At 44.0% G+C, this 72,089-nt stretch overlaps 2 protein-coding genes across 2 annotated transcripts; one reads left to right on the forward strand and one right to left on the reverse strand.

Annotated features, from left to right (window-relative positions):
• Window positions 1–18,730: 18,730 nt before the first annotated feature.
• EXOSC6 (exosome component 6) lies at window positions 18,731–30,132 on the reverse strand. Its single transcript, XM_073630096.1, has 2 exons — window positions 29,446–30,132; window positions 18,731–21,278 (listed from the first exon to the last, which is right to left on the reverse strand). Exons 1-2 carry the CDS (start codon window positions 30,034–30,036, stop codon window positions 21,117–21,119), a joined length of 753 nt encoding a protein of 250 aa, XP_073486197.1. The 5' UTR covers window positions 30,037–30,132; the 3' UTR covers window positions 18,731–21,116.
• Window positions 29,545–54,608, forward strand: MALSU1 (mitochondrial assembly of ribosomal large subunit 1). The gene is given in 5 exon segments (XM_073630097.1): window positions 29,545–30,227; window positions 30,229–30,434; window positions 38,260–38,438; window positions 52,967–53,048; window positions 53,754–54,608. Coding segments are annotated over 5 exon segments (717 nt in total). The 5' UTR covers window positions 29,545–30,132; the 3' UTR covers window positions 53,909–54,608.
• The last annotated feature ends 17,481 nt before the right edge of the window (window positions 54,609–72,089 follow it).

Raw genomic sequence — 72,089 nt, forward strand, 5'->3', positions numbered from 1 at the left:
GCCGCGGGTAGTTTTAAATGAGTTTTTTCCTTCAAAATGTCATTTTGCTGTCAGATTGTTCTAAACACAGGAAACATGCGCCCCTTTACAGGCATACTATAGACACCCCCCAGGTACGAAATTTAAAGGGATATTACACTTTTATTGTTTGACTTTAAGCATTATTAAAATCACTGCTCCTGAAAAAACGGCCGTTTTTAAAACTTTTTTTTGCATTGATCCATGTCCCCTGGGGCAGGACCCGGGTCCCCAAACACTTTTTATGACAATAACTTGCATATTAGCCTTTAAAATTAGCACTTTTGATTATTCATGTTCGTGTCCCATAGACTTTAACGGTGTTCGCGTGTTCAAACAAACTTTTTTCCTGTTCGCATGTTCTGGTGCGAACCGAACAGGGGGGTGTTCGGCTCATCCCTACTCTTCATCAATCTGGCTCCAGCCTTCTCTGATTGCTGTTGCCAAATCATCTTTTCAGGTTGGAGCCTTGTCATGGACCATTATCCTTAACTTCCACTACAGATTTTCAATTGGATTGAGATCCGGACTGTTTGCAGACCATGACATTGACCTTATGTGTCTTTCTTCAAGGATTTTTTTCACAGTTTTTGCTCTATGGCAAGATGCATTATCATCTTGATAAAAGATTTCATCATCCCCAAACATCCTTTCAATAGATGGGATAAGAAAAGTGTCCAAAATTTCAATGTAAACCTGTGCATTTATTGAAGATTTAATGACAGCCATCTCCCCAGTGCCTTTACATGACATGCAGCCCCATATCATAATTGACTGGAAATTTGCATGTTTTCTTCAGACAGTCGTCTGCATAAATCTCATTGGAACGGCACCAAACAAAAGTTCCAGCATCATCACCTTGCCCAATGCAGATTCGAGATTCATCACTGAATATGACTTTCATCCAATCATCCACAGTCCACGATTGCCTTTCCTTAGCCCATTGTAACCTTGTTTTTTTGTTTTTAGGTATTAGAGATGGCTTTCTTTTAGCTTTTCTGTATGTAAATCCAATTTCCTTTAGGCGGTTTCTTACAGTTCAGTCACAGATGTTGACTCCAGTTTCCTCCCATTTGTTCCTCATTTGTTTTGTTGTACATTTTCTGTTTTCAAGGCATATTGCTTTAAGTTTTCTGTCTTGACGCTTTGATGTCTTCCTTGGTCTACTAGTATGCTTGCCTTTAACCACTTCCCCATGTATTTGGTCCATGTTTTAGACACAGCCGACTGTGAACAACCAACATCTTGTGCAACACTGCGTGATGATTTACCCTTTTTACCTACATACTAACAAGCAGATTTAATCTGATGCAGGTGTTAGTGTTTGTAATGAAAATTTACAGGGTGATTCCATATTTTTTTCCTCAGAATTGAGTGATTCCATAATTTATTCCCTGTGCTTGTTCTATAAATCTAACTGTTACTGGCCACCACAATTATTTTTCTTAATTTCTTTTAGTGTTTCTTAAAGCCAGAAAGTTGCCATTTGAAATGCCTTTAGTTTTTGGCCATGTCTGTGATCTGCTTTTTTTCTACAACAATAAACAACTGAAGGAACATCCTCAAGGACTGGGGATTCCATAATTTTTGCCAGGGTTTGTAAATAGTCCTTAGAGCAGGAACACTGGCAATTATGAGAAGTTGTAGATTTGATTTTTTTTTTTTTTTTGCTAAGTTACTTTAGTCTGTGAGGTGCAAGGTTAGTTTGGTTTGTGTGTTTTCTTATTTTATGGATTAACCTGACTTATTATTTGTTTGTATGTACTCTAATAAAAAATATATATATATATATTTGAATGAATCTGTAAAAGCAAAATTAAAACAGCTGTGGTCTCAAGTATTGTGAAGGTGCATGCATGCAAGTAGGTTTGTAGCACATTGCTGTAGGTGTGTGTGAAAGATGCAGTGTTATCTGGGTCCTATTTGTTGTCTGAAGGGGGCAAGGATACAGCTCCATGGCCATGCAAAGTACTACATTGCATTACTCACACTGAAAACCAATTTAGATATTTTAAGAATGAAAATCCTACTTGTGACTTTTTAAGCAATAAACTTAAAGCCTTTTCTGTCCTCTAGTATCTGGAACAAAGACTACCTCTGTAGTCCTGACTATATTTGGATTGGTGGTCCTCGTTGCAACATTGGCTGGTGTTCTTTTGTACAGGTGAGTGCTCAAGCTGTGTCTGTAGTGCAAAACAGACTTGCCGGCATAGTTTGCCGCCTTCTGAGACGACACAATGGAAGTGGTTTCTGTGACAACTTCATAATGGAAGCTGGACTGGCCTTGGCTTTCACTCCTTAGTCTTGTTCTAGATCTACTCACCCCGACTCTTAAAACAGCTTGCCATAGTTCCCTTTTTTCCCCCTCCTTTTTTTAGGAAATACAAGGAGTACAAGCCCATCAGGAATGCAACAGATGAAAGTGGCATTCAGATCAGCGTGTACTTCAGACAAGTCAAAGATGCCTTGCTTCATGGAAACCACAATGAGCATCATCCACCGCTGCAAATCAAAGCTAGAATAATATAGTGACTTGCTGCAAAGCCATTGCACTGTACAAACTTGCATTTGATCTTTGGTACTGATTTTAATGGTTTATTAGAAGGGCTAAAACTAAATAAAAATACTCCCTCTTTTAACATGTTGTATCAGTCCTTTTCCGTAGTGCTTTTCACTAACTCTTACTGGAAAATGCTTCCTTCCCTCCAAGGGTGAGACGATGCTATTCTGAAATTCAGCGAACCAAGCTTACATTTCTAGAATCTTCCTGCCAATTGACGAATTCCTTTGCAAGCTATCTTAATTACAATTTTAATACAGTAGATGTGTACAAAAGGGAGAATTCTTCAGGTTGGTCCAACTCATCAATGTGATGATGAAGGCTGGCCATAGACGGTGCAAATTGTTTTCCTGCAGCCAAAAAATTGCAGGAAATTCTCACGATTCCCCCATCAACACAGACAGCGCTGACAGTGGACCATCCCTGCCAGAAGACAATTATCAGTAGTGGCTTTAGCAGTCTTTTGCAATAATCAGAAGTGAATCCAGCAGTGTGGTTGTACCCGATTAATTTGGTACATTCAGCCTGCCCATTGATGGTTTGAATCTCAGCTGCTTCCTACTGAACCGCCGAGATTCAAACAGTGTATGGCTGGCCTAAGGGGATGACTGCATATGATTAAGGAGGGAATTTGGGATGAACATTCCAGTGAACGAGTGCAAATCCATAAAAGCAGCTACTTAACCACTTCAATACAGGGCCCTTTTATCCCCTTCCTACCCAGTCCAATTTTCAGCTTTCAGTGCTGTCACACTTTGAATGACAATTGCGCGGTCATGCAACACTGTACCCAAACAAAATTTTTAGAATTTTTTTTCCCCACAAACAGAACTTTCTTTTGTTGGTATTTGATCACCACTGGAATTTTTTTTGCACTACAAATTAAAAAAAGATTGAAAAAAAATGTATTTACTTCTGTTATAAAACTTTGTAAATAAGTAAGTTTTCTCCTTCACTGATGAGGCTGCACTGACGGGCACTGATGGCCACTCATAGGCAGCACTGGTGGGTACTGATGGGTGGCACTGATTAGGAGGCACTGACAGGCATCACTGATGGGCACTGATTGGCATCCCTGGTGGTCTCCAGTGGGCATCCTCGAAGGGGTCTGCACTGATTATCAGCGCAGAAACCCCCCCCCCCGTCAGGAGAGCCATCGATGGGCTCTCTTCTACCCGCGCCTTGTCATCGTGAGTAGAAGAAAAGTTGATAAACGGCACTTCCTGGCTACCATCTGATGAGCTGTGATCGGACACAGCTGATCACATGGTAAAGAGCCTACGTCATAGGCTCTTTACCACGACTGGAGATGCGGTGTGTAAGAGCACCACAACACGATCGCCGTGCGCCCCCTGCGGCTTATCCAGCTGGACATCATATGACACCCAGTCAGAATAATACAACCACTTTCCGGCCGTCATTCTGCTATATGGCGGGCGGGAAGTGGTTAAGGAAGGCTGGGACCTCTTGATGATTCATGCCAATTTCTAATCATACCACTATGGGGTGTGCAATGTGCATATGACCACAACTAAGGTGCACTGACGTTGTCAGTGATGAAGAATTTGGGTAATTCATGAAATACCAGGAGGCAGAAACAAAGTTAAACAATTTCATGGTATGCAAACTTGGTGGGGGTGGTGAGAGATGGATAGATATAGAGGTGTGTGCATATAATATATATATATATATATATATATATATATATATATATATATATATATATATATATATATATATATATAATTTTTTTTTTCTATCCTGTTATGAGAAATGTGACTGATAATAACAGTCACATTTCCAATTATTGTACAAAAGTAACAATAACAACCTAAGTACAATACAGTCTAACTATGCCGTGTCCCAACAGAGAACATTGATAGCACAGGCAATATTGGTGTACATAAGGCCTCATTACACATAGCAGTAAAAAATTTGAAGAAACAGCATAACCTTATAATATCAGAAGTGGCAAAGAACAAATAAAGGAACTTATTCTAAGTGTGCGAGTTCAGCGTTGTCAGGATAAGTGGGCTGGACACCCACTTGTGCCATAACTTGTCAAAGAGGCGGAGCTTTTACTGCAGTTCAAACATGAGCTTGTATAAGAGTAGACTGTTTATCAACTGTAGCCGAGTGGTCAAGGTAGGGCAAGTTATTCCTTTCCATGATAGGAGTAAAGTCTTCTTAGCAAAGAAGTATAATATGAGTAGTAGACATTTCACCTGCGTAGGAACAGCCAGTTCACCAAAAATGCCTAGCAAGTTTTTGGGATGCAAAATATTAGGTAGGCCTAAAGCAGTAGACAAAAAAGTTACCTATTTCGGACCAAAATGCATGGACTATAGGACAGGACCAAAAACAATGTACAAAGTCAGCCTCCCTTCCAGCCTCGAAAGCACTCGGATGCGGGACATAAGCCCATCTTACACATCCGAACAGGAGTGAGGTCACTCTGGTGAAACACCTTTATTTGAATAATTCTGTCCCTGGAGGATATCACAGAGCTCTTAGAGGCCTATCATACTGAGGCAGTTTTCAGGCGTTTTAGCGCTAGAAAAAGCGCCTGAAAACTGCCTCCCATGCCACCCGAATGTGAAAGCCTGAATTCTTTCCCACTGGGGCGGTGCACTTGTGGGACATTAGAAAAAGTTCTGCAAGCAGCATCTTTGGGGCGGTTTGGGAGCGCTATATAGAGCGCTCTCAAAACACCCCTGCCCATTGAAATGAATGGGCACCGCATCACGTGCATTTTTTTACCCCTTCGGCCGCTAAAACGAGTGGAGCTTTACCGCTAATGCACGGGCGGCCCCAGTATGAATGGGGTCTTACATGTGTCAACAAATTCAGTCCAGTCCTTGTCAGTAAGCTATATTCAGGTTAGATCAACGGGTCTGGACAGCAGCGAACCTAGGGTTGGAGTCAGCCATTAGAGTGGAATAATATACAGAAATTAATTCAGATGTGTTGCTGTCTCAATAATATCTCCAGTGGGTGGTAAAGATAATGGGGAGGAAATTTAACCAAATTGAGCCTTAAGAACATGATGAATTTGGAGATAAAAAAATAAAAAGGAAGGGGGTAAGTTAAAGTCAACTCTCAGCTGTGCAAATGACTTAAGGCCCTTTTCAGTGTATATATGATTAAGGTATTTTACATCTTTAGATATCTAACACTGTGGATTGGGCATCCTAAGGAGTTCATTCAGCATAGGATTATACCAAAGTGGATTGTAAGGAGAGGCAGCCCACACGCCCATGGAAAAATGGGTTACTATAGTAATGAAAAGAGGGTAGTTTTCAGCATAGTCGTACCAGGGTAATTAGGCACTCTTCGGCTATACATAATATTGTGTAAGGATTCAAAGGATGATACTATAGCAGCTTCGGTAATGGTACAGGCATTAGCCGGAGATGAATGCAGCCAGTCATGCATCACCACCAATTGAGAGGCTAGGTAATACAGGTAAAAGTTGGGGCAGGCTAGGCCCGCCAGATTAGAGGGCAATTTCAAGATCTCTAGAGCCATCTTGGGGGCACGGCGATTCCACAGGAAGCCTGTGCAAATAGAGTCAATTTGTTTAAAAAGGGTCTTTGGGATTTTACATGGAGAAATAGCCATGATATACAAAAGTTTTGGCAGGAAGATCAGCTTTAGCAGTTTAACCCTGCCCATAAGATCCAACAGCAACTCCATCCACTGGCTGGTCTGCTGCTGTAGTTGAGTGATAACAGGACATAGGTTTTTACCACATAAGAACTCAGGGGTAGTTGTACCACCACTCCTAAATAGCGAAAAGAGTGAACAACCTGAAGTTGCGAGCTCAGATGGATTACCCGCTCAGCCCCCGGATCCAGTGAGAAAAGGTTCGATTTAGTCCAGTTAACCCGAAAGCCAGAGTATACTCCAAAACTCTCCATCTCTTGTAACAGAACATAAGGAGTCAGAAGGATCTGCCAGGAACACCAAGGTGTCATCCGCATACAATGAAATTCGCTCCTCTATAGTACCAACAATTAAGCCTCGTACAGAGGGCGAAGAACGTATATGAGCAGCTAGATGTTAAATAGCCAAGGTGATTAACAATGGGGATAAAGGGCATCCCTGGCGGGTTCCTCTGGAGCTGGAGAGTTTAGGGTGCTCCTTCTTGTCTGTCTAGAACAACATGGCGCACCTTCTAGGCTTAAAGCTGAACTCCAGGATTTCAGCCAAATGTGCAGGCAACCCTATGATTTTAGTCCGGGAGATGTTATGCACCTTGTTTGACTTATCTGTTTAATTTCCATCTGTTGGATGTGTGGGGTGTTTGTTTGTTTTTTTGTTTCTGATGCTACAATTATTGCCAGAGCTCTGTGTTGGATTGCTCTTGGCTGATGTACCCACCACTGCCTGATCACAGTGCACACTGTATGTGAACTCATTCACAAAATAAAAAGGCTTCTGTAAATAGGCAACAGTGCGGCAGGCAGAGTAGCTGTGCATGAACACACTTGTGTCTCCTCTTACAATCCCAGAGTTTAGAGATGGCAATCCTCCTGGAGCTCCATAAAACTACACCTCATTGAACTTGAAGACCTTCAGAAAATCTGCTTTAAGTCTGTAAGGCTACAAGATAAAGGGTTCCCCTAGGTGGACTTTTCCGGCACTTGCAAGGGCAAACAGGTAGGGTGTATAAAGAGTAAAGGGCGTTTGTATATAATAAAAACAGTATAATTTTATTAGTATAAACAAGTACATATGATAAAAACAAGCAGTAGATATCCAAGATAACATAATGAAACTACACAATAGCCATGATGAACACACCAAAAAGGAAAATAGTGAAAAAAGCTCTTCTCAAGCCCGACGCGTTTCGGGGTACTAAATGTCTGTACGATCCTTCTTCAGGGGCAGAATTGAGAAGGGTTCATCTGTGCTAATTAACAAAAGGATAAGGGGAAGAGAGGGTCAGGAAATAGGTAAACCTTACATAATATTAGAGGGAAGATTGGAATGGTCAATCTGGTCACCTACCTGAGGTGTGTGATTAATTGCTTGTAAGGATTTCTAAAAACACAGAGGGCCACGGAGTGCCGGTGGGGCGGGTGTGCGCGACGCTGCTCCAAACGCCGTGACGTTGTGCGCGTGCTGTTGGGGCGGCGCCGCGCACCCCCGCCTCGGGGGGTCAATATAGTACGTCTTTGCCTACGTTACTTGCAACACAGCTGTGTCTTATCTTGACACCAGCTGATTGCTCTTAAACACTATATTACCCAGCCCTCTCCACTCCCTACTATGGCAGTACATTTGCTGGACGCTGGGCGGTGAGGCTGCATTGATACACTTCTGTCTTCTTCTAAGGTATGTTCTTTCAGTTACACTCTTTTTATTTCTTTATTTTCAAGCATATTTATTGTTTAGCTGTATCAGCTACACACCCCCAATTCTTAGCCGGCTTTTACTCTGAGCTCTGTTGGCTAGTAGCAGCATACTGATATGTACTCTGCATCAATACACCTGCCCTATCTATGCTATATATATCATGGTTCTGTTTTCTAACTATACCATTATTCAACACCCACCATGGATTTTCCTAGCATGCTTACTTTCTGCAATTATTCTATGCTATACAAATACGTACATACTCTATACTACATTGAATTTAAAACTGTCAAATCATATAAATACATAGATGTATTTTGCTACTATAGGGACTAGGTGAATTTGGACCCTTTCAGCTGTTAATTTTTATCTGACATCTTGTAAATATATACACACTATTCTCTATATACTCCCCCTATTATTAATCTTATCCCTATTAAATTACACACCTATGTATCCATCTCTTTGAACCCATATACTATGGACCCTCATCTAAGGTCCCCTCTACATTTTTCCTATTTTCCAGAGACGTCTTCCTGTGACCCCAGTACGCCGCTCTGGCTTGCACGCGCCTGGGTCGGGCGGGACGGGAGCATTGTCACACCTCCCCACGGTGACTGCAGCCCACCATCCTGCATTTTTCACCATCTAAGTGTTTAGACCTATATCAGCCACGATATTAATATTTGTCGCCATACTCCGCCACCACTCCGTGGCCCTCTGTGTTTTTAGAAATCCTTACAAGCAATTAATCACACACCTCAGGTAGGTGACCAGATTGACCATTCCAATCTTCCCTCTAATATTATGTAAGGTTTACCTATTTCCTGACCCTCTCTTCCCCTTATCCTTTTGTTAATTAGCACAGATGAACCCTTCTCAATTCTGCCCCTGAAGAAGGATCGTACAGACATTTAGTACCCCGAAACGCGTCGGGCTTGAGAAGAGCTTTTTTCACTATTTTCCTTTTTGGTGTGTTCATCATGGCTATTGTGTAGTTTCATTATGTTATCTTGGATATCTACTGCTTGTTTTTATCATATGTACTTGTTTATACTAATAAAATTATACTGTTTTTATTATATACAAACGCCCTTTACTCTTTATACACCCTACCTGTTTGCCCTTGCAAGTGCCGGAAAAGTCCACCTAGGGGAACCCTTTATCTTGTAACTATAGATTATTGGACGTGGCACGGCTCTCCTTCCTAAACTAGTTGGTCACCCCTTATTTCTGTTTACTGTTTCTTTGGTAGCAAATACCACTCCCCACTTGACCAACACTTTTTAGGTTATCATACTATCTGTATATTAAAATATCAACACCCCCAGGGGATTGCATCTTTTTCCTTCCCCTCCCCTCCCCCGGGGAAGGAATTATTGTCTTTACCCCCCCTTTTCTTTTCTTCCCAACTTCTTTTAATACTCCTACATACAAATTTTCCCCTTATAATCATGACATCTGAAACCGAGACCCCCCATTTTGAAAATATATTTTTAGGTCAGGATTGGGAAGCCTTGATGCAACAATATTTAGAGAAATTTGGTGACACTGATCGAACTGAAGCGGAGATCTCCTCCCTGTTCTTCAAACTTGCAAAAAAAAAATTTAGAAAAAAAGTCATCTTTCTTTTGGCACGTTAGGTCATTTCAAGAATACATGAGGAGCAACATCAACCCATTGGGTCTCCGCATCCAGATCTTCCCTACTTTGGAGGATTTGGACGCGACCTTTAGATCCACCTGGGAGAACGCTCTACAGACATGCTCACGCACTTTGATGCAGATACTCATAGATGAATATACAAAGAGATCCTCTGTACTGGATATTGAAATTACTAGAATTTGTGAACTTTTGAAAAAATTCCAGGCTCACCCCTCAGTTTCCACTAAAGAGAACAAACTTAAAATTCACCTTGAATCTTTTAATAAAAACATCCTGATTAAGAAAAACTCCAAATTCCATAGAGATAAGAATGCATTCGAGGCCGGTAAGGCCTATAAATGGAACCAAAATAACAGGACAACTAGGAGTCACTACACACCTCCTAACCCCTCTGCCAGCAAATCTTCGTCACATATCCCTCCACTCATTATCTCAAAAGCCAAACCCGTTTTGGGTACCAAACGCCAACTTTCTGGCGATCCTGTTCCAGACCAGAAATCTAAAAAATCTAGTGCAGAAAGGAAATCTAATTTCCCTCCCACCACACACCCCGACAATACCTTGAAGGGACCTATGTCCAATCACTCTACACAGGCACATCCACCCCTCCCCCTGCAAAACACTAGCAGTGCACCCGAACCCAACCACAACGATTCTTCTTTTTTAGACCTAGTACTAGCTGGCCTGAAACCACCTCCACCAAATCTCAACACTTATACACAATTAACACTATAAATTCCTTACCCAACACTTGCACATATTCGGATAATGATCTGAGTATTATCAATTTATCTTCTCATCCCCTCACCAACAATGAAATTTCCATCCTGCAAAAAGGATTGAACTTTTGTCCAGACCATGGACTGGACAAATTTGAATTCTATAAAGATCTCCAACTCTTTATTCGGAAATTAATTCTCAGGAAACTCTATCAGAAACAAGATGATAAAATTACTGCTACCCCTCAGGAAAATCGAGCTTTGGACCAGCTAGTTGCGTTATTGGAGGAGAGTGATACATCTGACTTGATAGATCAGATTGACCTCTCACGTATTCTCCAACAAATAGATAACCCAGATGTTCACTCTCACCCGGGTACCTCCAAACTAAAGAAAAAATCGGACCTGTGCCCACCCCCGAGCACTTGCCCGAATGCAGCAATCTTCCTCAAATTGGTCTATAATGACCTGGAGAAACTAAGATTCAAAAAACAGGAACCCCCTAATCTGAACTCAGAAGAACTAAAAGCTCTTGACTCCTTAAAGGCCAACGATACTATTACCATAAAACCCTCTGATAAGGGTGGTAACGTTGTGGTGCTGGACAATAACCACTACATTAAGATGTGTAGCAAAATTCTCAACAATGCAGACTGGTATCGCCGCATGCCGGCCTCCATTGTTGATAAGTATAATAAAGAATTCTATGCATTGGTCGACTCGGCTTTTCTTAACCACACCATTAGTAAGACTACTTGGACTTTTGTAAGAAATAACTTTCCCAAGACCCCCACTTTTTACGCACTCCCCAAAGTGCATAAGAATCTTAAAGACCCACCGGGTGGGCCGATTATTTCTGGGGTGGGTTCAATAAGTGAAAATGCCAGCAAACTTATTGATGAACATCTCAGACCCCTGGTGATATCTCTAGCTTCCTATGTTAAGGATACCAGCCATTTATTACAAATTTTGGACCATCTCTCCGTCTCGGATCGAGCTCTACTTGTCACCATTGATGTGGAGACTCTTTACAGCTCCATTCCACATGCATTGGGTCTGGCAGCAATTAGACACGTACTTCAGAACAAGTCGCACTCTGCCCCTAGTTACAATGAATTTATAATTGAGCTGCTCGAGTACATCCTCACCCACAATGTCTTTACCTTCCTTGGCTCCCACTACCTCCAGGTGCAGGGAGTGGCGATGGGGACATGTTGTGCCCCGTCGTATGCTAACCTGTACCTGGGGGAGTGGGAGGAAGCCTTGTTTTCAGATGAGAATCTCACTCACTATACCAACTATATTCAAACGTGGTATCGTTATATAGACGACATTTTAGTCGTGTGGGAGGGTCCCCCGGATGTACTCGAGCAGTTCATACTTCGGATGAACAAGAATGACTTCAATCTGACGTTCACGATGTCTTTTGACAACACCCATGTAACTTTCCTGGACATTGAGATTTTCAAGGATGGACAGGGTAAACTTTCCACCAAGTTATTCAGAAAAAGTACTGCCGGCAATACTATACTGCACGCTACTAGCTTCCATCCGAAACCCCTAATTGATTCCATCCCCTATTCCCAATATATCAGGATCAAGCGCAACTGTACAGACAACAGCAGCTTCCTTACTGAGGCGGCTGCTCTCCGAGACAGACTGCTATTACGCGGCTATTCTCATAAATCCCTCAAAAAAGCTTTTCACAAAGCCAACAACATACCTAGACAAACACTTCTTCACCCCATCAAACAACAAAAGGATTCCCACCCATTTAGTATCATCACAACCTATCACCAACAACACCGTCAAACCAAAAGAATAATCGAAAAATACTGGCACTTATTGGCCCTAGACCCCAATCTAAGTCATTTAGTCCCTGCAAAGCCCAACTTCACCTTTAGAAGAGCCACCTCTATCGGTGACCAAATTACCAAAAGTGAATTCAGACCCTCGACAATTCACTGCAAATATAGGGGTACTTTTGCCTGTGGCTCTTGCCACTATTGTGGCTATATGCTTACCCAAAAAAACCCTATTCTCCCTAATGGAAAACCCTTCTTTCCTAGACATTTCGCAAACTGCAGAACCACTGGAGTGGTGTACCTACTCCAGTGTAACTGCGGTTGCTTCTATATAGGGAAAACTAAACTTGAGTTTTGGCGACGAGCCTACAGGCATATTGTGGCCATGAAAACAGCTGATCCCGACCTACCCCTCGGCCGACATGTAACTTTAGTACATGGAGGCAAATTCCCTTCTATCAAATTTCTCATCTTGGATCGCATACACCCCAGTCCTAGAGGGGGTGACTGGAATAAAATCCTACTCCAGAGAGAACTCAAATGGATTCATCTACTCAAGGCCACCACACCCCCGGGCCTCAATGAAGCGGTCTGTTTCAGACCCTTCCTAGAAGGCTTCAACTCCGGAGGTATGGAAAAATAGGGTCAGGGTTACTGTTAAGAACATTATTGTTTCTCTCTACAGATTATTGACTTGTTGGAGTGTATTGTTTTTTCCTGGCCCCAAGTATTTCTGTACACCAAGCTGTATGTCTGTCTTTTACATGCTCCCCTTTTGCTCCCCCCTAATTAACTTCCCCTCCCTTACTCCCTTTTTTTTTTTTTTTTTTTTTTTTTCCCCGTTCCCTTCCCCCCTTCCCCCTCCCCGTACCCTATTTGTTTTTCATTACTACATTATATAATACTGGTCTTTGGACCATATGCATTTCCCTACCGTATTTTCAGTTGATACCCCAGGGGACCATGTATTCTGACACACTACCAGCTTGGTCTTTTCCCTCTGAATAGATAAATAGTACCCCCTCCCCCCTGTTTTGTCCCCTTCCCCCCTCCTCTATTTCCATATTGGTTATGCATATGTATATATATGTGCTGTATCCATGCCTGCCATTTTTTGTAGTCAATATGTGTCTATACGTGTTATATATTCTCCACTGATATGTATATTCATATATTCCCCCTTTTGTACTGAGGTCTTTTTGTTGTTCATGTTTATCGTATTATGCATTATTCTACTATGCTCATTGTTCTAGGCACTATATTACAACTATGTCCTGTTAGTGGTATCTAAGTCTCCTCTTTTCCCCTCATTAACAATGAGCTTGATTTGATATGGGTGGTCCCTGCACGCAGAGATAAACACAGACATCCATGTTCTAGTCAGGTTTTTACTTGGGTTATCTGCTGTGACATTTTTTTTCCCCCCCTCCCCCGCCCCTCTCCGGGGCGCTGGCAGTCAGAGCGACTGCCCGGCACGGCAAGCCGCCACAGGGTTTCCTTGGGCGGCGCTTAGGGAGACACGTGGGCGTTTTTCCACCTCACGCCCACTGCCTCCATGTTGCCACTCCGGCGGGCATGCGCAGTCCGCCGGGTTGGCACTTCCGTGCCGGTGGGGCGGGTGTGCGCGACGCTGCTCCAAACGCCGTGACGTTGTGCGCGTGCTGTTGGGGCGGCGCCGCGCACCCCCGCCTCGGGGGGTCAATATAGTACGTCTTTGCCTACGTTACTTGCAACACAGCTGTGTCTTATCTTGACACCAGCTGATTGCTCTTAAACACTATATTACCCAGCCCTCTCCACTCCCTACTATGGCAGTACATTTGCTGGACGCTGGGCGGTGAGGCTGCATTGATACACTTCTGTCTTCTTCTAAGGTATGTTCTTTCAGTTACACTCTTTTTATTTCTTTATTTTCAAGCATATTTATTGTTTAGCTGTATCAGCTACACACCCCCAATTCTTAGCCGGCTTTTACTCTGAGCTCTGTTGGCTAGTAGCAGCATACTGATATGTACTCTGCATCAATACACCTGCCCTATCTATGCTATATATATCATGGTTCTGTTTTCTAACTATACCATTATTCAACACCCACCATGGATTTTCCTAGCATGCTTACTTTCTGCAATTATTCTATGCTATACAAATACGTACATACTCTATACTACATTGAATTTAAAACTGTCAAATCATATAAATACATAGATGTATTTTGCTACTATAGGGACTAGGTGAATTTGGACCCTTTCAGCTGTTAATTTTTATCTGACATCTTGTAAATATATACACACTATTCTCTATATACTCCCCCTATTATTAATCTTATCCCTATTAAATTACACACCTATGTATCCATCTCTTTGAACCCATATACTATGGACCCTCATCTAAGGTCCCCTCTACATTTTTCCTATTTTCCAGAGACGTCTTCCTGTGACCCCAGTACGCCGCTCTGGCTTGCACGCGCCTGGGTCGGGCGGGACGGGAGCATTGTCACACCTCCCCACGGTGACTGCAGCCCACCATCCTGCATTTTTCACCATCTAAGTGTTTAGACCTATATCAGCCACGATATTAATATTTGTCGCCATACTCCGCCACCACTCCGTGGCCCTCTGTGTTTTTAGAAATCCTTACAAGCAATTAATCACACACCTCAGGTAGGTGACCAGATTGACCATTCCAATCTTCCCTCTAATATTATGTAAGGTTTACCTATTTCCTGACCCTCTCTTCCCCTTATCCTTTTGTTAATTAGCACAGATGAACCCTTCTCAATTCTGCCCCTGAAGAAGGATCGTACAGACATTTAGTACCCCGAAACGCGTCGGGCTTGAGAAGAGCTTTTTTCACTATTTTCCTTTTTGGTGTGTTCATCATGGCTATTGTGTAGTTTCATTATGTTATCTTGGATATCTACTGCTTGTTTTTATCATATGTACTTGTTTATACTAATAAAATTATACTGTTTTTATTATATACAAACGCCCTTTACTCTTTATACACCCTACCTGTTTGCCCTTGCAAGTGCCGGAAAAGTCCACCTAGGGGAACCCTTTATCTTGTAACTATAGATTATTGGACGTGGCACGGCTCTCCTTCCTAAACTAGTTGGTCACCCCTTATTTCTGTTTAAGTCTGTAAGGCTGCACATTTCACAAACTGTTTGATATTGCTAGAGTTAAAGCGGAGTTCCACCCAAAAGTGGAACTTCTGCTCATTTGTCTCCTCTCCCCCTCCGGTGCCACAATTGACACCATTCGGGGGGAGGGGGACAGGTATCCTGTTCCCACTTCCGGGAGTCCGCGCCGCGGCCCATGACGTCACCGCGGGGCTTGAGCATGCGCAGTAGGGTTCCCGACGTGACGCCATAAGGCTACACTGCCAGTTTCCCATACCCGTAATGGCAGCAGCAGCACCCGACAGCTAATGGAAACATCAGCTGCGGTGCCGACATCGCTGGATTCCAGGACAGGTAAATGTCCTATTATTAAAAGCCAGCAGCTGCAGTATGTGTAGCTGCTGGCTTTTAATTTTTTTTTTTTTTTGGGCGGACCTCCACTTTAAGCTTTAAAAGGAACATGTGAGGACACCCATGGGGAACATTCACTTTGCTTTTAAAGGTGGAAATTAAGGCTCATCTGATCCTGGATTCAGTCTCACAAGTCGCTAGCCAACTGCAAGCAGCAGAGGGATGATCATACTATCCTGGATCACTGGCTTCTTATAAGCAACCAAGGGCCCATCACCCTAATGATTCACAAACCTAATACAAGCATGAGGTTTGTTTTTTGTTTTAGGGCATCGCCTGAATTTCAACTCCCCTTCCCAAGGAAACTGGATATGAGGTGTAGGATAGCAGGCTGCACTCTAAATAGTGTTAGTGTACTCTTGCCATACCTGCACTAAGCACCTCCTTTTACCTGTGCTTTTAGACTGAAGAAGGGACATTGGCAGTCTCATGACAGATAAACAACAGAAAATGTGGGAAAGTGTTTCCCGAGATCGATGTGAGGCCAGGTCTAGGCAGCTGAAATAAGAGGGGGTGGGGATGTGACTGCACTTTTCTTTTTCTGCTTGCACGTGATTGGATATTTGCAATGTGAATTTTTACTACATGCACCAAGCTAAGGGAATATTCCCAATTTGTTTTGTTGGTACTCTATGTTAAAAAAAAAATTGGAGCCACAAAAATGTGAACATAAATGCATGCATCAGGAGAACCCATGTGCAAAAAAACAGCTATTAGCTTACACATTACATATCATCATGCACGCCAAGTAAACAATTTAAGTGTCGTCATTGGTGGTTAATTCTAAAATGATGACCTGTAAAAGGACTTTAAAGTGTCACCTATGCATAATATTGTGTACCAAAATGTCACATCTTTAGGGGTGCGCACAATTTTAAGATCTGACATGTTGGGTATCTATTTACTCAAAGGAACCTTCTTTTTTATTTTACCATAATTGAGTAATATATTCCAGGGATCTCATATTTGACATGAAAATTTGACCATTTGCTGTCTGGGGAAATGTAATTTTTCACACAAATGAAATCAGCATTTTTTGCTAGGAAATTACTTAGAAGCCCCAAACATTTTCTGAAAGCAGAGGCCCTGTAGAATAAAATGATGCCTGCTGCAATTTTTTTTTTCATGCTGCACAATATTTGCACAACCATTAATCAAATGCAAAGTTTCAGGGGGAAAAAGACACTGAAATGAATCTTAGAAAACACATTGCAATACCCATTTTTTGGTAAAATATGATGTTGCTTAAAGTAAATAGAAATCAAATTGTCAAGATTTAAAACTGTACACTCCTGTGAAATACGTATCAAAACTACAGTACCTAAAATTATCCATTGGTGACACTTTAAAAACCTAAGGTCACGTTTGCATTTTATCATTATTACAATGTTAGCTTAGTGCACGTACCAGGTACCCTTAATGGAGACAGCAGGGGTTTATTATACTCATGCCGTTTCCCCTGCCCTCCAAACCAACTAATCAAATTTGGATAGGTGTTTCATTGGCAACTATAATTCTACTACTTCACAAAACACTTGTTCAGCCACACTGCAAGAGTATGCCATCTAGTTCTGGTCATCAATTCTTAGGAAGGATGTGCTGGAGAGTGTCCAGAGACAGGCTTCAAAGTTAATAAGGGGGCTAGAAGACCTCAGTTAAGAGGAGCGACCCAATGGCCTCCTTCCCGCAGACATGGTCTGTCTGCGGTGGATCAAGGGTTGGACAACGCATGTACACTGTTCTGTGTCACATAGCAGGACTATTTAGGGGGGGTTGTGGCTAGGCATCGCTGCGGCGGATGTCCCAGTAAACACCTGCCTTTATACTTGGCAGAGATTGCCAAGTATAACATCTGAACTGTGCTTATATACTCTGTAGCTCTGTTGGTGTGCATTGGAAGGGCTGGTTATATTTAACCTGGAGCATTGTTTTTATCTACTTGTAATAAAGAGGTTTCTTTTTAATGAATAGCGTATATTACGTTACCTCTTTGACAACTCCACCTCCATTCAAGTCCTCCATAACCAACAAGGGGTGTCCCCTTTAATTTATTTGTTTCTAGTTTTAATTGGTATACAGATGTGACTAGTTGTCCCTAGGACTGGTATTGGAAATTTATTGAGGCGTGACTACTCTCATTAAAACGTATTCTCCTTGGAGAGGAGATATGATCATTTACAAGTACCTAAATGGTGATTCTAGCATAGGGAGAAAACCATTCAGTCTCAAGTCACTTAAAAAGACACGCAGCCACTCAATGAGGATAGATGAGAAGACATTTAATTGAAATCTGCATAGGGTTTTTTTTCTTTACTGAGTAGTAAGGGAGTTTAGTGGTGACAGCAGTGAGCATCCATAATTTAAAAATAAAAAACTTTTAGATGTGGATCTTGGTCAACACAATATACAAGGGTATGGGTACAGCTGTTACTTAAAGTGATTGTAAAGGCAGAAGGTTTTTTTATCTTAATGCATTAAGATAAAAGCCTTTTGTGTGCAGCAGCCACCCTCATACTTACCTGAGCACCCTCTCAGGGGTTGGTAACCTTGGCACACCAGCTGTGGTAAAACTACAAATCCCATCATGCCTCTTCTTATTTTAGTCATGCCTGTGATTGTCAGAAGCTTGCAATGTCTCATGGGACTTGTAGTTGCAAAACCGAGGTTGTCTACCCCTGCTCTAGATCCAGCGATGTTGTAGGAATGTCTCGGCTGCCCGGGACTCCCCTCCTCATTGGCTAAGACAGCAGCGCCATTGGCTCCCACTACTGTCAAAGTCAGCCAGCCAATGAGAAAAGAAAGGGGCAGGGCTGGCTTGCAGCTCTGTGTCTGAATGGACACAGGGAGCTGTGACTCCGCTCAGGTGTCCCCATAGCAAGCTGCTTGCTGGGGGGGCACTCAACAGGAGGGAGGAGTATCGAAGAGGGAACCGAGAAGAGGAGGATCTGGGCTGCTCTGTGCAAACCCACTACACAGGACAGGCAAGTATAACATGTTTTTTTTTTTGTAAAAATAACAAAAACACGAGACTTTACAATCACTTTAAAACACACAACAACAACAACACGGGTTGAACTGGATGGACCGGGGTCTTTATTCAATTTAACAAACTAACTATCTAACAGGTAATGACAGCCCTGAAACCAGAAGTGACAAATCATTGCTTCTGGGTTAATTCATCACAGAGGAGATCTCCTCTGTGCGAAGCTGTCCCAGCCACTTACTGCAGTCCCAGGCTCCCCAGAGGAACAGAAGAGCCTAGGGACCACCGCAGAGAACACTTCATAGCAATGTAAAGCCGCCTAGATCACGTTTACAAAACAGATAAATCAATAAAAAGATCATGTTAAACCATTGCAAAATGAATAAAAACAGAAGGTATGTTCTGTATGTCTCACTTCCAGAAAGGCTGGTTTACTTAATCTGCATACAGTGTTTTCAGTCTTATTAGACATTTTCAGAGCAGTGTATAAAATACACACAGGGGACCAACAAATTATAACCAGACAATCCACCTAAAACAAAAAAATATGTTCTAAACTCCTTGTTTTAATTTTGAAGTAAGACTTTCACCTTCTGTATATACAGGCTCTCTCCTCACTCAACGACCAGGTCCTGTTCCAGGAAACAGGTCGTTAAAAAAAGAGCCACAAGTAAATCAATATTTTAATCTTTTAAGCATTAACTACTGTACTATATTCTGAAAAAAAAAAAAAAGTCTAAAAACACAAAAAGCTCCAACTCCATAACGTTTTCACTTGCATAAGTACAGAACACAAAAATATAAAAGAAAAATCCTGTACTGTACAATACAATGATGTACAGTGCATCATTCAGGTCAGGAGACCTGGTTGTAAGTCTGAGCGGTTGTTAAACAGGTAAGTCGTTAGAAGAGGAGTACCTGTACTATAAATCAGGATTTTTTGACTGAGGTGTCACAGCACAATAACAAAGTTCTTTACAGTCCGATCATGAAATGGTTATTCTGTTACCCTCCTACTCTGTTACAGGAGGGAGGGAGTAACTTCCGCACCTTCACCACCATGCTGTTATCTGTACGCTTGCTAGCAAAATTGAAAGCTGTGGAAGCTGTATGCCCACGACCTACCAACTGATAACATCGGTTGCAAAGGACAGGCCGGGCGACCCGCACAGCTTTCAGTTTTGCCAGAAAAAGTACAGATAACAGAATATTGGTGGAGGTGCGTGATGTGCTCCCTCCCCCCTCTCTGTATACAGAAGTTAACAGAGTAACCCTTTCATAGGACAGCACAGGGCTTGATTACTTCCCTTTATTGCCTCTACAGGCTGCTCATGTCTCAACAGCAACAAATGGTGGGAGAGGTGGTAATCAAATCCTGCAGGGGTAATTTTATAATCTACAGACCACTTAACTCTGCCCTGCAAACTACATTTTAGGGCATTTTTCACAGTGCGGTAATGTGTGAGAGATCACACGCTTTCCCGCACTGCACAAAAATGTGCTTCCTTTTGCAGATGTACATGGGTGCCATTAATTCTTAATGGTACCCCTACGCATCCACCAATTGTATGTACGTTTGCACCAACTAGAACGCATGGTACCACATGCATTTTGGTGGGTCACAATTTAAAAATCATGCCAGCACATTTTCTTTGCGCTTCACAAGCACAGAGCTTTAAAAAAAAAAAAAAAAAACACCACAACATGCGGGAACACGCAAAAAAAAGCACTTGCTCTCGTACATGACCGAGCCCTCAAACTGGTGTGCCTCAGGATTGTGGGCGATTCTAAAGAGTGCCTTCACTGAAAATAGATTGAAAGATATTGTTATGAATATTTAGGGCAGCACAAAGAGAATCATGAACACTAAAAGAGTAAGGAAAATAAACATTTAATTCTGGATCCCCTTGTCAGTTGGTAAACAACATTTCTCGCTTAACTACTGAAAAACAATTTCACAGAAATCAGATTAGCAGCGAGAAAGGACAGCATGGGGTCAGCACTAGAATGAGTGACCGCAGAAGTCTCCTTCTCACATTTCCCTGCCAACTCCTCAAAAGCTGGAGCTACATCACTACATTCACAAACTGGGTTATATTGTGTACGGTGATCCATGCTCACCACAGCCAGTATGTTACAAATTGTATGACCTTGATACTGATGACAAGATGTACCACAGGTGGTGCTAGAAGCTACTCAGAAATACAAGCATCTCTCGTTAACAGATAGCTGAACATTTAGAACTGATGTCATTCAGGACATGCAAATCGTAATAGCATCCCCACCAGCCAATAAAAGTTCTGTATAGTAAGCTGGACATGTTGTTAATGGCTCATTTCCTGACATCAGTCTGGATTCTGGTGAGGTCACATTATTCAGACACAGATATACAGAGCTCAGTACTAGTGCTGTGATGATGTAAGGAGCCAGAGACCAGCACCTGAGGTTGGTGATGAGGCTTGATTCAGCTTGGCTAGCTGGCCTCAGGCACTGGTGCAGGGACTTTTTTCTTAGTAGATTTGAGGAGGCTTTGCTGTAGCACTGGGTAGAGACGCTGACATCCCTCCATACAAAGCTTCATGGCTTCCACTGAGCTGTCTCCTTCCCATTCCCCGGTGCAGAGGAGGCCTGACACCTGTAAAAACAAGAACAGATATTGATCATTTGCTCTACTTAATTGTGCTGCTTTGCAGAGGTGGTGGGTGACCCATCTTAAACAGGCTATAAAGCACATGTATAATGCATGTCAACATTGGGGGATAAAGAACACAACTCATTCCTCTTCTATATTATATAAAGCACTATGTACACACCTTGCTAATGTTTGTGATGATTATAAGGCAAAGGGCACTTCATACCTCCCCTATTATACAGATTGAGGACTATAGTGTGGTATACAGCACCTCATACCTTCTCAGTAATATACAATACATTCTAAATCCCTGGTAGATGCATTTAGATACAATCAGTGCTCAAGAAGAAAGAAAGGATACAATCTTGCTGCAGGTGAACTTTGGAATGTCTTTCAAGACAAATGTTCTCTTTTGTTGTAATTGCATTACTCAATATCCAATGCATTGCTGCCCCCTCCAGATTGGGAATTTTTATAAACACTATAGACAAAAAAAAAAAAAAAAGAAAGCAGACAAGCTTTCTGTGACACCTTCATTCAAACGAATGAACATTGTTCCTAACTCAGTCAGTGGTGATTCATGCTCTATACCAGGAAGTATTTGCGGGAATTTCTTCTGTGCAGTGAGGGTTGAGGAGGTCTCTTCCTGAATTAGGTTTTATACAAAAAATTCAAGTTAGACTTACCGCTAACTTGTTTTCCAATAGTCTTTCAGGACAGCACCTGAGAGATCAAGGCTCATGATCATGGAACAAAAAAAGGGAGGGTTATTGCTGTCCTGAAAGACTATTGGAAAATAAGTTACCGGTAAGTCTAACTTGAATTTTCCCAAAACGTCTTTCAGGACAGAACCCGAGAGGATAATCGAGTCTCCCCCTATTTAGGGTGGGACAACAGCCTGCAAAACTTCCCTTCCAAAAGCCTGGTCCCCAGCCGTCAGGAGGTCTAACCTATAATGACAGGCAAAGGTCGTCACTCGTCTATGTAGCTGCCTTAAAAATCTGTGCAGGGGTGGCACCAGCTCCTTCTGCCCAACTCACCGCCAAAGCTCTTGTAGAATGAGCCCGAATACCAACTGGACTCTCCTGGCCTGAAAGGGAATAGGCCTCTGTGATCGCCATTCTTAACCATCTGCCAATGGTTCCTCTGGTAGCTTGTCTACCTTTAATACCAGCATATGAAACAAATAATGCATCTGAATGCCTAAAGTCCTTAGTGGCTTCCAGGTAACTTAAGACTGCTCTTTTAACATCCAAGGTAAGGAATTCTTCTTCCTTCTTTCCCGATGGATTAGAGAAAAAACGTAGGAACTATCATCTCATGAGCTCGATTTTGGACTGAAGCGACCTTCGATAAGAAATTAGGATCGGTCTTCAGAACAATTCAGTCTGAAAAGATAGAAAAAAAATGGCTCCCTGATTGACAAGGCTTGAAGCTCACCAATTCTTCGAGCCGTTGTTATAGCGACAAAAAAAAAAAAAAAAAACAGTTTTCAAAGTAATCAGTCTCAGGGAGGCTAAATTAATAGGTTCAAATGGCTCCCTGGTCAGAGCCTGTAGAACAACCGATAAGTCCCATTTTGGACAGCTTCTGATCACCACTACGGGTCTGGACCGGGTATGGGCCTTGAAGAACCTGATCACTAAGGGTTCTGATGAGTTTGATTTTTCCAAAAACACCCCCAGTGCAGCAACTTGAACTTTAAGGGTACTGACTGCTAAGCCCTTATCCACTCCTTGCAGGAATTCCAAAATAGAAGAAATATCTTTTAAGGATCTGCTAGATGCAGTGCACCAGGAGTTGAAAACTTTCCAAACTTTGCAATAAAATTGCTCTGGTAACACCTTTTCTGCTAGATAGGGTAGCTACCAATCAACCCAAAAATCCCTTCTTTCTTAGGAGCTGCTCTTCAGAAGCAAAGCTGTGAGCTTTGGCTTTGCTACTTCCTGGTGAAGGACCTTATATCAGCAGATCTCGTCTCAACAGAAGGTGCCAATACAGTTCGAGTTGCATCTGGAGAAGGAATGAAAACCAAGCTCTCTTGGGCCAAAAAGGGAGTGATGAGGATTACTGTTGTATCCTCCTTTTGGATTTTCCTTAAGGGGAAAGGCGTAGCAGAGGTGAAAATTCCAACTGTGTGCCAGAGCATCTAACCCCAGGGATGGCTCGGTTCTGTTCAGGGAGAATAAGAGAGACACCTGTGCATTTTCCTGCGTCACAAAGAGATCCACTTTTGGCTGCCCCCATTTCTTCACAATCGTATGGAAGATTTCAGTGTTCAATCGCCACTCTGCCTCGTACACCTGGTTTCTGCTAAGGAAGTCCGCCACCCTGTTTAGAGTCCCTTTTAGATGGACCACAGACAAGGATAGAATATGGAGCTCTGCCCATCTTAGAATACTTCCTGCTAGGCACTGAAGAGCTCTGCTTCTGGTGCCCCCTGTCTATGTAGGCCAAGGCTGTGGCGTTGTCTGACAGGACCTGTATATGAAGTCCCTGCACTTCTCTGGCAAACGTCAGCAAAGCAATTTCTATTGCTTTTAGTTCCCTCCAATTCGAGGATCTTACTGCTTCTCTTGTGGACCACGAGCCTTGAGCCCATTGACCACTCATCTGAGCCTCCCCCAACCCCAGGAGCTGGCATCCTTTGTTAACCTTAACTGGACTGGGAAGGACCATAATAGACCTGATGAAAACCTTGTCTGGTTTTTCCACCAAAGACTCCTTTTCACCAAGGTGGGGATCCTCACTAACGAATCCAGCAAATCTTGCCGGTGATCCCAGACTTTTAACAAGAAACCTTGCAGGGGTCTGAAATGAAGTCCTGCCCACTGAATTGCAGGTATGGAAAAGGTCAGGGTTCCCAATGCCGACATGACCTTCCTGATGGACAGGAATTAAATTGGACTGCAACAATGACACTACTTCCACCAGCTTTTTCTCATTTTCTTCTTGAAGAAAGATCTTTTGCTCCACTGAGTTGATCCGGTACCCCAAGAATAATACCTCCTGCGAGGAATTCAGATTCGACTTCTGGAAGTTTAAGATCCAACCTATGGACTTTAGGTGGGTACGAGCTCTGATCAAATTTTGCTGAAGTTTTTCTCTGGTTGGAGCAAAAAAAAAAAAAAAGTCGTCCAGATAAGGAAATCACTGAGATTCCTTCTAGACGCAAAGGTGCCAATGCTTCGGCCATTACCTTTGTGAACACTCTTAAGGATGATGACAGGCCAAATGGGAGCCCTCTGAACTGCAGGTGTTCCACCTTTTTTCCTATTTTCAGTGCCAACCTTAGATATTTTTGGGACCTGGCAGCAATAGGTATGTGGAGGCAGGCATCCTGTAGGTCTATTGATGCCATGTAGCACCCTTGGTTCAAGTTTTTGATTGAAATAATTGGTTTCGTCCAAAATCTTCTGTACTCTACCGATCGATTTAGCATCTTGAGATTTAGGATGAGCCGGAACTTTCCTGAGGGTTTCTGAACAAGGAATACATGTGAGTAGAACCCTTGGTAGATCTCCCTTGTAGGGACCGAAACAATGACTCTCTGGGATCTCAGTTCCTGAAATAGGGACTTCATGGTGAGAGCCTTGGCTGGATCCCTTGGTGCGTTTGTCACCAAGAATCTTTTTGGAGGTTATTCCTTGAATTCGATCACACATCCCTGGGAGAGCATGTTTAGAATAAGTTGGTTTGGTGTAATCCATCTCCACTGCGGAAGAAACTCCTTATTTTTATCGGCCGTTCGGTCAAGAATGGACGATAGATCTGAACCAAACAGCAAACTAGTATTTAGGAGGCGGCATCTGCTTCATTTTTCCCTCCTCTTCTGAATCTGATCCATCTGGAGAGAGGGAAGCGGGTTCTTGGGAAGTATCCTGGGAGACTGGACCTCCCGTCTGTATCAGAGAAACCCCTTGGGATTCTGAAGATGGCAGCGAGCCCTAGGCTCCTCTGAGGGACCTGGCTCTTCTCTCAGGTTTGACCTGAAAGGTTGTGCAGAGTTCATCCTTAATGGTTGAAACCAGATCGCCACAAAATCTGAAATACAATATGCACAAAGATTTTGTCTTTGCAGGCAGGACACCTTCTCTTGACTGGTTGAACAGAAGAAAACAAAAGGACCACGCTGAAATGCTGCTGTACATGCCCAAGCAAGCCGCCACCACCACCTTGTTGAAGAACTAACCCACTAGCCACTGCACTACACATGCACCAGGTCGAACTCACATGGGGGGGGGGGGTTAATACCCATAGGAAAAAACGTCCCATAGTAAAAGGGAACACAGTCCCTTACCTTGGCCATGCTGGTGCCTTGGCTTGCCCCCCTTATCCGCTGCATCCTCTATTGCAGAGCGCACTGCAGTCGTGTGGCTAAAAAGGCCTGTTCCGAGATTCAAAAACACTGCTGCACTAACCCGGAAGTTAGGAGCACCAGGTGACCCTGTCCTCGCCCCCTGCGCTTTGCGGCCGAAAATGATGCTGCCTCTTCCTGTACACTGCACAGGACGTGGCTGAGGGCTCACCTCAGCCACCAAAACAATGGCAGCGGCTCTGCTTGTACCGCCGCTGTCCCGTGATGCAGGCGGCCAGCGTGAAACCACCGCAAACGTCCCATCTGAAGCAAAAAAAAAAAAAAAAAAAAACCCAAAAGGGGCAGCACCCCCAGGCAGTACAGGCTTTCCCCGAGCACGGAAGGGTGAGAGTGAGCCCACGTGACCATCCAGCAAGAGGCAAGTGGGAGGATCACTTAGGGCTGGGAAAAAAAAAATCGATTTAAATCTTGAATCGAGTTGAGAGGTCAAATCGATTCAAAATTTAAGCAAATCAAATTTTTTAGATTTTTTTTTTTCACCGCGCCGGTCCCGAGGCGCTGCGGGCATGAGTTTTTAGGCGAGGCCGCAGCTTCGGCCTAGTCTGCGGCTACGGCCGGACACCGCGGACTAGGCCGAAGCCGCAGCCTTGCTTAAAAACTTATGCCCGCAGTGCCTCCGGACCGGCGCTGACACCGTGCCGGGCCTGATGAGCTGCGGGCAAGGAGTATTTAGGTGAGGCCGCGGCTTCGGCCTAGTCCGCGAGGCCGGATGCCGCGGACTAGGCCGAAGCCGCGGCCTCGCCTAAAAGTTCATGCCCGCAGCGCCTCAGGACCGGCGCGGTTTCCAAAAAGAAAAAAACTCGATTCGAATCGTGAATCGAGTTTTTTTTAAGGGAATCGAAGATTTTTTTTTTTTAAGAAAATCTCCCAGCCCTAGGATCACTCTCCTAAACAGAAAAAAAAAAAAGAAGAACAGGTGAGAACCTTTTGTCTCCCAGGAAAGCCCTGAGAGATCATGGCTCCCACCAGAGGTGTTCCTCCGGCTGAAGGTAACACAAAAAACTGAAGGAAGCTGCGTGGAGGCCTCCTGTTAAAGCTTGGAATGATGGTGTTTCCTGTTGGAGGAGGAGCCATGATCTCTCAGATGCTGTCCTGAAAGACATTTTGGGAAAAATGCATTTTCAAAAAGAACATTTGTGAGTACCAGTGTTTACTACTTTAACGTTTTTATGAAGGGGTCATACAATACTATTTCATCGTCTAAATCACTGGTACTCAACCTACAGCCCTTTGGCATTCATTGTAGTGTGGGGTAATTTTTTTTTTTTTTTTTTTTTTTTTTTTTTTATACCTAGCCATGTATCCAGGCCAATGAAGGAAACATTTTTATACTGCCTTCCAGGATTCAGAGGGATTCTCTTTCATGCCATCTACTTTCTTCTGTCCATCCCTTCTTTCTTATAGGTTTCGTTCAGACAGGCGCCGACGCACAGGCATGCATGCAAGCTTTGTTTTTGCACCCACACCCACCCCAGACTGCATGCAGGCAGCCTATAGAGGTGGATGCAGATGCTGCATGGAAACAGGAAAGTGTAAGTAAGTATTTTGATACGCGGCTGTGTCTATCCAGCTGCTCTGCATTCACCTCTACAAGACATCTGCAAACATGCAAGACGAGTGTGAGCGTCTGTCTGAACGAACCCATATGTCCCCCCCCTCGGATAATGGATGTTACAGAAATAAATATGAAATGGGGTACATCACTCTGTGAACCGCATGTAAACCACCCTGCATTCCTGTGAAATTTACATACGATTCAGTGTGGTGCAATTTGAGCTCATTATTTTAAATGGGCTCAATGGAACCAAAGACATGCATGCACCTTTTCTGGAGCCGCACTGCAACCAGATTGTATGGTTGTTATGTTCTATGTAATACGGTGCAGGAAATCGTACTGCATTTGCAACCTGCATTCGGTGTGTTGTTAACTCTGTATTGACAGGTGCAGCGGATAGCAAGGGCAGTGTAATTGAAATGCAGTTCGGGAAATGCACAGGGATTTTCTGCACCGCAGTAGTGTAAACCTGGGCTTACTTACACTCTATTCACACTGGTTTGAATTTGCGCTACTTCAGCACGATTTCATGTGCAGATGAATGCAAGTCGCCCATGAAATGGACAAAAATAGTGCAGGAAGCCTTTTTTTCAAATCTGTGCAAGTCGGAGTTGCACCAATTTGCATGGTTCCATAGGCACAAATTGGCAACTCGCCATGCGATTTGACAGTTTAAAATCATATGACAAGTCACACCAGTGTGAATGGGGGCTGAGTGTGCCTTCCGTCACAGAACAATCTCTCTGGTGAAACATTACAACTCAGTTACATGACTCACTCAGGCAGAACATCTCCACACTGATACATTGTATACGTTTACCTCACCGGCCAGTACTAATCTCCCCTCATTGTTATTAGGTACATTCCTAAAATATTGACTGCCTACACCAGCAGAAAAAATACATTTGAATTCTTCTTGGGGTATTGACCTCAAATTTGATATTTTATTTTAGGCCTTGACAAACCCCAGGCAACAGGTTGCCATGGCGACAAGAAATTGCGTCCTGGCGCCTAGGCTGACGACCAAATGCTTCCCTGCCCCCCCCCCCCTCCGCTATGATCAGCGTAGCAGGTGCCGCCGGGTAGAGGGGAGAGAGCAGACACATGTGCTCTCCCCCCCTTCTTGTTGCTGACCCGGTAGCAACGTGTATGATGTCAACGTGTATGATGTGAAAAACACAAAAACAGCTCTGGCTGCGAAAGGGTTAAAGGATAAGTTCACCTTCGGGAACATGTTGCACGCTCTACTGGTTTCCATTATTGGTTACCTTTGTTAAAAGGGAAGTAAACTTCAAGGCTTACCTTGAAACATGCACCGTTCAGGAGAGATTTACTGTATATGCCGCTGATTACATCATCAGCACATTCGCGCTGAAGGAACGGGCATCCCTGCCATTTCTTCAGACCCCTAATGTGACCAGCGGCCCCCGCGTGGGAGTGATGTCACGCGGCTCCGATCAGTCACACAGTTGGAGTCTGCGGACCCGAAAGGAAGACGGGCAAAGATGGATGCGGCCTCCAGCGGTGACGAGGGCTTCGTTTGCAGGTAAGTTTCACATAACGTGCTAGTATGTGATGCATATTATGTAGTTACTTTGCAGGGCAGTTAACAGGAAAAAAAAAAAGTGGCGTTTACTTCCTCTGTTTAAAAAAAAAAAAATAAATAAATCTGGCTCCTAGACTCAAAGCAAATTTGTCAAGCCCTGTTTTAGGCCCCTTTCACACAAACGTTCCATTTGGGTCCACTTGTCCGTTTTTCAGGTGGACCTGATCAGACCATACATTGCTCTCTATGATGCAGCAGATGTCAGTGGATATGTGTCGGCTGCCACCCGCCAGGCATCCAAAAACAGACAGATGGGGATCCGTTCGTCATCCGTCTGGATGATAGTCGGATGGAAACGGACAAGCGGTCTATTTACATCCGACCGCCCCACAGAGGAGAGGGGGGCTGCGCCTGTGTTTTCTCTGCATAGCGGACCCGTCACCGTCTGTTCAGCGGAGAGATCCCCCCGCTGAGCAGGTGGATCTGCTGGACAGAGTCCATCCCTTGTGAAGGGGTATTACATCACCAAATTGACTTAATACATACGTATTTCCCAAAAAACACGAATACGGCCTGCAATAATGGTCAGTGATGAGCCTGGAATCTCCAGGACACATCTGGTTGAGGTGATGAGGCACAGGGCACCCCATGCCTCCTCTAGTATACACAGCTCACTATATCCGGTACATACCTGGTTGAGGGTGGGCATGATGGCGAGGCACATGTTGGCGGCGGACTCCTCCTCGCCCTCGGTGGGGTCCAGTAGGATGTCTCCGTTGTCTCTCCGGCAGGCGGCAGCACCGACCACCAGGTCATACATCTCTATGCCGGCATCGGCCAGGGCCAGCGCGGCACAGGTGACGGCCAGAGGCAGTGCGGCGCCCCGCTCCTCCAGCACTAGTACGGACACCATGAGCTCGGCCCTTGGGTATCGCTCCATCCTCACCGCGGCCTCCAGGCTCTGCTGCAGGAAAAGCGCCCCGCCGCCCCTCCGTTGTGGGCCCGCTAAGGGGGAGGAGAAGCGGGCCCAGCGCAGGTCACAGTTCAGCTTGCTTTCCCCGGCCCCCCACCACACTCCGCTCACCACCTTACTGCCCTCCGCCACCTCCACATAGGCCGAGCCCACCGCCTGACTCAGGAATCCGGCCCGTACATAGACCCCGCGCTGCTCCGCCGGGGCCCGACCCACCCGGAGCGCCTTCCCTTCCTCCCTCACAGCGTACAGCGCCGGGCTCTGAGAACCTTCCTCCGGGCCCCGCACCCGCCGAGTATCTCCAGGCATTGCCGCACACAGCACGGCGAGCCTGCCGGAAGTCACCAGAGAGAAGTCCCAAGTCACTTCCCGCGCAGCGTGTCGGCCTCAAATGACCACGCCCCCATGCCTAGACACAGCTCGACCAATCCTTGCGTTGGCTTTGGCGTCCTAGTGACCAATCAGCGAGCTGCGTTCTTTGTTTCCGTCAAGGTCGCGGTGGCGGAAGACAGGTAGCATGTGGGCCCGGAGATTGCTGGGGGTGCTGCGCTGTGTGCCCGGCCTGTCATCCACTGCTGGGTCTATACACACCGGAAACCGGGCCTCAACCGTGCCCCGGAGGAGAGCGTGTGTCCTGCCAAGGATCTGCACATACAGCACGGCCCCCTGGGATCATCATACACTGAGCGCAGAGGAGGAGAATGGAGGTATACCGGCCTCAGCGTGTGTGGATCATACACCGAATTCATCTGTTACTAAGGCCCCTTTCACATTCGTGCGAAGCAATGCCTGTGTAATCATGAGGTCTGTGAATCGCATGTCGCGTCAAAGTCGGACCAAAGTATTGCAGGGACTACTTCGAAGTCACACAGATATGAACGGTACTCATTGGAAATCATGGAGTACGACTTGTCATGCTACTCTGCAGTTCCAAGCCACACAAGTGTGAAAGGGGCCTTTCCCACAACAGTAAAATCAGTCTATATATGTAGTAAAACATGCTTGTTATACTCACTGTGGAACCTAAGGGGTTAATACTCTACATTGTGTAAAAAGGCTGTCTTCTCTGATCCTCCCCTTCTTCCACTATCCTCCATCCATCTCCTGATAGTACAGAGCTTTGGAGAGACTCTGCACATGATCAGTTTGGAGTGTATTGCTAGGGAGTTTTTTTTTTTCTTGGGAGGGTGCATGTGATCAGCACAGGGTCAATCGGCACTGTCCAGACAGAGGGTCAGGGGTCCTGCAGCCTCATAGGACAGTCAGAGCAGAATGAAAACTCCCCCTACAAGTTTTAACCAGACACTGATAGAAGTCACAAGACTGCTATATACTGCTAATGAGAAAAGGTATTTAGCAGTTTATATTTACTAAAATAATTGCATTTCCATGTTCTGTGTACTGTGGGAAACCAGATATAGTGAATGCAAGTTCTGGGGTAAGTAACACTTTAAATTGTTGCATGAGCCCTGCCAGCTTTTTATTGCTACCTGTGTCTCAATAAAGAGATCTCCCTCTAAATCGTGTCCTAGAAACAACATAAATAAAATGTGTTTCTACCACTGACATTCACTGACACACCACATACAGCGATCAGCCATAACATTATGACCACCCACCGAGGCATGTACTCCACCAGACCTCTGAAGGTATGCTCTGGTATCTGATGCCAAGGCGGCAGTAGCAGATCTTTTAAGTCAAGTAAGTTGTGAGATGAGGCCTCCATGGATCGGACTTGTTTTTTCCAGCACATCCCAATGTTGCTCGATTAGATTGAGAATTTGGAGGCCAAATCAACACCTTGAACTTGTGTTCCTCAAACCGTTCTTGAATTCATCAGACCAGGCCACCATCTTCCATTGTTCCATGGTCCAGTTCTGATGCTCAAGTGCACATTGTATGTGCTTTTGGCTGTGGACGCAGGTCAACATGGGCACCCTGACCGGTCTGTGGCTACACAGCCCCATACACAACAAGCTGTAATGCACTGTGTGTTCTGTCACCTTTTCTATCAGAACCAACAAGACTTTTTCAGCAGTTTGAGATACAGTAGCTCTTTTATTGATTCAGACTACACAGGGGTCAGCTTTCACTCCCCACGTGCATCAATGAGCCTTGGCCACACCTGTCACCCGTTTTCCTTCTTTGGACCACTTTTGGTAGATTCTGACCACTGCAGATCAGGAACATCCCACAAGAGCTAAAGTTTTGGAGATGCTCTGACTTTGGCCCATGTCAAAGTCACTCAAATCCTTACGTTTACCCATTTTTTTTCTGCTTTCAACACACCAACTTCAGGGACAACATGTTCACTTACTGTTTTATATATCCCACCCACTTTCAGATGCCGTTGTAATGAGATAATAAATGTTCTTCACCTGTCAGTGACCATAATGCTATGGCCGATCGATGTATGTGTATATTATTTGTTGTTTGTATTTAATAAAAATGGAGCAGCTGTGAATGGTAACCAATCAGCTTCTAACTTCAACCTGTTCTGTTAGGTGCCATTCACACAGGTGTTTTGCCACCTAAGAATCTTAGTGACTGGAAACTACTAATTCCTGCTGCTGGGATTGACAGCCGTGTGCAGATAGCAGCAGCTGCTGAGTCTGTATACTACAATGACGGGCTATCGCAGCTACTCGGGACTGTTCACACTGCCAGTGATCACCTGCGGAACTAACAAACATATGGGGCATGCACCAGTACTCATGTCTTCTGTGGTTTTGATAACTACATTAATGGTCTTGTTTTCTTAGGGGGGGGCTGCTTTATTAGAGATACGTTTTAACATTAGAGGGGTCATTCTGTGAAAGTCATTGTAAAAATCTGTCCGTGCCTGTCATCCTCGGTGACAGATATGGCATTAAAGGGAAACTCTATATTTGGTATAGACATTAGAGGACCACTTCCTGATTCATCCATTTTCATCCTACAGGACACCACCAGCTCCCTGTTGGAGGGTTACATTGGTCATAAATTGTTCTCTGATTGGGTGCATTGCATTGGGCTTTGCATGAAAACACTAAGAGCCCTTGCACACTGGGGCGGGGGGGCGGCGTCGGCGGTAAAACGCCGCTATTATTAGCGGCGTTTTACCGTCGGTATGCGGCCGCTAGCGGGGCGGTTTTACCCCCCGCTAGCGGCCGAGAAAGGGTTAAATACCACCGCAAAGCGCCTCTGCAGAGGCGCATTGCCGGCGGTATAGCCGCGCCGTCCCATTGATTTCAATGGGCAGGAGCGGTAAAGGAGCGGTATACACACCGCTCCTTCACCGCTCCGAAGATGCTGCTGACAGGACGTTTTTTACCATCCTGCCAGCGCATCGCTCCAGTGTGCAAGCCCTCGGGGCTTTCACACTGGGATGACAGCAGCGGCACTTTCGGGGCGGTTTGCAGGCGCTATAATTAGCGCAATAGCGCCTGCAAACCGCCCCAGTGTGCAAGGGCTCTTAGTTCTTGGGGACTTGGATGCAGAAGCACAGCTAACATCATTTTTTTGGCCCGCCTATCAAACTGACTCTGTCATTAAAAATAAAAATGGCAAACCATGTTTACCTGTAAAAGAAGACAGATAATCCTTACCTTTACCATTGCCCGCACCACTAGAATGCTTCTTTGTTCACAAGAAATCCTCTACTGAAGTCCCCTGGGAAACTGACACTTTCTGGAGTGTCGATCCCCGCAATGCTCACTGGTTCTTCTAGCTGACCTCCATGTCACAAATTTGTCTTGTGGTGCCGGAAGTGTGGGTCACCACGTGATCTTCAGCAGAGGGTTTTTGTGAACAGAGTGGCACTTGAAAGGTAAATATTCCTTCTGTAGAGATATATGTTTGTCCTTTACGTTTTTATTGACAAGTTTGTTTTACAGTAAAGCCCCATACACACTATCAGATTTTCTGCGGATTTTTGTCTTGCGATTTACCAAACCCATATAATATGAGGTCAAACCTCGGGAGTTTCAATTTGTATGCAGTCAGGCAGGCCCTTGCACTACATGGTTTTGGTAAATCTGAAGATATCAGCAGAAAATCTGATAGGGTGTATGGGGCTTTAGGCCTTGTTTAGACTTGCTTTGCTGTCTGAAGTACTATCTGCGTTTGGATCTCTCTGTAGACAGTAATAGGCGGGGAGCAGGTGTTGTACTGGCTGGCTTAACCCTCTAATTTTTGGACAACCGTGCCACAACCACCTGCATTGTGCACTATTTTGGGGCTGTTGCAACACTGCATTATTTATGAATTGGTCCTGCTCAGCAGGCAGTGTCGCCCACCTAGTGCAACAGGGGCTATAAATCCTGCCACTGCTGTGGCATGTGTACATCCCTGGTTGTTGCCTCAGCAGCAACAGGGGGAGTGGTCGAGGGGTGGTAAAAACATGGCTCAGCCGCAGGGTTTACAAGTGTAAACGAGACCTAAGACCTGGCTCCATGTGGACTTCTAGCCTGACCTGCACCCTCAGTGGAATACACTGAATGGGAGACATAGATGCTGAAGTGGAGACCCTAAAGTCGGTTTAGTTTCCATGGGCTTCAGCTTTAGTAACAGGAGTGTGAACAGCAAGCTTCAACAAAGTACCATTCAGCTCGAGTTTGTAAATATTTAACAAAAAGAACTATAAGCAGCGCTCTGAGTAAGATGCAAAGTGTAGTAATCATAAAAACAGGCACTTGTAACCATGGAGTGATGATCCAACAATGTTATTCCATCAATGATATGATGAGCTGATACAAAGTCTAAAATTCAAGTCTAAAAATTAGTTGGGAAACTGGAAGGTATAAAAACAATGAAGTAATGGACAGATAAAATGTATTCAACGTTACCACAGTGGACCTCGGATGGGGAAGAGGGGTGAACAGACATCGGGGGGCTCACTGGTATCACATGGGGGGCGCCAATGCCCACGTTGAAAAGGATGAAAATCCGGTCTTAAGGAGCTCAGAGGCTGTAAAAGATGGTGATATAGCCGGGTCAAAGATGGATAAAGCCGCTAGGAGCAGGAGGATAGAGGGACGTGTATATCCAGACTGGGAAGCTGTGAGGTTGCCTGGGTGTGGCCAAATCACAGGGCTCAGCAGGTCAGACCACTCAGTGGTGACACCACAACTGAGGGGAACCGAAGGAGCCGAGCAGAGCCAAGAGCAACCAACACGCCTGGAGTGATGTCAGTGCTGCGCTGGAGACAGAGAATGGGACGTCTGTGGTCAGCTTGTGGAATGCAAGCTGTGCTGTTGCCGTGACTTGTATGTTTCACACGCATGTACTTTGTCAAAGGACTTCGGTTGCTCTTGGCTCTGCTCGGCTCCTCCAGTTCTCAGTTGTGTCTGACCCGCTAAGCTCTGTGATTTGGCCAAATCCAGGCAACATCACGCCTTTCCAGTCCAGACATACACGTCCCTCTATCCTCCTCCTGCTTCTAGCGGCTTTATCTATCTTGGATCCGGCTATATCACTACCTTTTACAGCCTCTGGGCTCATGAAACCGGCATTCCATTCTTTTCAACATGGGCCTTTTTGCCCCCCATGTGATACCAGCGAGCCCCCCCCCCCCCCCCCCCCCGGATGTCTATTCACCCCTTTTCCCCATCTGAGGTCACCTGTGGTAACGTTGAATTACTTTTATCTGTCCATTACATTGTTTTTATACCTGTTTCCCAGATGATTTTTAGACTTTAATTTTAGACTTAGTATTTATTAGCTCATCATTTCTATGATGGAATAAACATTGCTGGGTCATCATTCCATGGTTACAAGTGCCTGTTTTTAGGACTATTACACTTTGGATCTTACTCAGAGCACTGCTTTATAGTTCTTTCTGTTTGTTTCACATTATTCCAGTGTTGTGCCAGCTGCACCGAGTTTGATCATTATCAACCACAGCTACATCCATCCATACATGACCCTACAGTCCTTTGTAGCGCTTCAGGATATTTTTTGTTTCTCTGTAAATATTTAACACAGCTCCTAATGGGAGTGCTGATTGCCACTTTAAACAAGCTGCTAGCAGGTTCACTACTTGAGGCTGGGTTCACACTATTGCAAATTAGATGAGGTTTTCTCCGCATCCAATTCTCATGTCAGGAGCCTGTGACCGGTTCTCTATTGAGCTGGTTCACACATCTTCGAAACGGCTCCGGTGCGAATTGCACAGGAGTCCTGTGCGTCTTCTGGTCCAAATTTAGCCCAAAATTTTGTGCTGAAATCGGACATGAAATGGTGAATGGGGATGCACTGGACCACTGCTGTGAGCTGCTCTGTGCTGCGGTGTGAATCCAGCCTGAAGCTTGTTGAAAGCCAGTTGAAGCTTGCTAGCAGCTTGTTTAAAGAGACAATAAGCACTCCCATTACAAACCGTGTATAACCTTTTCAAACAGGATCTGAAGGGCTACTTAAAGCCATTGTAAACCGCTGCAGTAAAAAAAACAAAATAACTTTCCCCTGTAAGACAATGGCATCACATACTAGCACATTATAAAATACTTGCCTTAGAACGAAGCCCTCCAGTGGCGCGCTCTCACTGCTGACAGGGCTTCCATCTTCCCCTGGTCTTCCTTCCGAGTTTGCAGACTCTGGCTGAAGCTGCGATTACGTCACTCCCGCACAGGAGCCCTCAGTTTCGGCATGGTATGTCGGCCCTTCAGAGCGCATGCACCGGTGATGCCACTGGCTGCATCTAGTGTGAATATCTCCTAAACTGTGCCCATTTAGGAGATACTCATCTTATCTACAGGTAAGCCTCATTAGGTAAAAATCACAAAGCGGACTTTACTACTGCTTCAAAAGGCTTGCAGAAAGCTGCGTCAAGCTTGCCAAATGCTTTGCAAAACCTTGCTGAAAGTTTCATAAAAGTTTGTAGTTCACATTGCTCTTATTACATGCTGAAAGCAGTATTGGCCACCTAAGGGCTGCCCTACCACAGTACATGTACGTGAGGCAGTCCTTAAACACATAATTACGTACCTTTACGTCATCGCATCTGGGCTGCGTGGGGCCAGAGCCGTGCTCCCGATGTGATTGGACACAGCGGGAGCCTATCAGCGGGTCTGGTGGCCGCTGGCCACCCACGATTGTTCAGAGGAGAGACAGAACGGTGGTCTGCCAATGTAAACAAGGCAGACTGTCATTCTGTCAGAGAGGAAGAGAGAGTTCTTGTGTTCCTGCTAATCAGGGACACAGATGTCTCTCTTCTTGCAGTTAAACGTCCCTCATACAGTTAGAAATCACTCTCTAGGAGCACACTTAACCCTTTGATCGCCCTTGATGTTAACGCCTTCCCTGCTAGTGTCATTAGTACAGTGACAGTGCATTTTTTTAGCACTGGTCACTATTGGTTTCACTGGTCCCCAAAAAAGTGTCACTTAGTGTCAGATTTGTCCACCGCAATGTCGCAGTCCAGCTAAATAGCGCTGATCGCTGCCATTACTAGTAAAAGCAATAAAAAAATTAAAAGTCCATAAAAATATCCCATAGTTTGTAGACACTATATATTATGCGCAAACCAATCAATATAAGCTTATTGGGATTTTTTTTTACCAAAAATTTGTAGCAGAATACATATTGGCCTAAATTGACGAAGACATTTGATTTTTTTTTTTTTTTTGGTGTGTTTTATAGCTGAAAGAGTAAAAAATAATCTTTCTTCTTCAAAATTGTCAGTCTTTTTTGTTTTGTTTTTAGAGGTGACCAAATATAGCGTCACACGACCGTGCAGTTTTCAGTTAAAGCAACACAGTGCCATATCGCAAAAAATGTCCTGGCCAGGAAGGGGGTAAAGCCTCCTGGAGCTGAAGTGGTTAAACCTGAAAGCAAACATTTATTATATTGCAGCTTGCCAATTTTTAGATGTGATGGCTGTATTAGTTTACCTTTTTAGGGTTTCTTCTATTTTCATCTGGTGATCCAACCAGCAAGTAAGCTGTTTTTCAAAAGCACAAGCTCTCCAGCAGAGTGTATCAGTTTACATGGATGAGACAAACCATTTACCACTGACAGGGGAGCATACAATGCCCAGCTTTTATTTATTCATGTAAAACCTTTATCCCAAAAGGGGAAAAAAACTGTTTGCTGTAACTGTAACTTATAAAATGTGAGCTGAGGTTTGGCTTTAATGTGTTAGTGTATTTAAATCTTCTAATACATTTAACAATCCCCTCCCTGAAGACTGACAATGCTGCTGTGCCTCTTGTGCACACTCCTCCAGAGTTATGTCTCACTAGTACTTGAGGTGTGTTACTGGCTAGATCACAAGGTGAAAACAGAGGGGGGGGCCAAAGAAAGAGAAAACTAATGCAGCCACCACATGTAGTGATTGGTAATCTGCATTATATTACATTTTTGATTTTGGGTTCAAAATCGTCTGAAGCCCCCCCCCCAATATGAATGAGACCTTAGTTATTTTGGCTTGTCACCTTACTCCATGCAAGCTCCATCAATGACATTTCCCTTTAGATGCGTTTGTCAGAATCCATATCCATTGCAGGTTGAATATACGGTAATTCATATACATTTATCTGCATTTTGTCATTTCAGCTGAGCACCTGCCAGAGTTTAACATCAAAGTACTGGTGAATTTACTGCGGCAGGAAAATGGCAAAGACCTGTGTGTCATCAGACTTCCTCCAGGGATGAAATATGTTGAATATTTTGTTATTGTTGGTGGAACGTCAACAAGACATCTCCAAGCCTTGGCAGAGTATACTCTGAAAGTGGTAAGTTGTCATTTGTCTAACGAACATCTCACACACACGGGTTGATTTACTAAAGGCAAATAGACTGTGCACTTTGCAAAGTGCAGTTGCTCCAGAGCTTAGTAAATGAGCAAAAGCTCTGCGGTCTTCAATCATGTGCAAGCAAAAATGCTGTTCTTTTTATTTTCCTTGCATATGATTGGGTTGTCTTTGTAAAGTGAAGCTTTATCTCATTTACTAAGCCATGGAGCAACTGCACTTGTAGAGTGCAACTGCACTTTCCAAAGTGCACATTCAACTTGCATTTAGTAAATCAACCCCACAGTGCGGGGAAGGAGTGCATGGTGCTGTAATGTTTCAGGGTTCCTCTAGGGGACGATTAATGCTTGTGTTTTATTGAAAATATTTCTTATTGCACACCAATTTTCGACTTGTGTAATGGGGTGATTCCTGAAAACAAATGAACTTGCTTTGTTTTTTTATTAGTTAGTTGGGTGTACAAGTTACTGCTGTAACTTTCTTAAAGCCATACAAACATCCTAACATTCTCCAGCTCCTGTTTGTGAATTTTGGGTACAGATATTAACGGGAAAGCTGAAAACCACTTTTTTTTTTTTTTTTTTCTTTATTTCTTTCGTGCCCGCCACCTACTGTCATAACCAATGTTGTTGTACAGATAGTTAAGCGTTCCTGATTCTACCCCTCCCACCCTCCCCCCCATACTTTAATATATACCTAGATACTCTTTACAGATATTCTTCTATTTGGCTAGAAATATACTTAACAAAACCACCTCTCAAAAACACCCGTTACAGTCAAGGGTTCCTATTACCCGTGGGCCTATGTTGAAACTGTCGCTCGCTCTGCTACGCTCTAAGCTCACCATTGAGGGCAACCTTTTCCATCCACGGCTTCCACATTCTGTCAAATTCCTGAAGGTTGCCCCTCTTAATGTACTCCAATCTTTCCCTACCCAAGGTTTCGCTAAGTGTAGAGATCCGATCTTTCACAGTTGGGGGATCCTTTGATTGCCATCTTAATGTTATCATTTTCCTTGCTTGAAACAGGCCTCTCGTGATGGCTAATGTAGTACTCATCCTCTCTCCCTTCACCCTTCTATGCCCCAAAATACATGCTATAGCCTCCTTTTCCACTGCAGTGCAAAAGATATTTCCCAAGCTCTTAGTCACCCCCTCCCAATACCGGAACAACTTGGGGCACCTCCACAGCATATGAATGAGATCTCCCGTCCCCCGACATCTAGGGCAGCTATCATTGGGCCTTCTACCAAACTTAAAAAGACGTTTAGGTGTATAATAGGCTCTATTTAGCAGCATCAAATGCGAGCTCTTCTGTGGAGGGGAGACCGAAAACAGTGGCCCCAACTCCAATATTCTCTCCCATTGTTCCTGAGTCACTACTCCTATATCCTCTTCCCATTTAGCTCTTACGCCCTGGAGTAGCCCCCCACTGTTATCAGATTTACTTAGTTGACCATAAATTTTAGCTATTAACCCCCTAGTGGGGACTACCTGGATTACACTTTGAAATAGAGGTGCCTCTTCCCATCCCAGAATCTGATCCTTAAATTGAATTTTAAGGGCATGTTCTAACTGAAGATACAGAAAAAGGGAGCTCTGTGGCAGCTTAAATTCCCTTACCAACTCCGGAAATTTCTTTAGCGTGATGCCTGTGTAAAGTTGTCTTAGCCTTCTGATGCCAAGGTTCTCCCACTCTCTAAATATTCCAATTTTAAGGACTTCCTGTAGGTTGCGATTGTTCCAGATAGGGGTATAAACTGTTAGGCCTTCATACCTCATCAGTTTCTTAACTGTTTTCCAAAGTTTAATTATCAATTTAATTGTTGGAAATTTGTGGTGGAACATATTCACCTCTAAAGCTTCAATTATTGTGTTGTGTAGGGCGCTTAACAATAACAGCCTACCATTTGGGGTGCCCCCTTCCGGGGCCCCGCATCCCAATAGCTGCTGCAGTTGTGTTGAGAGAAAGTAACGCTCTGGGTGTGGGAGGGCGAAGCCCCCATCCCGAGTGGGGAGTTGGAGAACTCAAAGTCATATCCTGGCTTGCTTCCCTTTCCATATTAGTTCCCTGAAAAGGCCCTCAATTCTTTTAAACCACCTCTTGCAGATCCACACTGGAGAGTTGTGCAGGACTTACAACAGTTGTGGCATCCAGATCATTTTTATTAAGCTACATCTTCCTGCGACTGACAAGGGTAGGCATCTCCATATACCTATCTTTTGTTTAAATTTTGTTAATAGTGGAGCAAGGTTTTTACTAATATATAGAGTGGGGTCCTTCGTCAAAACAATTCCCAAATACTTCAATGCTTCCACAATTACCAGCTGGGGCATTTCACGTACTATTAGCTCACTTATGGGGTCTAACGGTAAAAACTCGGACTTCTCCCAGTTTATCTCCAGGCCGGAAAAACTGCCAAATTCCTCCACTATTCTCATCGCTCCCGACAGTGAGTTTCTCGAATCCCCCAGAAAAAGCAGGATGGCATCCGCATACAGCGCAATTCTTTCCTCGCCCGACTTTCTCTGGAAGCCAGTTATCTCGTGACTCTCCCTTATGGAGATGGCCAGGGGTTCCATCGCTAGTGCGAAAAGCAATGGGGAAAGTGGACACCCCTGTCTCGTCCCCCTCTCCAACTCAAACCAATCCGAGAACTCATTATTAATTTTTAATCTTGCCTTAGGGCAGGTGTAAAGCATTTTAATCCACCCAATGAAAGAAGGGCCAAATCCGTATTTCTCCAGCACGCGCCACATATAGCCCCACTCCACGCTATTAAAAGCCTTAGATACATCAAGGGTCATTAAGGCTCTCGAGCCCACGTTCTCCGTAGGAGACTGTAAGTTCAAGAAAGCCCTTCTGATATTCAAACTTGTGGATCTATTAGCTATAAAACCCGCCTGGTCCTCATGGATCAGCTTATGAATAACTATTCAATCTTACCACCAAAACTTTGGCCAGGATTTTTGCATCAGTGCATAAAAGAGAAATTGGTCTAGGGGATCTTTCCCATCTTTTTGTAGCACTATAATTGTTGCCTCAAGCATTGATGCAGGCAGCTGGCCCCCCTTGAGGACCCCCCCAGTGCTTTTAGCAGTTCGGGGATTAATACTTCACCATAGTATTTATAGGTCTCAATTGGGAGACCATCAGGACCAGGCGACTTAAGGCTTGCCATGCATGCTATTGCTTGATGTAATTCTGCAATTGTTATTGGGGTTTCTAATATGTCCCTTTCCTCTTGTGGTATGACCGGGATCGACAACCTCCCCAGGAAGTCCTCCATCTCGGCTTCCTTTCCCTGAGAGGTATACAGTTTTTTATAATAGTCCCTAAAGACTTGTACTTTTTTTGGGGTGCTTGATAGTATATCTCCACTCTGAGATCTAATGACGAGGACCGTGGATGGAGCAGTATTGGATTTCACCAACATCGCCAGTATCTTCCCCACTCTCTCGCCCTCCACCAAAGATTCCTGTCGCTGGAGTAAGCGCCTAGTCTCTGCCTTCTGCATGATAACTAACTTATACACTTGTTGTTTCTCTTGCCATGCTATTTCCTTCTCCGGAGTTGGGTTTCTAATAAAGTTATTTTCAGCCTCAAGAGCTTCCCTTAGAGAGTTCTCTTCCTCACTCCTAGCCTCTTTATTGAATTTGGCCATCTGTTGTATTAGGACCCCCCTAAGAAAAGACGTTCCCTGGTTAATCTCAACAAACTCTCTCAGAATAGGGAGAATCCCATCCGATTTTTTAATTACTTCGAACCAGTACGGGCATATACTCCAGCGCTTTCTGTCTAAACTCTCCTAGATTTAATGTAACCACCACGGGGGAGTGGTCTGAGATACCTCTTGGCCAATATAAGATTTTTTCTAGTGTCTGGAGCGCTCTGTCATTCCCCAGGACTAGGTCTATCCTTGAAAGTGTAGAGTGTGACGCTGAGCGACAGGTATATTGTAGCACACCCGGATTCTGCACCCTCCACAAATCCACTAGCCCCACTTCATCCAGAAATAGACTTAAACGACTCTTCTCTGTATCCTCTGAGCAGGTTCGTGACGGGAATCTATCCAGCCTTCTGTCTAGGATCTCATTAAAGTCCCCCACTACTATAATTGGCACCTCTTTTTTATCTAACAAAAATTTGTTCAATTTGAGCATAACATCCAGATTGAAAGGCGGAGGAATATATATGTTTGCCACCACATACATAACACTATCAATGGAGCAGAATAGAAAGATATATCTACCCAATTCGTCTATACTGGACTGTCTGCAGGAAAATTTCACCCCAGCTTTCACCAAGATGCTCAACCCCCTGCTAAAAGAGGAGTGGACCGCATGGAATTGATATTGAAATTTTCGCATCTGTAGATGCTGAATTTTATCTTTGGTTAGGTGAGTTTCCTGCAGGCAGACCAGGTCTATCCCACCCCTCTCCATCATAGAGAACACTGCCAACTTTTTGAGTGGTGCCCCCAGACCCCTGACGTTCCAGGATCCTATTTTCAAAGTTTTAGCTTGCATCAGGATACTGAGAAACATAAACTGCCCTTACTGGTGCCACTATGTGAAACTAATTTCTTTACAAAATGAAATTTTTGCACCCCTCTACTCAAAAATCATTTTTCCCTAGTGAATTTTGTGCCTCTCCTACCCGCATAAACATTATGATCTCTAAACCACGTGCTCAGCGTAGCCATGTCAACCCAGCCTTGAATAAGAATTTGCTAAAAAGTGTGCTTACATGTGCAAGTTTAGGAGCCAAAAATCTATAAGTGAAAACCTGGGACCATCCGGGGTAATTTCCAATAGTGTATATACTTACAATCAGTGGTTTACCCACACTACCCCCCCCCCCCCTCCCGCCCCTACCCTTTCCCTCCCACCTTCCACCCCTCCTCACAACCCCTCCCCACCCATCTAGGTGAACCCCCCGGGGGTTTACCATGACCGTTAACTCATCTACTAACACCCCACTTTTACACCTAAATTCCTTTCCCATTCACCGCCCCTCATACAAACATCTGTGTGCGCCCATCCCCCCCCCCATCCCCCAAATTGCAAAGATCACTAACGGGGAGCAGGTAAGAGTGAGACAAAATAAAAAAATTTTAAAAAGACAAACATAAATCACATGTACCTCCCAGTGACCTAATGTATCACAAGCCTATTCCACCTCCCCTATCCCTCTACGTGGAGCTTAAAAATTTCTCTCTATTATCTTCAATCCATTTCTCAACCCCAGCTGGAGAGTCAAAAAACAGGGTTCCCCCCAGAGCTGTTACCCGCAGCTTTGCCGGGTAGAGAAGAGCATATGACAACTTAAATTTTTGCAAATTGCGCTTTGCCTGGATAAACTCCGCCCTGCGCCTCTGCAGGTCTGGTGAAAAGTCGGAAAAAATGATATTTTTGCGCCCTTGATGAAGACATCCCCTGCCTCCCTTATTTTCCGGAGCAGCATCACTTTGTCCTTATAATTAAGAAACCTCAGAAGTAGGGGTCTAGGATGTCCCCCCGCCGGCGGTGCCCTAAAGGGGATCCTGTGGGCTCTTACAATAGCGAACGAGGCTGAGAATAATTCTTTCCCAAATAGATCCTCCAGCCATTTTTCTAGGAACTCGATCGGGTTGGCGCCCTCACTTTTTTCCGGTAATCCCACCAGCCTCACATTATCTCTTCGACTCCTATTTTCCATCTCATCCAGTTTGGAGGCTTGCTTGGATATCTGTTCCTTCATCCATTTTATTTCTTTAATCAGTGGGGACACGTCGTCTTCTAGCCCGCTGACTCTTTCTTCCAGGGCTGTTGTTCTCTCTGCAGTTTTCTGTAGATCTTGCCTGACCAGTAGCAGGGCCCTCTGATTCCTACTGTATCAAATTGTATTGTACTTGTACTGTCTACCCTCAAGTTGTAAAGCGCTACGTAAACTGTTGGCGCTATATAAATACTGTATAATAATAATAATAATCTGTTCACAGAGTTCTTTAAGTGAGCTATTACACACCCCTACTGCCATAAATACATCCGTTAAGGCTGGCTCTTTCTCTGGAGGCAGATTTGAGACATTTATTACCTCCATGTCTACATTTATGTTTTGTTCACTTGGTCCCGGTCCTTTATTACTATGTGTTTTAGATGACTGAGTAGCCGACACAGCACCGGAAGACTGTGAGTGAGGCTGGCCCAGGCTTTTCCTATCCAGTGCCCCCCCTGTTGTGTTTTCAACTGTGACCCCTTCTTTGGAGGGGTCAGAGCGGGGGTATGAGCATATTGCTCCAGTTTCACTGCTGCTGACGCTGCTGCTGTGAGCTGCGGGTTTTTATCTTTAGAGGAGCGTAGATTCTGCATCGTATACTCTTTAGCAGTAATTTGGTTTCTGTCAATATTCCAAAAAAAAAAAAAAAGGGGGGGGGGAGAAAGAGGAAAGAATCTATACATCTATCCGCACACTATGCGGAAGATGCACCACATCACTTTAGGATGACCGGCGTGAGTCAGCTCCCTCCACTCATATGCACCCCAGCTGAGTCAGTAGTTAGTGCTGCCCCCCCCAGCGGGCTTCACCATAAAATGCAAGGAGTGATTAAAACCACTAAGGTAATCACCAGCAGTATACGGAGAATGGGGTATGTACACAAAGTTTCCAGACCCTCACCCAAGCCTGCAGCCCTTACGGCTGCTGAAAGTATCCAGGACTTTGGCTAGTTTATCATTAGTGAGTTGGCGGTGACAACACCTAAGAAAGGGAGGTTTAATATGTTCTTAAGGGCGCCCCGGGATTCTCCTCACTGCCCCTGATCCCAAGCCAGTCTCTGCACAAAAAGAAAAGTACTTGCTTTCTGTATTGGTTCTTTCTGCTCCCAGGCTTTATACCACGCACAGAGCAAACAAAGCAGGGCACTGATACAAACAGTTAACTTATGTTTTTACAAAGATGACACATTACCAGGGGTTGATCTAGTCCAACGGTTATCTGTGTTTCTTAGACAGCATCTTTTTTACATACTGATGTCCACTTACTGTACCTGCTCTAGAAGCCTTCGGTTCTCTGGCTAGCTGTGTGCATGAAGATGAGAGCCGCTTGCCGATTGCCTCTCAACGGCGTGCAGAGAGAGACGTCACTCCCAAAAGTTTTTTTAAATCCTTTAGAATTTGCTCTGTTTTAAACCAACATTTACAACCTAAGATAAATAAATGCTTAGGTGCTTGAGGCCTTAGGATAGGTTTGCACCTATGCATTTTTTAGTGCGGTTTGCAGAAGCGCACAACAGGCCATTTAACATGGTTTCATATGGTACACGTTCACATCTATGCATTTTTCAGCTGCTGCATTTTTGGAAAGGGTCAGAGAATTTTTTTTCCTGCAGCAGATTGCATTTTCTGTCTAATAGACTTCAATGGACCTGCACCAAAAATGCAAGTGTTGTATTTTTGCTGGGTTTTTATATGCGTTTTTTCCCCCTCCATAACAAACTGTAAATAACAGGTCGTTAAGTAGGCGGCCACCGGGTTCGTAACAACCAATGAGTCATGTGTAATGTAAAAAAAAAAAAGAATTGCCTGGCAAAGAAAGGAAAATGGCGTGGGGTCCCCCAATCAAAACAAGGCTCTTCAGGTCTGGTGTGGATTTTGAGTGGAACCCCATGCCAAAATGTAAAAAGCAAATGGTGAGCGCCCACCCTCCCTCCTGAAACCATACCAAGCCACATGCCCTCAACATGGGGGGTGCTTTGGTTCTGCGCGCCCCCCCCCCCCCCCCAAGCAAAGTCCCCATGTTGATGGGCACAAGGGCCTCTTCCCCACAACCCTGGCTGGTGGTTGTGGGGGTCTGTGGGCAGGGGGCTTATTGGAATCTGGAAGGGGCTGGCATGGGGGGGCCAGATCCCAGCACCCCTTTGTGAATGAGTATGGGGTACATACCACTGCTCATTCACCAAAAAAAAAGGTGTAGTGTAAAAAAAAAATGACAGTAGGCAGTTTTTTACAACTCCTTTATTAATAAAATAAAAATGTCCCCCGAAGTAAATCCATTGTCAGTCATGATGCCTGCCACCACCGCTGACAGCCCAGCATGCCCGGAGGGATATTGTGTGTTTTCTTTTTTTTTTTTTAAATCTTTTAAATGAAAGACTTGTCAAAAACTGCCAACTGTGTCTTTTACACCAGACCTTTTCTTTTTTGGTGAATGAGTAGGGGTACTATGTAGGGGGGGCTTCCAGATTCTGATAAGCCCCACTGCCTGCAGACCCCAAAAACCACTGGCCAGGGTTGTTGGGAAGAGGCTCTTGTCCCCATCAACATGGGGACAAGGTGCTTTGGGGAGGGGGGCAGAACCCCCCCCCCCCGCCCCAAAGCACCCCCCCCCACACTCTCTAGCTCCTCCCCATTTTTTTCTGACCTGCCAGACTGCATACTCGGATAAGGGCCTGGTATGCATCGGGAGGGTGAAACCCACGCCTTTTTTTTTTTTTTTTTTTTCTTCCTTTCAACTTTAATCTTGCATAGATCGTTCATTTGGCATTTTGAAATGTGCAGGAAATGAGAGATGAGATAAAAGCCTACGTGGAGCAGAGCTGTAGTATTGAAAATAGAAGGAGTGTGCCCTGGGTTCTGTGAAGCTCAACATACACTATACAATCTGATTGTACAATCTTCTTTAGATCTACCATCAACTCTGTGCAAGGTTAAAGTTAAGGTAGGAAAAAAAAATCGATGCCTGTGTATTTAGTGAGAAGGGTGATCACTGTTTGCATTTCATTTAAAAAACATACACCTGGAGATGGATGGGTAGGTAGGAGGGTAGATGATGCAGGGTGTGTGCTAATGAGGTCAGCTGGTCAACTCCTTTCTGTGTCATGACCTAAAGTCTGCCCAGGAAGTAAGGCAGAACTAATGTATACGTGTTTGGAAACATCCATGAAGACAATGAAGTAAGTGTCTGTAGAATTAATGGAAAGCTTTGATATTTTTGCAAAAGAAGTACATTAATGCTATATTGGTACATAGGGGAATTTAAAAAAAAAAAGGTGAACTTATCCTTTAACCACTTCCGGACCACTCACCGCACATATACTGTAGCAGGGCGGCCTGGCTGTGTGAACCGACGTACTTGTACGTTGGTCCGTGCATGAGATACAGTGGGCACGCTCCACAGGAGCTCGCCTGTGGGTAATGGCAGTAAAGAAGGGCAGAACGGCAATCTGCTTATGTAAACAAGGCGGATCCCTTTTCTGACAGGCGACAACTCGGAGATCTGCTGTTCCTAGTGATCAGGAACAATGATCTCTGTGTTGTCCCAGTGAGCCCATCCCCCACACAGTTAGAACATACCCAGGTAATACATAATAAATTGATTGCCCCCTAGTGTTAACCCCTTCCCCGCCAGTGTCATTTATACGTTGATCAGTGCATTTTCTTAGCACTGATCCCTGTAATAATATCACTGGTCCCCAAAAAGTGTCACTTGGGGTCAGATTTTTCCACTGCCATTACCAGTAAAAACAATTTAAAAAGAGTCCATAAATCTATCCTATAGTTTGTAGACGCTGTAACTTTTGCGCAAACCAATCAATATTCGCTTATTGCGTTTTTTTTTTAATTTTAATAATAATATGTAGAAGAATACATATTGGCCTAATCTGGTGAATAAATTCATTTTTTTCATTTTTATTTTTTTCTGGATATTGTAGCAGAAAGTAAAAAATTATTAAATTTTTTTTTTTCAAAACTGTCATTCATTGTTTTTTTGTTTTATAATGCAAAAAATAAAAACCGCAGAGGTGACAAGTACCACCAAAAGAAAGCTCTATTTGTGGGGAAAAAAGGACACCAATTTTGTTTAGGTACAACGTCGCACGACTGCGCAATAGTCAGTTAAAACGACGCAGTGCCATATAGCAAAAAATGGCCTGGTCATTAAGGGGGGTAAATCCTTCTGGGGCTGAAGTGGTTAAAGAGGGGAAAAAAAGCAAAACACATGAAAACTGCATGCAAAAAACGCATCAAAATCACGTGTTTTTAAAACGCGGTGGAAAACCACACAAACTGTAACCACATAGGTGTGAACCTATCCTAAGAGATAAGCTATGTCGGATCTCTGAGATGCCACTAAAAAGGACTGGTCACTTTTCCGATAATCACTACAGCATTAGGCCCATGAAATGCACAATAGCTTTAATACCTTTTCACGCTATGTGCATATGATGGGCCGGAAAGTTGTGCATGCAGCATTTTCAACAAAGCACCACTGCAATGCAAGATCCATTCCATATGATTTAACAAGTGCAAATGTTTAACCACTTAACAACCGGCCCATAGCCGAATGACGGCTGCAGGGCGGTTGCTTAACTCTGGGAGGACGTCATATGACATCCTCCCGGAATTCCCCTCTCGCGCGCCCCCTGTGGCGCGCACCCGTGCACATCCGTGACCGCCGGGTCCGGAGGACCCGGCGCATCACGGATCCCGGTAAATGGCCGCTGATCGCGGCCGTTTACCATGTGATTGCGCCGTCAAATGACGGCGCAATCACATGTAAACAGACCGGCGTCATCTGATGACGCCGGTTCCTCTCCTCCCCTCCTGTGTACCGATAGGTACACTGTGAGCGGAGAGGGGGATGGATGGCTGGCTGCAGCGCTGTGGGCTGGATGTGTAGTGCCCACAGCGCTGCACAGAGACATCCAGCCATCCATCCATCCATGCTCAGCCATCCCTATTGCCCTGCACTAATCTGCAATGCCTGCACTACTCTGCAATGCTGTGCAATACTCTGCAAAGCCCCACATTACCCTGGAATACCCCCACAATACTCTGCAAAGCCTCGCAGTACCCTGGAATACCCCCACAATCCTCTGCAAAGCCTCGCATTACCCTGCCATACCCCGCCATACCCCGCCATACTCCGCATTACCCCGCCATACCCCGCCATACTCCGCCATACCCCGCATTACCCCGCCATACTCCGCCATACCCCGCATTACTCCGCCATACCCCGCCATACTCTGCAATACCCCGCCATACTCTGCAATACCCCGCCATACTCTGCAATACCCCGCCATACTCTGCAATACCCCGCCATACTCTGCAATACCCCGCCATACTCTGCAATACCCTGCCATACTCCGCAATACCCAGCCATGCTGAGCCATGCTCGGCTGTACTCGGCCTCTGTATGTGGCCAGGCTGTGGAAGTCTCACACATGTGGTATCGCCGTACTCAGGAGGAGCAGGAGAATCTATTTCGGGTGTCATTTTTGTTATGTACATGTTATGTGGTAGAAATATTGTATAAATGGACAGCTTTGTTAAAAAAAAAAAAATGCGTTTTAACCACTTCCCGCCCGCCATACAACATCCTTGACTTTGTGCGGGGATATCTGAATGATGCCTGCAGCTACAGGCATCATTCAGATATCAACTTTTTCAGCCGGCGATTCCCTACACCATAAGAACGATCATAGCGGCTGTTCCACTGCTTGATCGTTCTTACGGGAGGCGAGAGGGGATATCCCCCCTCCCGCGCTTCTACCGACTCACCGCTACGATCGAAGCCAGGATCGTTTTTTTTTTTTTTTTAATTTCAGGCTTCCCAGCCTAGAGGTGAGATGTGGGGTCTTATTGACCCCATATCTCACTGTAAAGAGGACCTGTCATGCCATATTCCTATTACAAGGATGTTTACATTCCTTGTAATAGGAATAAAAGTGGTCAAAAATTTTTTTTTTTTTTGGAAAAAAGCATCAAACTAAAATAAATAAAGTAAAATGAACAATAAAAAAAAAAAAAAAATTTAAAGCGCCCCTGTCCCTGTGTGCTCGCATGCAGAAGCATACGTAAGTCCCGCCCACATATGAAAACGGTGTTCAAACCACACATGTGAGGTATCGCTGCGATCGGTAGAGCGAGAGCAATAATTTTGGCCCTAGACCTCCTCTGTAACTCAAAACATGTAACCAGTAAAAAATTTTAAAGCGTCACCTATGGGGATTTTTGAGTAGCAAAGTTTGGCGCCATTCCACAAGCGCGTGCAATTTTGAAAGGTGACATGTTGGGTATCTATTTACTCGGCGTAACTTCATCTTTCACATTATGCAAAAACATTGGGCTAACTTTACTGTTTTGGTTTTTGTAAAGGACAAAAAAAAACACGTTAAAAAAAGTTGCAACGACCGCCATTGTATTCTCTAGGGTCTTTGCTAAAAAAACATATATAATGTTTTGGGGTTGGTATGTAATTTTCTAGCTAATAAATGATGATTTTTATATGTAGGAGAGAAATGTCAGAATTGAGTTGGGTGCTCCAGAACGCCTGAAGGTGCTCCCCTGCATGTTGGGCCTCTATATGTGGCCACGCTGTGTAAAAGTCTCACACATGTGGTATTGCCATACTCGGGAGTAATAGCAGAATGTGTTTTGGGGTGTAATTTGTGGTATGCACATGCGGTGTGTGAGAAATACCCTGCTAATATGACAATTTTGTGGAAAAAAAAAAAGTAAAAAAAAAACCTTGATTTTGCAAAGAATTGTGGGAAAAAATGACAACTTCAAAAAACTCACCATGCATCTTTCTAAATACCTTGGAATGTCTTCTTTCCAAAAAGGGGTCATTTGGGGGGTATTTGTACTTTTCTGGCATGTTAGGGTCCCAAGAAATTAGATAGGCCGTCAGTACTTCAGGTGTGATTAATTTTCAGATATTCGCACCATAGCTTTTGGACTCTATAACTTTCAAAAAGACCAAATAATATCCACCGATTTGGGTTATTTTTTACCAAAGATATGTAGCGGTATAAATTTTGGCCAAAATATATGAAGAAAAATTACTAATTTGCAAAATATTATAACAGAAATGAAGAAAAATGTATTTTTTTACAGATTTTTCGGTCTTTTTTCTTTTACGGCACAAAAAATAAAGAACCCAGCGGTGATTAAATACCACCAAAAGAAAGCTCTATTTATGTGAAAAAAAGGACAAAAATTTCATATAGATACAGTGTTGCGTGACTGAGTAATTGTCATTCAAAATGTGAGAGCACCAAAAGCTGAAAATTGGTCTGGTTAGGAAGGGGGTTTAAGTGCCCAGTGGTTAAGTGGTTAAAGTAAAGCTTACAGTAGATAAATATGTGTGCTGTTCTTATCTGCATGCTTGGTTCTGGTCAGTGTCTCGTGTGTTAAAGTCAGGAGGACAGTATGATGGCCAGGAAACTATTATTTCAGAAGAGTATAGGGTCAGCACTCTTCTTAAAATGTCTTACAGACAATTGCTACTTGTGCGGCAGTGTGCTTTTTCAGACCTATTACATGGTAGCAGATGCATGCAAATATCACACATAATTGTCACTTGTGCTAATTTTCAAACAGTCTCGGCAACCTGATAATCTCTACCTTCAAAAAATTACAAGGCATTCTCAAAAGTACAGCAGTGTCGCGCGAGCGCCCCCTGTGTTCAATGTACAGAGGGGAAGCTACTGGAGCCGCTATCAATGTATGTAGCTCTGACTGCTACAATGATTTCCAGCATCCCAAGCAGCCCCCCAGATATCAAAAATTGATACTTAAATTGAGCCAAACTGGACCAATGTAAGTTTGCAAAAAAAAATTGGCTTTTTTTTGCTCTAATGAAATGGAAATCAGCTGGAAAATGACAAAGCATAAGGATCATTCAATTTCCGTGCAGCACTGTCTTTGTTGAATGGACTGTAGGTATACCTGCCCATAGATCTGTATATTCCATTGATTATTTGTAGGAAGGACGATCTCCCAATAACAACCAGCCAGATGTTCTCTTTCCTTAAAGCGGAACTCCATCCAAAAGGGGAAGTTCCACTTTAAGTCTCCTGCCACATTTGGCATGTCAATTTTTTTGGGGGGGTGGGGGAGCGGGTACCTAGTTTTGACAACCTTCCGTCAGGTTGCCTAGGTGATCAGAGCAGATGTTCTCCTCTCCCCCTCCCTCCCTGCAGTAGTCCAGGACACGTTACAGGTCCCAGAAGACTGCAATCTGAGCGGAAGTTCTCCTTTCCTCCTCCCTCCCCGCAGTAGTCCAGGACACGTTATAGGTCCTAGAAAACTGCAATCTGAGTGGAAGTTCTCCACTCCTCCTCCCTCCCTGCAGTAGTCCAGGACACATTACAGGTCCCAGAAGACTGCTGGACCACAGATAGGATGCGTGTCCAGGGAACCTGAAGGCTAGCGAAGAACTAGCCCGGATCCCTGGACAGGTAAATGTCCTTTTATTAAAACACAGCAGCTACAGGATTTGTAAAAAAAAAAAAAAAATCCAGAGTTAACATTCTCTTTAAATGATTTTGTTGCTAAGGGTTACAAGGACAGTTCTTTCTTTTTTTTTTTTTCATTTGGTTAGTAAGAAGTAGGTGGTCTAGCATAGGTCTGGATTTTGGGAAGTAGAAGGGAAGGGATTTACCATGGATTTGTATACAAGTGACAAAGGGAGAACTGTATAGAAGAATTTGGTCACAATCAATTCTGTGTGTTCTTTTTCAGTACAAGCATTTGAAGAGAGATGTTGAGTCACATGTTTGTTTAGAGGGAAAGGACACAGATGACTGGATGTGTATAGACTTTGGTAAGTGTTCTTTGCTTTAATTGTGTGAATATCTCTTTGATTGCTCAGTTTCCCACAGCTAAGCAAGTATGAACATTGTAAACACATTACTGCAAAGTGTAATTATAAGTAATGTGAGTGTTAAGAACTTTTTTATGTTCACACAAATAAGAGCAGTAGCGACGAGCGTTGTAACCCTTACCGACCAATTCAATTTACGTTTTGTTTGTGTACGTCATTCAGAACAATGATATTGCTGGGAGTTTATGGTGGTTTAAGCCTGGTACACACTGAGGTTTTTTTTTTTTTTGTTCAACCAAGCGGGTTGAACGAAAAAAAACTATCACCTCCGGTTGGAGCCGCTGTACTAACTATGCAAACTATGCAACTTTAGCACAGCAATCTCCCCTGCTGAGCTGTTGTGTTCTGACAGGGGGATGACCCCCTCGCTAGAACACTCCGATCAACGATCTCCGCCATTGGCTGAAAGCGGTAATCGGGAGCTGATCGGCTGTTGGTTTGTTTTCCAGCATGCTCGACGGACAGAAGCCAGCCAAACGGCCAGTTTCTGTCGGACAGGGTGGCATACACACGGGCCGAATGTCTGCCGGTTTTCTTTTTTGAACCGGCCGATGTCTCCTGACATTCGGCCCGTGTGTATGGGGCTTTAGCCTGTGTGCCCAAATCCTTGTCCCAAGTCATGTGACTCTACTTTTTCTTTCCCAGGTGAAATTGTGGTTCACTTTATGCTGCCAGAAACTAGAGCGACCTACGAGTTGGAGAAACTGTGGACTTTGCGATTACATGATGATCAGTTATCGCAGATAACACCAGAGACTTTACCTTCAGATTTCACATTTGGACTTCAGAAAAAAGACTAAGGTGTTCAGTGCAATGATTTCCTGGAAATATCTGAATGAATTCTGTCTGTCATGATTTGCTTGTACTGTTCCTTTAAAACTGATGTGCAGAAGGCTCATGGAAACCAGCTTACTGTGATGGAGAAGACCGCATGAACAGTGGTCATCAAACATGAAGAACGGAAACCTGTCCTGGAAGAAACATGAGGGCAGTTAATGCTTACCTCTTTCTGATAGTCTGACTGTCATGTTAAACATCTGGCTTTATTACTTTTAGAGGACGAATATGCAGAACAGGGCAGCTGGCAAAGTTCTCATGTCCTTATGTACATACTTGTGCTGGGTCAACGGGATGTGTGCAGCTATTCTGCCATTTACAGAACAATAATAAAGAACTGCTGAATACTTCTTGACCACTGGGCACTTAAACCCCCTTCCTAACCAGACCAATTTTCAGCTTTCAGTGCTGTCACACTTTGAATGACAATTACTCAGTGATGCAACACTGTACCCATATTAAATTTTTGTCCTTTTTTTTCACACAAATAGAGCTTTCTTTTGGTGGTATTTAATTACCGCTGGCTTTTTTATTTTTTGCGCTATAAATGAAAAAAGACTGAAAATTCTGTAAAAAAAAAATTATAATAATATTTTTCTTTTGTTTCTGTTATAACATTGTGCAAATTACTAACTTTTCATAATAAATTTTGGCCAAATTTTATACTGCTACATATCTTTGGTAAAAATAATCCAAATTGGTATATTATTTGGTCTGTGTGAAAGTTAGAGTCTACAAGCTATGGTGCCAATCTCTAAAAATTTATCACACCTGAAGTACTGACGGCCTAGCTCATTTCTTGAGACCCTAATAAGTCAGGACAGTACACATACCACTCAAATGACCCCTTTTGGAAAGTAGACATTCAAAGGTATTTAGAAATAGGCATGGTGAGTTTTTTGAAGTTGTAATTTTTTCCCACAATTCTTTGCAAAATCAGGATTTTTTTTTTTCTTTTTTCACAAAAGTGTCATATTATCAGGTTATTTCTCACACACAGCATATGCATACCACAAATTACACCCCAAATACATTCTACTACTCCTCCTGAGTATGGTGATACCACATGTGTGAGACTTTTACACACTGTGGCCACATAGAGGCCCAACATGCAGGGAGCACCTTCAGGCGTTCTAGGAGCATAAATTACACATCTAATTTCTTGACTACCTCTTGCACTTTTGAAGGCCCTGGAGCACCAGGACAATAAAAACACCCAAAAAATGACCCCATTATGGAAAGAAAACACCCCAACGTATAATCTGTGAGGCATATCAAGTCTTTTGAACATGTCATTTTTTTCTACAAGTATTTAGAAAATGTGGAAAGAAAATGAAAACGCTTTTTTTTTTTTTTTTTTTTTACACAAAGTTGTCCATTTATACAATATTTCTAACACAGCATGTACATGGCAAAAAATTACACCCCAAAACATTTTCTGCTACTCCTGAGTATGGCGATACCACATGTATGAGACTTTTACACAGCCTGGCCACATACAGAGGCCCAACATGCAGGGAGCACCATCGGGTGTTCTAGGGGCATACATTTCAAATCTAATTTGACTACCTATTACACTTTGAGGCACTGTAGTGGCATGTATTAGCAGTGGATGGGGATGGCTAAGCATGGTTGAGCCATGACTGTGGATGGCTGGGTGGGTATGGATGGGTTGGGTATGGCTGAGTATGGATGGGGTGGCTGAGTAAGGATGGATGGATGAGTATTGCTGAGTATGAATGGATGGATTAGGATGGATGAGTATTGCTGAGCATGGAATAGTGTATAGATGGATGGATGAGTACTACTGAGCATGGATGGATGGATGAGTACTGCTGAGCATGGATGGATGGATGAGTATTGCTGAGTATGGATGGCTGAGCATGGATGGATGAGTACTGCTGAGCATGGATGGATGGATGAGTATTGCTGAGGATGGATGGATGATTATTGCTGAGGATTGCTGGAAGAGTGCTGGAATGGGCACACATCCAGCCCACAGCGCTGCTGCACCTGATCTCTCCCCTCGCACTGTACCGATCGGTACGAGGAGGGGAAAGATTAACCGGACATGACGCCGGTTTGTTTACAAGTGATCATTTAACGGCACGATCACGTGGTAAACGGCCGCTGTCAGCGGTCATTTACCATGATGCACGGGGTCCAGATTCCCCGGTGCGTGCCCCAGGGGGCGCGCGGGAGCAAGATTCTGGGAGGACGTCTATGGACGCCCTCCCGGAATAAGTCGACCGCACTGCAGCCGTCTTTCGGCTATGGCCCGGTCGGCAAGTGGTTAAATAGATGAATGTCACTTTTTCTGTGCTCACATTTCAGAAATGTAAAACCATACACAGAGCATATTCTATGCATTTTTACCTCCTTCCACCTACATAAGGCTAATTTACTGAGTGAGTTGAAAATATTCACTCTATAAAGTAGCCTCCCTGGCGGTATGATTATGTCAGATTTTTGAATCTCAAAGCGGTACTTTGTTTTGCATAGAAATTTGGGTCTAGTAGACATCCCAGGTATGATAAAGTTTGAAACACAAAATCATAAATTATAACATAATAAATAATTATAAAAAAAAAATAATAAAATTAATTTCCCCACGAATCGCTATCGCTCAGTTCTGCAAGTGTTCTAATTTACTATCGCTGTTTTCTAGCTGGTCTAAAACCACTTTTGACGTAAAAGGACACTTTTTGGTTGCCATGGACATTCTCAAGTTTCCAGCCAGAAAGAACAGTATATATAATATAAAACTGCATGCAAAAAACTAGGGACAAAAGGGAGGTGGAATGATTTGATATTGTAATGTAATCTGTAAGATTACAGTGTACTGTATGTGTTTATGTTTTTTGTACTTTTTGAATTTGCCGCTGGGCTCCGCCCCATGCATCGCGCCCGGCACACAGTACATCGGGTGGAGGATCCGGCGGAGAACACAGTGGGGGGACAATGAAAATATTTGCCAGCACACCATGGAACGGCGTAGATAGCGTCCAAACGTGTCATTTATTGCATGATCACAACACAAGGAGAGTGCAACGTTTCGGAGTCACGCAGGACCCCTTCGTCAGGCATGTGATAAATGTGAAAAAAACTGAAAAATATGTAAAGAAACATCAACCAATCAGAAAAAGAGAAAAGGAAAAAAAACAAAGACTCCTGTCTAGTGTAGGGATCGGATGCTGTGGGGCGAGATTCCAATAATAAACATAGGACGCGCTTGCGTCATGCAGCGGTAGTCGGTGCAACAGGAGACGCTGAAGTCCCTGGCATACCAGCGTGTGAGGGAGATAACGGCGGCCGCCGTAGCTGAGCAACGAAGGACGCTGCTGTCCTGGGGCCGCCGATGTCATGGAAACGAGTGACGTCGGCGGACCCCGCCCCTAAGCTGGGATGTGTCAAATCACAGGAGATGAGTAAGTGGGTGAAGTGAGAATGCAAGAAGTGGAAACAAAATAGAGGAGAGAGAGTGGGAAGAGAGAAGAGAAGGAAATAGAAGCGAAGAGTTTAAACAGACGAAGCAAAAGTGACAGACAGGGAACAAGGAGAAATGAGACTCGGAAAGGATGTTGCTGAAGAGCAGATAAGAAGTGGAAAAAGGATTAAAGAGAACGATGAAATAAAATAAAAAATAGAAAAAATAAATAAATAATAATAAAAGTAAATGGAAAAAAGAAGAAAGAGAATAAAAATAAAAATTAATAATAAAGAAAAAATAGAAAAGAATAAATGGGAAGAAAAAGAAAAAAGTAAATAAAAAATAATAATAGAAAATAAGGGAATGGAGAAATGCAGAAAGAAATAGAGAAGAAAGGAAAATTGATAAAAGAAAATCAAATAGAAATATATAAATGAAGATAAGAGTGAAATGAGAGAAAGATGAGTTGTAAAAAAACAAAAAACGAAAAAAGAAAAACGAGAAAAAGAGAAAACAAAAAACACAGAATAAGGAAAAGAATAGAGGGGCTAGGGGGAGGTGGGGGGGGGGGGGATCATGAGTAGGGGAAAAAGAAAAGGAAAAAGAAAGAGAAAAGGGAAAAGAAAAGGCGACAAAAAAACCGGGGGGGAAGGCTATGATGACATTTGCGGAGAACCTGAAAGGCTAAATACAAAAGGAAATTTAAAGTACATGTATTGCAGGGGAAATTGCAGGTGAGGGAGTCACCACAATTTCATAATGATCCCTAAATAAAATGCCATGAGTTCATCATCAGGTCATCACTGAGATAATCAAAAAGAAAGAAAAGGAGGAAAAAGGATCAAACGGTCAAAGAAAAAAGGAAAGAGGTTCAATCATCATTCGAAAACATGAACACAAGTCTGTTATCTCTCATTTAAGAAGCATGTGAATGATAAGTTGGCATTGAGTCCTCCAGGATGCACCGTGCCCAGTGTATGGATCCAATAAGCTTCACGTAGTAGTAGACGGTTATGGTCACCACCTCTAATGGGTTGATGGACATGTTCTATGACCATACCTCTTAGTTCATGTATCTGATGTTTGTGTTTGAAAAAATGCACAGCCACTGGTTTATTATGATCAATCTGTATATCATCCCCAGTTTGAGATAGGGCGAGTCTAATATCACTTCTATGTTCTTGGAACCTCCTTTTGAAAGGGCCGGTTGTTTTGCCAACATAAGTGAGTGTGCATGGGCATTTAAGGATGTAAACGCAGTAGTCAGTGTTCCAGTTCAGGTACTCACTTATGCAAAAGCAGTTACCCCTACGGGGGTGCATAAAATGTTCGCCGCATATAAGGGAATTGCAAGCATTGCAATTGTGGCATTTGTAGCAGCCAGTCTTCTGGGAAATTAGCGGTATGGTTTTAGCGCATTTGTGCCTAGGATCCGCTTGTACGAGGAAGTCACGAAGGGTTTTGCTGTGTCTATGTGTGATTAGGGGCATAATTTTAAGTTCATGTGCCAATGCGTTGTCAGCTCGTAGAATATGTAGGTTTTTTGTCATGGCCCGTTTAATATGGTCAGATTCACGGTTGAATGTGTGTATGAACAGAGGTCGATCGGAAGGCCCAGAGGGCCCGGTACGGGTAGTCCTTATCCTGGTTAATGCCTGGTCAAGGACTTCTGCAGGATACCCCCATTCCAGAAACTTGTGGTACATCTCGTTTAGCTGCCTTAGTTTGTCATCTTTGTCAGAATAGATCCGTGACACCCTCATAAACTGAGATATCAACAGACTATCTAAAAGATGTTTGGGATGTGCACTTTGATAGTGCAGAAGTGTGTTTCTGTCAGTGGGTTTTATGAAGAGAGATGTAACCAGAGAGCCATGAGAGTTAGTGATCATTACATCCAAGAATGAGATATTGCATGGTGAGATTTCGGGTGTAAACACTACCCCTGTAAAGATGCTGTTCAAGAAATCAACAAAGTCAAAGAATTGGACGTCCTCACTGGTCCAAATAAGAAAAATGTCATCAATATAACTAAACCAACATTTAATATGGTTGGTAAAGGCATCGGATGGATAAATGTAATGTTCCTCGAGTAGGCCTACAAAAAGATTGGCAAAAGATGGGGCTGCTGAGCTCCCCATAGCTGTACCTCGAATCTGTGCATACTTGGTGCACTCAAACGTGAAATAGTTGTTTGAAAGTACAAAATCAAGACATTCGATGATAAACTCTTTGGGTATTAGTGTGGATTCCTCGTTGGTCAGGAAATGTCGAACAGCCTGCAATCCTGCATCGTTGGGTATGCATGTGTATAGGGATCCTATATCCATAGTCGCAAGTTTCCATCCTTCACCAAAGTCTGTAAATGCACTGAGTTTCTCCAAAAAGTCATTTGTATCTCTTATATAGGCTGGCAGCTTTTTTACCAAAGGTTGTAGGAGATGATCGAGGAACTGGGCCAGAGGTTGGGTGATTGACCCTGTGCCAGATACAATGGGTCTAAATTTCAAAGGATTTGTGCCTTTATGAATTTTTGGTAGGCCGTAAATGACAGGGCAGTGTGGGTGTTAATTACATAGAAATTCAGCGGTGTCATCAGATAACCAGCTGTTTAGTTTCCCAAGGTTGATCAGGGAGTTGAATGCATTCTTAATGCTGGGTACAGGGTTCTGTTTGAGTACGGCATAGCTGGCTGTGTCCGACAGCAAGGCAGTCATGCCATCTTTGTAATCAACGTAGTTCATGACCACTATGGCATTGCCTTTATCGGTGGGTTTGATAATAATACTTTTATCATTTTTAAGTGTCCTAGGTGCGACAAACTTCGGGCTTAAGTTGGTGTATGTTTTGTTGGAGAAACTATTGTGCACGTCATGCTTAATTGTCCGTATAAAGCTATCAATGGAATGAAAATGTCCAGGAGGAAAGAATTTACTTTTAAGTTTAAACAATGTCACTCTTCTTGTAGGAACTGTTTTCCGGAGTCGCTATCGGTTGATGGATTCTCTGTAGGGCGATCGCTGTCTGATGTCGCAGAACGGTCGTTCCTGAGTGGTTTTCCAGGGGGTTTTGTGTAGGGTCTACATCTTGGTTGTCTGATACCAGTAAGCCATGGGTATACCCTTCCCTCCTGGTAGTCCTGGTTGATCAATTTGAGTTTATCTCATTTGGCTTGCTTTTGTCTTGTGGTATATGTTGCGATTTCACTATCGATTTTTTTGCAATGTGTCAGGTTGTTCGTCCTTATCCTGGATTGATAATTCCAGTGTAGTAAGTTCTCTGTTGACTTGACACAATTGGACTTTAACCTCTTCAATGACAATCAGCATAAAATTAAGCGAGTTCTGGGTAGCTACTTCACACCAATGTTCACAAAACTCACGTTTATAGTGACCAATCGTGGGTTGATTTTTTTATACGAAATCCGTGTGGTATCTTCTTGGTCCTGTAGTACTCAGAGAGCGCCTGGCTGCGTAGTTCAAGATCAACACGAAAAAGATCAGTGGTGGTGTCTATTCCAAAAGCTCTGCCTTCATTTCTGGGAAAGAGGATTGTGTCAATCTCTTCCTGGCTGTATATGTGGCCAAACTTTCTGTCAGATTGAGTGGTGGTTTCATCAGAATCTATCTGTGTTTTCGGAAGGATGATCGATTGGTCAGATCGGTAGATGTCGTGTCCCACGGTGTATGGGCACGATTAGATAAAAGGACCCCACTAGAGTGGGGAAACCATCAGGGGTGCAGATCAGGAAACCAATCACAAGTAATACTTCATATTCCCATCTCACACATTCCTGGATAAGCTCACGGATATGGGTGCTGCAGCAACAACCAACTGGATACTGGTTCAAGTCACAATGAAAATATTTGCCAGCACACCATGGGACGGCGTAGATAGCATCCAAACGTGTAATTTATTGCATGTTCACAACACAAGGAGAGTGCAACGTTTCGGAGTCACGCAGGACTCCTTCGTCAGGCATGTGATAAATGTGAAAAAAACTGTGAAAAATATATAAAGAAACATCAATCCAAAACCCAATCAGAAAAAGAGAAAAGGAAAAAAAACAAAGACTCCTCCCACCCCCAGACTGGTATGACATCATAAAACCCCGCCAAAAAGACACTAACAAATGTTTAAAAAAAGTTTTCATGAATGAAAGAAAAGCAAATGACAAAGGAGGGTACAGAGAAAAGTATTGTAAAACTGTCATTATGATATTTTTTTTTTTTATTATTATTATTTTATTTACTTTTTTTCTTTTTCTTCCCATTTATTCTTTTCTATTTTTTCTTTATTATTGATTTTTATTTTTATTCTCTTTCTTCTTTTTTCTTTTTTCCATTTACTTTTATTATTATTTTTTTTTCTATTAATATTTTTTCTGTTTTCTTTTTTCTTTTATTTCATCGTTCTCTTTAATCTTTCTTCCACTTCTTATCTGCACCTCAGCAACATCCTTTCCGAGTATCATTTCTCCTTGTTCCCTGTCTGTCACTTTTGCTTCGTCTGTTTAAACTCTTCGCCTCTTTTTCCTTCTCTTCTCTCTTCCCACTCTCTCTCCTCTATTTCGTTTCCACTTCTTGCATTCTCACTTCACCCCACTTACTCACCTCCTGTGATTTGACACATCCCAGCTCAGGGGCGGGGTTCGCCAACATCACTCGTTTCCATGACATCGGCGGCCCCAGCACAGCAGCGACCTTCGTTGCTCAGCTACGGCTGGCCCATCGCGCAAGCGCAGTCGGCGGCCGCTGTTATCTCCCTCACATGCTGGTATGCCAAGGACTTCAGCGTCTCCTGTTGCCCCGGCTACCGCTGCATGACGCAAGCGCGTCCTATGTTTATTATTGGAATCTCGCCCCACAGCATCCGATCCCTACACTAGCGCCGATCCGTTGCAGGATCGTGCACTGCAGCCTGATGTTCCCCAACAGCTGTTCCATCCTCACAACGGTTTGCAGCATTATCGAGGAGGTACCATGATGGCAGTTTTACAATACTTTTCTCTCTACCCTCCTTTGTCATTTGCTTTTCTTTCATTCATGAAAACTTTTTTTAAACATTTGTTAGTGTCTTTTTGGCGGGATTTATGACGTCATACCAGTCTGGGGGTGGGAGGAGTCTGTTTTTTCTCCTTTTCTCTTTTTCTGATTGGTTGATATTTCTTTATATATTTTTCACAGTTTTTTTCACATTTATCACATGCCTGACGAAGGGGTCCTGCGTGACTCCGAAACGTTGCACTCTCCTTGTGTTGTGATCATGCAAAATTACACGTTTGGACGCTATCTACGCCGTTCCATGGTGTGCTGGCAAATATTTTCATTGTGACTTGAACCAGTATCCAGCTGGTTGTTGCTGCAGCACCCATATCCGTGAGCTTATCCAGGAATGTGTGCAATGGGAATATGAAGTATCACAGTGGGGGGACATCGCAGGATCCTGGTGACAAGGCAAGTTACCTGTACCAAGATTCTGCAATGCAATCCCGAGTGCGGCTCAGTTAGTTTGGCTAATGGTAATGAAATTTAACTCGGAAATACCGCCAGGAGGGTTAAGCAAAGATTCACTTCAGTTTACTTCAGTTTATTTTATTTGCACACTATTATTTGAAATGGGCACCACTACAATATGGATGAAATTCCACAGACCCTGGTCTGCGGGCAGGGGGGCTTATCGGAATCTGGAAGCACCCTTTAGGAAAGGTGGCCCCCAGATCCCGCACCCCCCCATATAAAGAAGCATGTACCCCTACCCATTCACCCAAAAAAAAAATTTAGTGTAACAAAAAATATGAGGCAGTTTTTGACAAGTCCTTTATTAAAAATTAATAATATCCCTCGATATAGATCCAATGTCAATCACGATGTCTTCCTCCGCCGCCGACCCAAAAAAAAAAAATCCCCCCAACGAATGCTCCCACCCTTCTTGCAGCTCCCCTGTCTGACAGTTCTTATATAGCTATGGGGCGTGGCCATGCAGTAATGTAACCGGGGACCTCGTCCCCTTGTGACGTCACAGACCTGGGCCAGAACGGCAGGAGCATTAGTTGGGGGAGGAACGTTTTTAATGGGTGAACATGGGGGGGGGGGGCAGGAATCTGGGGCCCCCTTTCTTAAAGGAGGCTTCCAGATTCTGATAAGCCCCCTGCCCGCAGACCCCCCACAACGTCAGCCCAGGGTTGTGGGGAAGAGACCAATAGGGACAAGGTGCTTTGGGGTGGGGCCTGCCTCAAAGCACCCCTCCCATGTTGAGGGCATGTGGCCTGGTATGGTTCTTTCTTTTTTTTTTTTTAACTTTATTTCTTTATTAAAGCATTTTACATTATACAACACATCATTCGTTTCCCCACACCCACCTTATCCACCTGTCTCAACGTTATATAAAACAATAACAAAAAAAATATCATACTTCTTATAAGGGAACCCCCCTCACATGGCCAACTTCCTTCAAGTCATTCAGCATTGACTTCCAATACTCATACACCACCCAGCCTACACAATCTCACTACCACTCCTTACGCACGCCTTCCACCCAACACCTGCCTATCCTTGGGTCACCATTCGTCTTTTGTCTACCCTTGCTTCTTTCCTATTTTGACATCTCTTTAATTATTTTAGGTTTATTCTTTTTTTCTCCCCTCACAGTTTCCAGATCTTGTCAAATTTCCTGAGCGCACCTTGTCTAATATATGACGTTCTTTCCTTTAAGATCATCTTGTTCATACCTTGTTCCCACTCTCTACTTGATGGGGGTGTGGAAGATTGCCATCTTGCGCAATGAGTCTCCTTGCCTGAAATAGACATCTCAGGACTGCAAGCTGCGTGTTACCTGGTTTTCCTACACTTTCCATCCAGCCCAGCACACATAACATGACTTCCATTTCTATGGAGACTTCAAATACCTGTTCTATGATTCCCACTATCTCCCTCCAGTAGCGGAATAGCTTCTCCAAAACATATGGATCAAATCCCCCTCTGCCTTTCCGCACCTGGGGCAAGTAGCATCTAATCTTTGGCCAAACAAAAAAAGCTTGTACAGGGTATAATAGGCTCTGTTTAATAGGAGTAAGTGTGACATCTTCTGGGATGGGGACAGCAAAACTAATGGACCAAGTTCCAGAATTCTTTCCCATTGCATTTCAGATATACTCCCCACATCTTTTTCCCATTTCTTTCTACTTGACGAGTCTTTTGTTACTCCCAAACTCCCCTTATATATACTCGGGTAGATTTTTGATATTAGACCTTTCAATGTTTTTGCACTGGTAACTTTCAGAAGTAGTGGTATCTTACTCCATTCCATCATCCCCCTTCTGAATTGTTCTCTCAATGCATGTCCGACCTGCAAGTATCTAAAAAATGACTTGTTCGGGATTACATATTGCTCTCTCAGTTCCTGGAAAGATTTTAAATTTCTGTCTTGGTAGAGCTGGGTAATGTACTTTATTCATCGTCTTTCCCATTCCAAAATTGTCCCCAACTTCTGCACTTCCCCTAACTTACTGTTTTTCCATAGGGGGATGTATTCTGTGAGTCCTCTATACCCCAGTAGTTTCTTTGCTGCTTCCCAAATTCTCATCATCAAATCTAGGGTAGGTAACCCTCGCGGAAAGGATCCTGCCTCCAGTGTTTCCACCAGCAATTTATGTGGAGTGTTTTGCATTAGTATCCTCCTCTCCCCTTCCCCCTCCTCCGCATCGCATCCCCCCACGTGCTGGAGCTGCGATGCCAGGAAGTAACTGAAGGGATGTGGGAGTGCCGATCCGCCATCCTGTTTTGGGAGTTGTAGGATGTTTAAACGGATTCTTGTCATGCCCCCTTCCATATTAATTCTCTGAATAAGGTTTCTGTTTTTTGGAACCATTTTTTATACATCCACACTGGAGAGTTGTGGAGAACGTACAACAACTGCGGCATCCAAATCATTTTGACTAAGTTGCAGCGACCTGCCACAGATAATGGAAGCTTTTTCCAAATTGTAATTTTCCCTTTAAATTTAGTTAATAATGGGACAAAATTATCCTCAATGTATTGTTTAGGATCTCTGGAAATGTTTATACCTAAATATTTTATTTGGTTCACTAATTGTATCTGTATGGCTTTTTGGGGTAAGGAGCCTTCTATGGGGTCCACAGGCATAAGTGGGGATTTTTCCCAATTTATCATAAGACCGGAGAACTGGGCAAAATCTTTGAGTTTTTCCATGGTTTCCTTTAGGGAGATCTGCATATCCCCAAGTAGTAAAAGAAGATCGTCCGCGTATAATACTACTTTCTCTTCCACCCCCCTCTTTTATAACCCTTTATCCCAGCTGAGGACCTAAGGGAAATAGCCAAGGCTTTGATTGCGAGGGCGAAGAGAAGGGGAGACAGAGGGCACCCCTGTCTCTTCCCCCTCCTCAATCGGAACTTATCAGAAAGCACATTGTTGACCTTTACTTTCGCCACAGGTGTTTTATACAACATCTTATCCCATTTAGTAAAAATCAGGCCGAATTGAAATTCTTTTAGGACTCTCTAGAGATATTTCCATTTTAAACTGTCAAAGGCCTTGGCAGCGTCCAAAAAAGAATAGCCCTTCCTCCGTCCTCATCCGTTGGAACCTGAAGATTCAAGTATACCCATCTTATGTTTATGCTGGTAGACCTGCTAGGTATGAATCCTGATTGGTCAGCATGGACGAGTTTACGTATAACTTTGTTTAGTCTAGCCGCCAAGACCTTTGCTAAGATCTTTACATCAGAGTTAAGTAAGGAAATAGGTCTGTATGAAGCTGGATTAAGTAGATCTTTTCCTTCCTTAGGTAACACAATTATAGTGGATTCCATAATAGAAGAGGGGAGTTCTCCCCTCAGCGCTGACCAATTTAAAACTCTCAACAACTCAGGGAGCAGCACCTTTCCGTAATGCCGATAGGTCTCAGCCGGGAGACCATCCAGGCCCAGGGACTTCTGTCCCGCCATTTCCTGCATGATCCGCTGTATTTCTTCCAAGGATATAGGCATATGAAGTCTAAACCTGTCCACTATCTCTGGTGTATATGTGGACGGCCTGCCCTCCCTTGTAGTGATCATTGGCACCGTCGTTGAGGAATTGGTTCTAACCAAGTGGGCCAGCATTCGCCCTCACTGAAAGCTACTTGCTTTTGGAAAATATGTTTGTTTTCTGCCTTCCCAAGCATTATTAGACGATAATTCTGTCGCGACTCAATCCATACCCTGAGCCTTTCAGGTGTCGGGTCATTAATATATTGTTCTTCTGTTAATGTCACTCTTTCCCCAGCCAGTTTTTCCCATTTTTCGGATTGTTTTTTAATTTTTGATATTTGTTGAATCATTATACCTCGGAGAAAGGACTTCAATGTATCTCAAACCACCCCTTCTGAGGCAGAGCCCATGTTCAGTTCGACAAATTCTCTTAGGGCCGCTAACACCTCCTGTGGGTCTCCCATGAGCTCCATCCAGAGGGGGCTTATTCTCAATTCCCGCAAGTGAGTGCCCTCTCCCAGTTCCAACAAAGCTGTCACCTGATCCGAGTGATCCGAAAGACCTCTTGACATATAACTCAGACTTTTTCCTGTAGACAACGCCTCCTCATTACCCAAGATGAAGTCAATCCTAGATAATGTGGAGTGTGTCCTGGAGAAGCATGAGTATTGACAGGACTTAGGATTCCGTATTCTCCAGATGTCCTTCAGGCCCATCTCTCCTAAAAATTGGGACAGTCGGACATCCGTGTTCCCATCCCGTGGCACCCCCTGGGGGAATCTGTCAAGTTTCTGGTCCATCACCATATTAAAATCCCCCATGACTACTATCGGTACACCCGGCTTATCCAGTACAAACTCCACCAAATTGCTCAGAATCGTGGTACTGAAAGGGGGTGAAATATACACATTTGCCAGTACGTAAGTTCTATTCTCTATCTTACAGAATAAAAAGATGTATCACCCTAGGTTGTCAATCCTACTTTACATACAATTAAACATTACCCCTGATTTTAATCAAGATACTCACCCCCCTAGAGAAGGAGGTGTGAACCGAGTGATACTGTAGGTGGAAGTCTCCCCACCTCAATTGGGATGTGGAGATATTAGTGAGATGTGTCTCCTGCAGGACTGCCGCTTTTTTCCCTGGGTCTCCCAGGCCTCTAACATTCCAAGAGCATAAAATGAATTTCTTTATCTGTGTATCTCTTCATCAGTGAACAAATTTTCTATATAAACATTGTGTGATCTCTTTATCTTTGCTAGCTTGTGCCAGTTCTCATTCGTGAGTATTCCCTGTGACGTCAAGTGTTGAATATAAAAAAGATTATGATTATAAGTGTGCCTCATACATTCTTCCCTAACCCATGCATACTTGCTGAAACTTACGTACCAGCTACTCCAAACATATCGACTCCTACCCACACAACCCTTTCCCATCACCTTGCTAGGTTTAAATAGGGTCCTACTATTGTGACCTTCCCATACACCCATCATATTAAATATAGTAATTGCCATTATTTTTAAACTCAACCCACCCCCTTCCCTAACCCCCCTTCCTAAAAAACCCCCAAAGAAAAAAAAAAACACAAGACCAACATGCAATGAGGGAACAATTTGCTATACCCCTAACAATTGGGAATATCTTGCTCTTTGTTCCCTTCATTACACCCCCCCCACCCCCCATCTCCTTGAGCAAAAAAAAAAAACAAAAGGGGAGAGGAGGAAGAGATAAAAAAAAGGGGAAAAAAAGAAAAACCCAAACAAAATCAATGTCAATCATGTCTCTCTCCTCCTCCTTCTCCTTAGTGTTATATTTAAATATCTTAGTGTCTCTTAGTATTATTTTGGTGTTGTGTTATAACTTGAGCTCAGTCATGTTGACGCCAAGGTTACCGGGTAGACCTGGCCTGTACTTCTAAAGTCTCTCCTTATGGGTTGTCAACCATTCTGTTACCCCCTCAGGAGTGTCAAAAAATGTAGTCTCCCCAAGGGCAGTTACCTGTAGTCTTGCAGGATATAAAAGTGCGTATGTAACTTTCATTTGGTGTAATTTGCAATTTGTAATTTTATCTCCCCAAACTTGCTTCTCCGCTTTTGAAGGTCAGGTGAGAAGTCAGGGTAAATAGACACCCTGGTGCCATTGTAGAGAATAGTACCCAGTTCTCTGGCTCTGCGCATTATAGTTACTTTGTCCTTATAGTAGAACATTTTTGCCAGCAATGACCTGGGGGGGGGGGGGTGTCTGGTAGGGACCCTGTGTGCTCTCGCTATTGAAAAAAACGGAGTGAAGGACTCCTGACCCAGTGTGCCTTTAAACCATTTTTCCAAGAAAGCAGCAGGGTCTGCACCTTCACTATGCTCAGGAAGCCCAACAATCCTTACATTTTTTTCTTCTCATCCTGTTTTCCATTTCATCCATTTTTATCTCCTGATTGAACAATTGTTCTCTTATAGCTCTCATCTCCCATTTGAGAGGGGTAAGATCATCCTCCACTAAGCCCACCCTCCCCTCCAGGGCAGTGGTCCTCTCTCGAACTTTTTGCAAGTCATGTCTAACAAAAGAGAGCTCCTCCTGAATGGTTCTGAGTTGGTCAGCCATTTCATTTAATGAGGTCCTACAAGAATTCACTGCCCACAAGAACTCCTTCAATGACGGCTCTGGTTCCCCTGGGGCTCCTACCCCAGACAATATGCCTAGGGTCTCATCAACCTCCTGCCCCGAAAGACCTCCCCCTGAGCCATTCGCCTCCATTGGCATTGGTACTTGGCAGAGTCCTTGACTTTTTCTTCCCCCAGGGACCCCAACCTGCATTTTGGATTGTGCCTGTTGACCCTGTGAGGCATTTTTAGGAGGGGTCTGGCCTGGATTATGTGCATATTTTTCTAATTTCGCAGCTGCTTGACTTGCCTTTGAAGTACATTGTGAGGGCATGATATTATGAGCAGGGGGATTAATTCCAAGAGATAAAATTGATTCTATACCTCTGCTTATAAGCTCTACCTCCTGAGTAGAACTATACTGAGTTACTAGAACTATCTTGGCTTACAATGGGGAGGTGCGGGGGAGGGAAAACGGCGACTAAAGTCAAGACAGAGGAGGTTCAAATGCACAGTCCAAAAAAAAAATATCCTCTTTTTCTTTACTTTTACATAAGGTACATTGGTTGTTTCTCACTCATCCACGACACAGCTTTTCAGCAAACTTGGGGTTAAAGATGTTAGGCTCCTGTGGTCCGGCAACTAGATATGGAGAGACGGGGGGAGGGAGGCTTCCCAGCAGCAAACCAGTCGCTATCCCTTCCACAGTGTCACAGTTTGGGAAGTTTTAATCAAAAGTTCCTCCTTCTCCCCTACCGACCCTGCTCCAACTCTTCTCAGTGGAAAGGAGTATAGCGGGGGCCTCACACGCCGCCGCTGCTTTTGAAGGGGGGCAGCCTCTTACTCTAGCCCCCTTCAACACCGCTCTGCTTCGCTCCGAGTTGGCAGCCGGGTATTTCTCTGTCCAACTGAGGGGGGTTGGCGGTAGTCTCACGCACCACCGCCGCGACCCCAAGCTGCTTCTGCCTGCTTGCGTCTGGCTGTTCCCGTTACTCTCACTGACGGCCGCCACACAGCCCGTCGTTCTCTCCGGCTCCCTCGGACTCCTCAGACGGCTGTACACCTCTCGGGATAACAAGGAGACAGGGGGTGAGAGGATGCTGCACCTAAAGGATCTGGTATGGTTTGGGGGGCCCTCACACTGTTTTGATTCTGTTTTGGTAAATTTGGCGTGAAATCTATACCAGACCCGAGTCTCACTCATTCAAGTCAGATCCTGTTCAATAAAGTTGGATTGATGTCGGACTGAAGTCGCAGGGCAAAGTCAGATCGGAAGTCGTGCGACTTTCGTGTCGGCGCAGTGTGAACCCAGCCTCAGCCAAATATCACAAAGGATAAAGGGTAGTTTAAGCTTTGGGATGCACACCCTAATGCAGGGATGCCCAACCTTTTAAGGGACGAGGGCCACTTTAGCAATTTGGTAACTGGTCATAGGCCACAAGGAGCGGAGCGGGCGGATGACAGGTCTGTGTCCACTCTGCATATGCAGAGCAAACATGGACATGGCCCGCTCTACTCTATGGGCCCTCCAGTCCTATCCGTCCAGACAGAATGGGACGATGCCCTTCTGTTTTTTTAAGCAGATCAGATTGGAGATAGGCGGGTGTAAATGGACACAAGTTTGTTTATATCTGCCACTTTATAGAGGTGAATGGAGAGTGCGTTTGGGTCCACATGAAAAACGGACAGGTGGACTAGATCATGTGAAAGGGGCCTAAGTCTGCATTTACAATGATGCTCTGTGGTTTACCTGCACCTCAACTGACCTCAATCTTCACTTCTTTCTCCGGATTCCTGCAGGTAACGCTGGCCGCTGCTGTCCCCCAGGTGGGTATGGCTGGCGGCTGCTGCTGTCCTCCAGGGGGGTATGGATGGCTGCTGCTGTCCCTAGGGCAGGTATGGCTGGCGGCTGCTCCTGGCTGTCCTCAAAGGCAGGTTTTGCTGGCTGGTACTGCTCATGGGTCCTGTTGGCTGGTACTACTGGTGGGTATCCCTGGTGGCTGCTGTTCCAGATCGCAGGTTCCCGACCCGCAATCCCCGAGCATCAGTGTAACAACAGCTGGCGCTGGAGGAAGCATGCGGCTGCAGTAAAGAGCAGACCTTATTCTTCCTGTATAAATGAATAGTGGGTGACTGCGCTTAGGATACCCACTAGGTATGCAGCCTCCCCTAATATAGCTCCCCGGAGGGGTCTATAAATATGGGAGTGTAATGATAGGGGATGGTGGCGCTCCCTAGATAGCGTATAGGTGGCCAAATTAATGTTGTGTACCTAAAAAGGTGTGGTATACCAAAAAGTAATGACTAAATGATAATATATAATATATATTATATATATAATATAATATATGATAATATATGTGTGCAAACTAGTATCACACCACAAATAGATATGGTGATCAGATAAACTCCAGGTACATAAACAGTGCATAATAATAGTAGTATACCAATCAGAAAATCAAATATAACCCAATCAGGAGATCAAAAATAACCACAAAAACAAAAAAACAAAAAACAACTAAGTTTATGAATGTTTTTTTTGTTTTTGTGAGCGCCACCATCCCCTTTCATTACACTCTCTTATTCTTCCTGTATCACGCCGGCTCCTGTCACAGGCGAAGTACATTTGGTACCACTACGCCTGTGACAGGAGTCGGTGTTCTGTCGATTACTGCAGATCATCGAATAACGCCTCCGAAATCTGTGCATGCGCCATAGTGATGCTGCTCCAGCTGATCTGCTGGCATGACGTCAACTCTGCACATGCGCAGATCGTCTGAGGCATTATCTGACAAACAGTAAAGCGTGAGTAATTGACAGAACACCAGTCACTGCAGTGTTCTTCCTCAGCTCCCCTCCACCATTCTCCTTCATGATACACTGCGCTGTTACCATCGAGCTGGGCTCCAACTTCTCCGCCCGCTGCTAACTCTTTGTACTGTCCATGCTCCAATACAACACTAGGCATGCTGAGAGGAGTTACTGCTACAAGTCACCTGATTTCCCCTCCCCTCTTGACTATCAATGCTAGTCCCGCTGCTCTGTCGATTACTGCAGATCGTCGAATAATGCCTCTGCCGATCTGCGCATGCGCAGTGTTGATGTCACGCCAGCTGATCAGCA

The sequence above is a fragment of the Aquarana catesbeiana genome, linkage group LG05 (assembly GCF_042186555.1).
Source record: "Aquarana catesbeiana isolate 2022-GZ linkage group LG05, ASM4218655v1, whole genome shotgun sequence".
NCBI lineage: Eukaryota > Metazoa > Chordata > Amphibia > Anura > Ranidae > Aquarana > Aquarana catesbeiana.

What these genes read in the sequence shown, in the direction of transcription:
- EXOSC6 (XM_073630096.1), bottom strand. Translation starts at nt 30,036, where the DNA reads ATGCCTGGAGATACTCGGCGGGTGCGGGGCCCGGAGGAAGGTTCTCAG. An exon ending in TCATGCCCACCCTCAACCAG is followed by an intron (nt 21,279 to 29,445) that starts GTATGTACCGGA and finishes TTGTTTTTACAG; the next exon opens with GTGTCAGGCCTCCTCTGCAC.